The 72,089-nt window shown below is 44.2% G+C and overlaps 1 protein-coding gene across 1 annotated transcript; it reads right to left on the reverse strand.

Annotated features, from left to right (window-relative positions):
* Nucleotides 1-27,350: 27,350 nt before the first annotated feature.
* On the reverse strand, nt 27,351-54,655 carry LOC137320659 (gonadotropin-releasing hormone receptor-like). The gene is made up of 3 exons (XM_067982338.1): nt 54,110-54,655; nt 31,932-32,139; nt 27,351-27,595 (listed from the first exon to the last, which is right to left on the reverse strand). The coding sequence occupies exons 1-3, from the start codon at nt 54,653-54,655 to the stop codon at nt 27,351-27,353; spliced, it is 999 nt and encodes a 332-aa protein (XP_067838439.1).
* Between the last annotated feature and the right edge of the window lie 17,434 nt (nt 54,656-72,089).

Below are 72,089 nucleotides of genomic sequence, written 5' to 3' on the forward strand. Positions count from 1 at the left end.
GCAAAGAGGTTTGGAGAGGGAATTCCAGAGCTGAGGGCCTAGATGGCTGATGGCTTGGTGGGAGTCTAATGAAGACATAATGGGCTGGAAATTGCTTTCAAGATAATGTTGAGCTCAACATTGCTCACCGTTATTAGTGGCAAAATCAAAGGACAAGTTCCAGCGACCGCACATGCGCAGTCAAACGTGGAAATCTGGAACTTGCTCTTCCTGGTTCATTGGCAATCTGACAGCTTCGCCTTAAAGGGACATCGCTGGCTGCAATCGATAGAATCAATGGATCAGCAACAAGTTGTTGGAAACTAATTAATATCACCACAAAACAGGTATGCTCAGTTTTTTAAGTCGAAAGTAACTTTTAACAGCATGGTAAGTCTTAATGACTGCCAAACAACCCCTCTGGCACTAAAAATTAATTTAAAAATGTGGAGTCTCATTAATCCTGATTTTAATAGTTTTTGGACATTTAAAAAATAATTTAAAAACTTAATTTCTTTTTACATTTTCCTTCTGTTTTTTTTATCTGAGTCTTTTAATCTTACCCTCTTTTCATTTTGCTTTCTCTATGTCGTTTTATAATACATTATCGGGCACATCTGGGTTTTTAATCTGCGCTGTTTATGAATGAACTGCACTTCCTGGTTTTCACAGCATGGCTTGCTTCAAGTTGAGGGGCCTTAGAGATCCTTTCACCACTCACACAGCTCGGGAAAGAACGCTGATCTTATTTGAACACGGTGCTCAAGGAAGTTGCCGCCAAAAGGAACGCGGTAACTTAGTGGGTGAATTTAAATCTAATGAGCAGCGACCACTGCTGGTTCGCTGCGTGGAGCAATTTAGAGGCCAATGTATATGTGTAACTCTGTATCACTGTGTGGTTCATGACAACAACAACAACTTACATTTATTTAGCACCTTTAACGTAGTAAAACATCCCAAGGTGCTTCGCAGGAGCGTTATTAAACAAAATTTGACACTGAGCCACATAAGATATTAGGACAGGAGCTTGGTCAAAGAGGTAGGTTATAAGGAGCGACTTAAAGAAGAGAGAGGTAGAGAGGCGGAGAGGTTTAGTGAGAGAATTCCAGAGCGTAGGGCCTAGGCAGCTGAAGGCACGGCCGCCAATGGTGGAGCGATTAAAATCGGGGATGCACAAGAGGCAAGAATTGGAGGAGCGTAGAGATCTCAGAGGGTTGTAGGACTGGAGGAGGTTAAAGAGATAGGGAGGGGCGCGGCTACAGAGGGATTTGAAAACAAGGATGAGAATTTTAAAATCAAAGTGTTCCTGGACCAGGAGCCATTGTAGGTCAGCGAGCACAGGGGTGATTGGAGAACGGGATTTGGTGCGAATTAAGGTACGTGCAGCAAAGTTTTGCTTGAGCTCAACTTTATGGAGGGTGGAAAATGGGAGGCCGGCCAGGAGAGCATTGGAATAGACCAGTCTGGAGGCAACAAAGGCATAGATGAGGGTTTCAACAGCAGATGAGCTGAGGCAGGGGTGGAGATGGGCGATGTTACAGAGGTGGAAGAAGGCAGTCTTGGTGATAGAGCAGATATGCGGCTGGAAGCTCATCTCAGGGTCAAATTCAATCTCAGGATGCCAAGGTTGCGAACAGTCTGGTTCAGCCTCAGACAGCAGCCAATGAGAGGGATGGAGTCGATGGTTAGGGAACAGAGTTGGCAGCTGGGACTGAAGGGGCTTCTGTCTTCCCAATATTTAGTTGGAGGAAATTTTCGCTCATCCAGATGTTGAACAAGCAATGTGACAAATGAGAGACAGTGGAGCGGTTGAGGGAGGTGGTTGTGAGGTAGAGCTGGGTGTCGTCAGCATACATGTGGAATCTGATGTTGTGCAACATATAATTTAACCATCCCATTTGTACACATTTAAGTGTAGCCTCAGATCAGAGTTACTTACATTCTTAAGCCTGCAAACCAGACCACGAGCATGAGAGAGTTGATGGAATGCAAATTTATAGCACTCTTGGTTTCTCCTAGAAGACTTTGCATGAAGACAAGAGATATCATGCCTCTGTCTTGCCTGCAAAAAGAATTGTCAGAGAAGATGTTCCAATAATCTGTATACCTCACTAGCCTTTCAAGAGTTCCATCATTATAGTTTCTATCATATCAGAGCCATTTCTGACAATATAAAAAATACCCTGGTGCCAACAGCAATTAAGATTAATGGAATTCTTCAATTAATCATGGTTGGGTTTAAACCTTTCCTTTGTCACCTGCTAGTTATGGCATTGGGCACAAAAATATTGTATTTATACTCAGTTCTTTTTTCAAGAGATTTGACTCTTAACATATCTGAGTATGTGGAAAGCCTCATCCAATAATACAATCCTTAGGCCTGTCTGAATGTCATTGCCAATTAGTGACAGTTTTGTACTGTAGGCCTACACCCACTAAGGTCTGGATTAAGAACCCAAACTCATTTCACACTGGACCCTTAGTGCCATCTGACTGTGGAGATGTTCATACTATCAGTCTGGTCTAGATTTGAACCCAGGTCCTGTAGGTAGAAAGCCAAAGTCTGACCCAGTGAGCTACCCAGCTCCCCTTCCTTGCATCCTTTTCTGGAATTTCTTCCACTTTTCTCCCCTTTTTAAGTTATTGTTTTCTTCCTTTTCTCCACCCCCCCCCACTTTAGACTTTTTCCTCCTTCTCCCTATAATTTTTATGTTAATGTTCATCTGCAAAAGCTGGGCAAGTATTGTGATTGCCAATGTGTGGAGGTAGAAAAAAACATGGCGATAGCACATGCCCACACCACTGAGGGACAATAACAAAACATCAATGAGGGGCACTGAGCTCACAGGTCATACATGCACGGAGACACGGAAAATATTGTAACATAAGGTCCAGCTCAAGGCTCAAAGTTTGAAGAATGGTGTGTTAGGTAGTCTTGAGACCCCTGAGAGAGGGGAGACATGTGCTGTGGGAAGTTATTGGAGATATTAGATTCATTCCCTATCATGCCTGAAGTTCCAAATGCAACAATGCTCCTTGGATACAATTGGTAATTGAAGTGTGGCTACTATCCATTTCCAAGGGGCATAGCTGAGTCCTGGCTCTCCCTTTCTCCATTATCTTTTATTCCTCTTCTTCCTTCTCCTACAACAGGTCCATTCTTGTCATAAACGGTGCTATGTGCTCCGTTTCTACAAGACTGCCAGGCACAATTTCCTCCAGTAACAAATAAACCCTGTTCCAAACATATTTCATTATACATGTGTTATTAATCTACTTTACAGCTGAAAACATTACATTGCTTAGAGTTATAGAATCATACAGCACATAAGGAGACCATTTAGTCCATCATGCCTATGTTGGCTCTTTGAAAGAGCTATCCAATTGGTCCATCATGCCTATGTTGGCTCTTTGAAAGAGCTATCCAATTGGTCCATCATGCCTGTGTTGGCTCTTTGAAAGAGCTATCCAATTAGTCTCACTCCCCTGTTTTTTCCCCATAGCCCTCCAAATTTTTCCTTTTCAAGTATATATCCAATTCCCTTTTGAACGTATTGAATCTGCTTCCATCACTCTTTCAGGCAGTTCATTCCAGAACATAACAACTCCTTACTAGAATCCACCCTCTGATAATTAATTCAAGACTTTTTCTTGTTCTGCTGAACCAACTAATGCTAGGTTAAACCCAAATCAGAAATGAATTTGTGCTATTAGCAATGTAAAGTTGCATTTCAAGCTGTCTGCTATTTTTTGATTGACAGTAACAGCCAACATCGGAAAACAATCCCCAAAGTCTTAAGAAGGAGGTACACCCAGACCTGCAAATATCACTGTAAACTTAAAGCTCCCACTCTCCCCCCCTCCAATGTTTTCCAAACTATAGAGCCAGCATACATGAATTGTGTTTCAGGGCTACATTTTGGCCCAAAGTTATTTTTTAAATTAATATTGAGCTTTATTGCTGAGTGTTGGTGTAACTTTGGCAAAAAAAAATTGTACAATGTTAAGGGTTGCTCCCAGGCAAATTAAAGACAACATTCAATTGTGAATTTGATGAGAAAACACTGCTTATCAAACCTCATGGGAACCTAATAAAATTACTTTTGTCTAAAACTGTATCTATGTATCTATCCATCTATATATACATATACATATGCATATATTCACACACACAAATAATTATATATATAGGAATATATATTTATATATGCATTACCTGGTATGACATGGAAGAACACAGGTTAGATAACTGTATATTTCACTGCTGCACAGCAGAGAATATATGGAGATTGTCACCATGAAATGTCTGAGGGCACAGGGCTTCCCACTACTCCAACACCTACTGCATGGGCAGAGTGTGTCCCCAGGATCATCATTGCTTCTTCCTTTTGAGGGTTAGAACTCTGATGTCTGAGCATGGTTTACCCTGGTAGACTGCTGTTCACGAACATTATGGGCAGTCTTTTCCTGCATGAATACTGCATGGTGTGAATTGTCTGTAAGATGCTCTGAATCTTTGCTGTCAGCATTCAAACAATGGAGGGGGATTATAGCAGTTGGAAGACAGCAAGAACATTGGAGGTGAGGATTCAGATTGCAAATGTGTATGGCAGAAATCGAGGGAAGAGTTACACGTGGGACAGGACGGTAGAGCTAAATGTAGGCTCTGGAAGGCCACCAGGCAACGGCTGAACATTGTGAGGGCAGGGACTGATCCTGTATTTCGGAGGGTCTCACAAAGCTGTAATATCACTAACTGGCAAGCCCCTTACCTTTGCTGACTTACCTTTGTTGCCCTTGTAAGATCATTGAATTTCTTCTTATTTTGGAGGAGTGCCCTTGGAGTAATTGAACTTCCAGTCACAGCCACTGCCGCCTCCTCCCACAAGGGATGAGCAGCTGAATTTGTGTTTTTTTTACCATCCACCCCAAGAATGGCACTCCACTGTTGGAGAATTTCACTTAGTAGTACCTCCACATCATGCTCTGAGAAATTTGATTGCTTTAGCAGGTGCTATATCTTCTGATTTTCACTTCAACCTATTGCTTAAAATGACTGTTGGCCTTTATGTCCTACAATTGTAGAATTATAGAATCATACAGCAGAGAAGGAGGCCATTCAGCCCATCATGCCTGTGCCGGCTCTTTGAAAGAGCTATCCAATTTGTCCCACTCCCCTGCTGTTTCTCCATAGCCATGCAGATTTTTCCTTTTCAAGTATATATACAATTCTCTTTTGAAAGTTACCATTGAATCTGCTTTCACTATCCTTTCAGGCACTGCACTCAAGATCATAACAACTCGCTGTATAAAAAATTCTCCTCGTCACCCACCTGGTCCTTTTGCTTGTTTATCTTAAATCTGCATCCTCTGGTTACTGACCCTCCTGCCAGTGGAAAGTGACAGATATTTACTGTATCAAAACCCATCATAATTTTGAACACCACTATTGAACTTTTATAAAGCACTGGTTAGGCCTCATCTGAGTATTGTTTTCAATTCTGGGCACCACACTTTAGGAAGGATGTCAAGGCCTTGGAGAGGTTGCAGAAGGGATTTACTAGAATGGTTCCAGGGATGAGGGACTTCAGTTATGTGGAGAGACTGGAGAAGCTGGAGTTGTTCTCTTCAGAGCAGAGAAGGTTAAGGGGAGATTTGATAGAGGTGTTCAAAATCATGAACGGTTTTGATAGAGTAAATAAGGAGAAACTGTTTCCAGTGGCAGAAGGGCTGATAACCAGAGGACACAGATTTAAGGTGATTGGCAAAAGAATCGGAGGCGACATGAGGAAATCTTTTTTTTAAGCAGCGAGTTGTGATCTGGAATGCACTGACTTAAAGGGTGGTGGAAGCAGATTCAATAATAGCTTTCTAAAGGGAATTGGGTAAATACTTGAAGAAAAAAAAATACAGGGCTATAGGTAAAGAGCTGGGGAGTGGGACTAACTGGATAGCTCTTTCAAAGAGCCCGCACAGGCACGGTGGACCAAATGGCCTCCTTCTGTGCTGTATCATTCTATGATTCTATGGTTCTATGATAAATCTCCCCTTAATCTTCTCTGCTCTAGGAAGAACACTCCCAGCTTCTCTAGTCTCTCCACAGAAGAGTCCAACCCCAACAAGCTTTCCAGGCTTCCTCCTACTGCCTCTCCCGGTGCAATTATCTAATTGCTGGGGGATTCAAGACTCATTATGACCAGCAATATGCAAACAAGCTGATCCCATAGTTGCTGATGGGCTCAGCGTTGGGGACAGTTGGAAGACAGAAGTCCTACCCTGCCACACCCCCGGCAGAAAAGCAAGGACACAGAGATTTCAGGGTCTAAATCAGTATGTTTAGGAAGGTGGCAGCATGGAACCCACAATAGCCCATCAGATATGAAATAGTTTGATCCTCGTGAACAACCTATTGTCCAGCTGTCCGAGACAAAGAGCCTTTAAGATATGGGTCTATAGATTTTGGGGGGAGTACACGAAACTTGTGATATGTATCGTACCGTGTCAGCTTTGAAGTTGTCATCAGCTTTTATCAATTTCTTAGGTTGGCGGTTAAACTCTTAAAACGTTCACTTTGTGAGAAAAAAAAGCATGAAATTTCACACTCTTATACTTACCATTGAAGAGTCCACCAGTGTCCAATAAGCGCCCTCTAGTGGCGGCAAATGAAGGGTTGGATTCTCTGGGAAGGAAAATTGTCAAAATGAGAAGTCTCATAGAAAGGAACATAAGAACAGGAGTAGGCCATTCAACCCCTTTGAGCCTGTTCTGCTATTCAATTAGATCATAGCTGATCTGTATCTTAACTCCATCTACCCACCTTGGTTCTGTAAACCCCTTAATACACTTGCCTAACAAAAATCTATCAATCTCAGTTTTGAAATTTTCAATTGACCCCCAGCCTCAACAGCTATTTGTGGGAGAGAGTTCCAGACGTCCACTACCCTTTGTGTGAAGAAGTGTGGGATTAAAATCTCCTTTATAATTGAATAATGTTACATTTGAAGTAAAGGGTTAGCTGTGTGCCTTTTAAACATTACATTTGAAAACTGCAAACACAGTAATGTAAACAGAATTGGTTTAAACTGTGTTCTTGCAAATCCTGTCTTTTTTTCCTCACTGATGTTGATAACATTGGAAGAGCTTTCAAGCCTGAAAATACAAGCTTTTCATCACAGAAGGGGGTAGTATAAGAAAAGGGGATTGCTGAAGTTTACAAGGCAACATGTTGCTATAAGATCATACATCAATGGTTGTTTACAACAGAGTTATGGTTCGGGAAAGCAGCTACAAAAAGTTTGAAACAAGCCTGCAAACACAGAAACATTGAAAAAGCTTTCAGAAGATTCTAATAGGTTTTTGGCTTGTAAAAATAACTGATAAGAAAGGGACAAGTACCACAAGAAACAAGACATTAAGGCCATAAAAAGGATTTGAAGAGGGCCCCACACAGAATTGTAGGTACAATGGTCATAAAAAAAGGCCTCCACACAAGATAAAAGAAGCCGATGCATCCCAGTGGTCACATGGTCTTAGTTAACTACATCAAAGAGACCTAGTAATAAATGAAGCCTAAATAACAAAGAGAGCGATTGGATAAAAAGAATGATACTTTCTCCCAATCCTATTTGTCCAAAACAATAGTAAAAAAACACTTTGCGATGAAATCTCTCTCTCTCACTGCAGTCAAAGAGCTTACAGGAAGGTCCAACAACAGGAAGAAGAAAAGTGCCTCAAGTCACGTGCCTTACGTGCTCATGTTCAGGCCTTGATGAAAAATCCTTGGATTAAGGTTATATATATAGTAATGATTTGCCTGATGTGTGTATGAATTGTTAAGTCATTAAATAATAATGTTGTCAATTTCTAAGTATATAACGGGTAGAGGAAGCTCATATGAATTGTTTGATTTTGCCTCATGAATGCTCATATGAATTATAACATTATTAAATAATTACTTTTGATTAACAAAACTACTGTGAGGGTAACTCTCTTTGCTTGACTATTGCCCAGGTTCAAGAATCACTGGAAAGTCAGTTTTTTCCTACAGAAGTGCTTCCTGACATCACCCCTGAATGGCCTCGCTCTAATTTTTATGGTTATACCCTCTTGTTCTGGATGCCCCCCACCAGAGGAAATAGTTTCTCTCTAGCTACCCTTGCAATTGCTTTTTAAACTTATTGAATTGATATATCCAAAATAAATGTTTTAAATCTATTTAATATTTTATTAAAAGGAAAAGGTATTTTCAGCCCAGTGATTTTTCTTACATATGTAGCAAGCCTATAAACACAATTATTTGTCAAAAGTTCATATTACATCCTCATTTGATACATAATTGAAATGTCCATGTAAACTATGATATCATGCAGGAAAAACTGCTACATATTATTTTAAAAAGACATATATGATACAAATGATGTGATTTCATTCTTATGTACCAACCTATATAATCTGGTAATGTTAATCAGGCCCAGAATGCTCTCCTGGACTAGTTTTGATTGCCTAAGAGGGTCAGAGAGGACTTTTTCAGAATTCTTCCTCCCAGTTGGCCTGGGTTTCTATCTTGTTTTTCACTTCACCCAGGAGATCACATGGCTCCGGATGGGGAGAGATACCATATATTGTGATACATAAGGCATCACAACCGTATGGGACTGGCTGGATGGACCAGTAGGTCCTTTCCTGTCTGTATTTTTTTTGTATGTTCGTATATTAACATCCACTGTTGTAGTTGGTCCCCATTCAGCTCTATACATAGAACTGGCAGATCATTCTTTGATACATTCACCAGAACATAAACCCAAGGCTCTATACTTCAAGGTTACCATCTCATTGAACAACCTGTCTTGAAACAACAATGACTCAACTCGTTACATGTTTTTGTGGCCTCACTTGAATGGTAGATAAGTATGAATCAGGACTACAGTGCCTTGCCTGGGTAAGCAGCTCATTTTGGCATACGCCAAAAGTTCTGGAGGAGCAGCCTCAAGGTGAGCACCTTTTGTGTGAAGAGTTGTTCCTTTGTTTGATTAACCTCGATCAAACCACTGGTCCTGTCTTACATCAGTGACTTGGAATCCTTACCCTTGCTGTGGTCTCAAAGAAAAGTGTAGGAATGTTCTTGTCAAACCTAATGAAGCATTCCAAGCTGACCAAGCTGTTTTCTTGCCCTGCCTCCAAAACATGAGAAAGAAAGAAAAGAAAGACTTGTATTTACATGGTGCCTTTCATGAACTCAGGACCTCCCAAAGTGCTTCACAGCCAATGAAATACTTTTGAACTGTAGTCCCTGTTGTAGTGTAGGCAACACGGCAGTGAATTTGCACACAGCAAGGTCCCACAAACAACAGTAAGATAATGACCAGATAATCTATTTTAATGGTGTTGGTTGAGGGATGAATATTGGCCAGGACACTGGGGAGAATTCCCCTGCTTCCCTTCGAATAGTGCTATAGGATCTTTTACATCCACCTGTAAGGGCAGATGGGGCCTTGGTTTAACGCCTCATCTGAAAGACTCCCACAGCACTATACGGGAGTGTTAGCCTAGATTAAGTGCTCATGAAGGAGAAATATTGGGTAGTTGTAAAGGCAGGAATGGCCAGTGACTTACTTGGGCCACGATTCTGACGATCTGGATTCTTTCCCCTCAGTCTGGTTCAGTAAAAACTGAAGTCGAATACATTTTAAAGTTCAACACAACTTTAATAGCAGGGTTCCTAGTCTGCAGCATTGATTTGGACTCCTGATAGAGTCCCTCTATGCTGGCAGAGCAAGAACAAAAACATACAGAAATCCACACGTTTTTATACAAATCAATAGGGTTGGAACAAACTTAACGAGGGTCAACACCAATCATAAGCCGGGCATAGGTTGCCATGCGAGGTTACATTATTTCCGGCCAATCATAAATCGTCCATGTGCTGATCATGTTGCTGTTAGACATCAAAGGGGATACTTCCTCACCTTCCAACTTGGAATGTTCTTCCCTGTCCCTTCTGTTCCTTATCTCCCAACCTGGAATGTCTTTCAACTTTGGCTAAGCTCGTTACCTATATTGATCTGCCATAAACATGGAGACATTCAGACCAGTCCTTGAATCACATCAAAGACTCTACATTGCTAAGACCATGCAAACCTGCTGACTACGCAAACATATGGCCCAGCAGGAGGCCAGGCCACCTGTACCAATCTCAGTTACTAACTAATTAACCCTTTCTAACCATTTTGCATTCTGCTTCTTTGCCACGTAGGCATCTTAATATTTTACCGAAAACTGACCACGTAGGGATTCTCAATTCCTGAACATTTCATGAAGACTGTGTAAGGAGAGCTCTTGCCAGTTCGAATCCACAGTTCATCAATTCCTAGTTTGTTAACACTGACCACAAAAAGCACAGCACCTGTGTATACGCTGAGATTATTTTTACAATGCCAGTGTGCAGTAAGAGTCGTGCATCTGCCTTCTCATTGGAGCAAGGTGAGAGATCTTTAATAACCTAAACAAGACATTGGAGTAGGTTTTTGCCTTTGCCGCCTGGGTTTAAGAATTGCCATGGTGGGCCGCTGAGAAGTAAATCTGGCTGGAGGATCGCACGCCCCTTAGAGAACCTGCTGGATTCTCCTGCCATTAGTTTCAATGGAAGGAAAGTCAGGTGAGTTCCATTAACAGCAGGTGATTCCTCCTATCAGATTTTCCTTCCTTAGCTCTGCCCATGTATTACTCACAGGCGGTAAAGAAAAGAACCTACCCCATTCTGTCAGACTGTGGCATACACCCCCTTTATAAACTTTTTAGATCCTTTTCATTAACAGGACCAGTTTTTCAGGCACCAGAACTTAATAATACAGTCCCCACCACATACAACGGGTGTGTTCGTGCTACCGCTGAAGTTTCCACTTTCTGACTGCCTCCTGTATTTGTTAACAGTGCGAACAGCAGATTGAAGCTGCCCGAAGTCTCCATCAAATGTTCGCACTGTTAACAACTATGGGAGACAGTCAGATCAATCAGCTGATACGTTTAATGTGAGATCAGGTCAACCTCTGCCTCAATGTCTTGCTTCTATTTATGTCTTTGTGGTTCTAACATAAGCTAGTTTATGTTGCAAAGTGTGATGTTGATTGGATGCAGCCATAAAAAAATCGGTCTTTAAAAGTCGATAAGTACTGAACTGAACAAAATAGTCAGCGTGCTTAATGGGCCGGAAATTGTTTTAAAAGAACGGTGAGCTCAACAGCGGTCACTGTTGTTAGTGGCCAAATGAAAGAGCACAAACACAGAAATCCGGAACTTAGAAACATAGACCCGTAGAATAGTTACAGCACGGAAGGAGGCCATTTGGCCCATCGTGTCTGTGCCGGCTCTCTGCAGGAGCAATCCAGCCAGTCCCACTCCCCTGCCCTATCTCTGTAGCCCTGCAAATTTTTGCCCTTCAAATACTTATCCAATTCCCCTTTGAAAGCCATGATTGAATCTGCCTCCACCACTCTCTCTGGCAGTGCATTCCAGATCATAACCATTCGCTGTATAAAAAAGTTTTTCCTCATGTCACCTTTGATTCTTTTGCCAATCATCTTAAATCTATGTCCTCTGGTTCTTGACCCTTCCGCCAATGGGAACAGTTTCACTCTATCTACTCTGTCTAGACCCTTCATGATTTTGAATACCTCTATCAAATCTCCTCTCAATCTTCTCTGCTCTAAGAAGAACAACCCCAGCATCTCCAGTCCATCCACATAACTGAAGTCCCTCATCCCTGGAATCATTCTAGTAAATCTCTTCTGCACCCTCTCTAAGGCCTTCACATCCTTCATAAAGTGTGGTGCCCAGAACAGGACACAATACTCCAGTTGTGGCTGAACCAGTGTTTTATAAAGGTTCATCACAACCACTTTGCTTTTGTACTCTATACCTCTATTTATAAATCCCAGGATCCCATAAGCTTTCTTAACCGCTTTCTCAACCTGCCCTGCCACCTTCAACAACTTGTGCACATATATCCCCGCGATCTCTCTGTTCCTACACCCCTTTTAGAATTGTGTCCTTTAGTTTATATTGCCTCTCCTCGTTCTTCCTACCGAAAAGTAACACTTCACACTCTTCTGCGCTAAATGTCATCTGCTATGTGCCTGCCCATTCCACCAGCCTGTCTATGTCCTCTTGAAGTCTATTACTATGCTCCTCACTGTTCACTACACTTCCAAGTTTTGTGTCATCTGAAAATTTTGAAATTGTGCCCTATACACCCAAGTCCAAGTCATTAATATATATCAAGAAAAGCAGTGGTCCTAATACCGACCCCTGTGGAACACCACTGTACTCTTCCATCCAGTCCGAAAAACAACCATTCACCACTACTCTCTGTTTCCTGTTAGTTAGCCAATTTTGTTTCCATGCTGCCACTGACCCTTTTATTCCATGGGCTTCAACATTGATGACAAGCCTATTATGCGGCACTTTATCAAACGCCTTTTGGAAGTCCATATACACCACATCAACTGTTTTGCTCTCATCTAACCTCTCTGTTACTTCATCAAAAAATTAAATCAAGTTGGTTAAACACGATTTGCCTTTAAAAAATGCATGCTGGCTTTCCTTAATTAATTGCTCTTCCTGGTTCACTGGCAATCTGAGAGCTTCGCCTTAAAGGTATATCACCAGCTGCACGCAACAGAATCGAAGGACCAGCGCCAACTTGCTCTTCTGCCCAGCTGGAAACTAACTAATATCCCCACAAAACAGGTATGCTTAAATATACAAACATACAAACATACGAATTAAGAGCTGGAGTAGGCCATTTGGCCCCTCGAGCCTGCTCTGCCATTTGATAAGATCATGGCTGATCTGATTGTGACCTCAACTCTACTTTCCTGTCTGCCTACTGTAACCTTTGACTCGCTTGTTAATCAGGAATCTATCTAACTCAGCCTTAAAAATATTCAATAACCCTGCCTCCACTGCTCTCTGGGGAAGGGAGTTCCACAGACTCACGACCGTCTGAGAGAAAAAAATTCTCCTCATCTCCATCTTAAATGGGAGACCATTTATTTTTAAACTGTGGCCCCTAGTTCTAGTCTCTCCCACAAGGGGAAACATCCTCTCAGCATCCACCCCTTCAAGTCCCCTCAGGATCTTATATGTTTCAATAAGATCACCTCTCATTCTTCTAAACTCCAGTGAATTCAGGTCCAACTTGTCCAACCTTTCCTCATTAGATAACCCCCTCATCCCAGGAATCTGCCGAGTGAATCTTCTGTGAACCACCTCCAATGCAATTATGTCCTTTCTTAAATAAGGAGACCAAAACGGCACACAGTATTCTAGATGTAGTCTCACCAATGCCCTGTACAACTGTAGCAAAACATCTCGACTTTTATATTCCATTCCCCTTGCAATAAATGACAACATTCCATTTGCCTTCCTAATCACTTGCTGTACCTGCATACTAACTTTTTGTGATTCATGTACTAGGACACCCAGATCCCTCTGAACCTTAGAGTTCTGCAATCTCTCTCCATTTAAATAATATACTGCTTTTCTATTCCTCCTGCCAAAGTGGACAGGTTCACATTTTCCCACATTATACTCCATTTGCCAAATCTTTGCCCACTCACTTAACCTATCTATATCCCTTTGCAGACTCCTTATGTCCTCTTCACAACTTACTTTCCTACCTACCTTTGTGTCATCAGCAAATTTAGCAACCATACATTCGGTCCCTTCATCCAAGTCACTGATATAGATTGTAAATAGTTGAGGCCCAATCACTGATCCCTGTGGCACTCCACTCGTTACAACTTGCCAACCTCAAAATGACCCATTTATTCCTGCTCTCTGTTTCCTGTTAGCTAACCAATCCTTTATCCATGCTAATATGTTTCCCCCTACACCATGAGCTTTTATTTTGTGTAGTAGCCTTTGATGTGGCACCTTGTCAAAAGCCTTCTGGAAATCCAAGTACACCACATCCACAGGATCCCCTTTATCCATGTTGCTTGTTACTTCCTCAAAGAACTCTAATAAATTAGTCAAACACGATTTCCCTTTCACAAAGCCGTGTTGACTCTGCCTGATTGCATTGAGATTTTCTAAGTGCCCTGCTCTAACCTCTTTAATAATAGATTCTAGCATTTTCCCTATGACAGATGTTAAGCTAACTGGACTGTAGTTTCCTGCTTTCTGTCTCCCTCCTTTCTTGAATAGAAGAGTTACATTCACTATTTTCCAATCTGATAGGACGCCTCCAGAATCTTGGGAATTTTGGAAATATTTGGAATATACTCAGGCTAAGTTAATTTTTAACAGTCTTAATGACTGCCAAACAACTAAAAATTCACTTTTAAAAATGTGGAATCTCATTCCCCCTTATTTTAATAATTTTTGGTCATTAAAAAATTGTTTTTTAAAAATTAAAAAATTAAAACATTTTTAAAACTTTTTCCTTCTGTTTCTTTTATTTAAATCGATTATTACTTATCCACTCTTATCTCGTTGTCTATAACTGTTTTCATAAATGATTTTATTGTTGTATCTGTCACTTCCTGGTGTTTACATTCAAGCTTTTGACTCTTCGCAGCTTTTCAAGGATGCTGCAATCTGATTGGTTGAGGAGAGAGATCCATTCTCTCGCTTCTCCCATTGGTCCTAGCTTCGCTGGAGTTAACACTGGGCTTTTCTCAGCCTCCTGTTAGAGGAAGTGCCCGCAGTAAAGGTGGCGGTAAGTTAGTGGGTGAGTATAAATCTATGGAGCGGTGAGCGCCGTTTGAAAAATTTACAGGCCAATATGTTTTAAGCAGCACCTTTATAATTTTGCTTCTGGTGATGACAAATGGTTAGCACCATTTTCCCGATATAGATGGCTGTGTGTCATAAGCATGGACAGTGTGAGTGGTGATGATTGTATTTGTACAAAACGATACTTTTCAAACTGTCCACCCAAGTACCATGCCAAGTTTCTCTCCAAGATATCTTCACTGCTTTCCTCCCTCAGCCTCTGCACCGAGTGACTTCTCATCCTCGGTGATTTCAACCTCCATCACAACTCATCATACTCTCTCTCCTCTGAGTTCACTGCCCTCCTATCCTCCCTTAATCTCTCCCTCAGCATAAAACCCCCTACCCATATTCACGACCACTCCCTCGACCTTGCCATCTCACGAGGCCTCTCTACTCCCATCGTGTCAATCATGGATAAGGCAATCTCTGATCACTTCAGTGTATCCCTATCTACTCACACCCCCCCCCCCCTCCCAATCTCACTTCCTTCTGTTTTCCCCCCCTGGAAAAAACTCTCCCCAAAGTCACTTATAACGGCACTTTCAGATTCCCAACTGTCTAGTCTTTGGCTCTCCATTCACCACGACATTTCTGCAGCTATCGATCGCTCAATCACACCCTCTCCACCTTTGATGCACTTGTCCCCATTAAAATGATTACTCTGTCTTACCCTGGCCATTCCCCCTGGTATGGCCCTCATCTCCGCTCCCTTAAGTCCAAGGGACACAGACTTGAACGTTTATGGCAGACAATTGGTTTAGCCATTTATCGCCAGATCTGGCTGGACCACATAAAGCACTATCGGGCCCTGCTCTCTTCCACTAAAACTGGATCATCCCGGAATGCAAAGATAAATCCCAGCTTCACTTCTCCACTACAAAATGTCTTCTTAAACCTCTCTCCCCTGCCTCCTCCGCCCTCACCTCCAACAAGTGTAGGAGCTCATGGACTACTTTGTCACTAAGATTGAGACCATCCGTTCAGCTGCCTCTGCTGCTTCCCTCCCTTCCCCTACCCCACCAAACTTCCCCAAAGGCTCCCCCCTGCCCTAGCCCTGAACTCGCATCTTTCTCTAGTTTCTCTCCTATCTCACCTCATACCCTCTCCGAGCTCATCTTGACCACAAGACCCTTGACCCTATTCCCACCAAACTGCTGACCACCCAACTTCCTTTCCTGGCCCCCATTATAGTTGATATTGTTAATGGTTCTGTCTCCTCAGGTACTGTCCCCCTCCCCTTCAAATCTGCCAACATCACCCCCCTTTTCAAAAAATCTACTCTTGACCCCTATGTCCTTGCAAACTACCGCCCCATCTCCAACCTCCCTTTCCTCTCCAAAGTCTTTGAATGTGTTGTCGCCTCCCAAATCCATGCCCATTCTCCCCGCAACTCCATGTTTGAATCCCTCCGATCAGGTTTCCACCCCGCCACAGTACTGAAACGGCCCTTATCAAAGTCACAAACGACATCCTATGTGACTGTGATTGTGGTAAAATATCCCTCCTCATCCTTCTCGACTTGTCTGCAGCCTTTACCACGATTGACCACACCATCCTCCTCCAACTCCTCTTCTCCATTGTCCATCTGGGTGGAACAGCGTCGCCCGGTTCCATTCTTATCTATCCAGTTGTAGCCAGAGAATCACCTCCAATGTCCTCACTTCCCGCTCCCGCACTGTTACCTCTGGAGTCCTCCAAGGATCTATCCTTTGCCCTCTTCTATTTCTCATCTACATGCTGCCCCTCGGTGAAAACATTAACGTCAGGTTCAACATGTATGCTGACGACAACCAGCTCTACCTCACCACCACCTCTCACGACCTCTCCACTGTCTCTTATTTGTCACACTGCTTGTCTGATATCCAGCAAAAATTTCCTCCAACTAAATATTGGGAAGAATGACGCCATTGTCTTTGGTCCCTGCCACAAACTCCGTTCCCTAGCCACCGATTGCATCCCTCTCCCTGGCCGCTGTCTGAGGCTGAACCAGACCGTTCGCAACCTTGGCGTCCTATTTGACCCTGAGATGAGCTTCCAACCACTTATCCGCTCCATCACCAGGACCGCCTACTTCCACGTCCGTAACATCGCCTGTCTCTGCCCCTGCCTCAGCTCATCTGCTGCTGAAACCCTCATCCATGTCTTTGTTACTCTAGACTCGACTATTCCAAAGCTCTCCTGGCTGGCCTCCCATCAAGTTGAGCTCATCTAAAACCCATATCCGAACTCGCATCAAGTCCCATTCTCCCATCGCCCTTGTGCTTGCTGACCAACATTGGCTCCCAGTCCGGGAACACCTTAATTTTAAAATTCTAATAGTTGTTATCAAATCACTCCAGGGCCTCACATCTCCCTATCTCTGTAACCTCCCGCAGCCCTATAACCCTCTGAGATCTCTGCGCTTCCCTCTAATTCTTGCCTTTTGCACATCCCCAATTTTAATCGCTCCACCATTGGCGGCTGTACCTTTAGCTGCCTAGGCCCTAAGCTCTGGAATTTCCTCCCTAAACCTCTCTACCTCTCTACCTCTTTCTCCTTCTTTAATACACTCCTTAAAACCTACTTCTTTGACCAAGCTTTTGGTCACCTGTCCTAGTAGCTCTTCATGTGGCTCCGTGTCAAACTTTATTTGAAAATCGCTCCTGTGAAGCACCGTGGGACGTTTTGCTACATTAAAGGCGCTATATAAATGCAAGTTGTTGTTGTTGTTTATCATTTGCTCCAGGATTCTAACAATGGGGATGATTTGAACTGTTGTCACCGGGTGAAAAATGGGTGATAGTGAATCAGCCACCTGTTTTGCATCTTGCCAGATTCTCTTTTACATTGTTCAGGTAAAAGACGGGCTGCTGATTTGCTATCGCCTGTGTTTTCGCCCGGCAACCACAGTTAAAATTACCCCCAATGTCTTCGCCACATGCAATTTTCTGGCACTAGGTGGTGATCTTCAGCCATTGAAACAGCTACAATGATGATACTTCTACAATTGTAAACAATTTTACAACACCAAGTTATAGTCCAACGATTTTTATTTGAAATCTACAAGCTTTCGGAGGCTTCCTCCTTCCTCAGGTACACATTTACCTGAGGAAGGAGGAAGTCTCCGAAAGCTTGTAGATTTCAAATAAAAATCGTTGGACTATAACTTGGTGTTGTAAAATTGTTTACAATTGTCAACCCCAGTCCATCACCGGCATCTCCACATCATGGATACTTCTACGACTAAATATAATCTTTTTTAACAAAGGTACAAATTGAGTTAGTTTTAATAAAATCGTATTCAGTTTTGTATGAATTAATGGGTGGTAATTTTAACTTTTATTGTTGGGCAAAAAAATGTGTGATTGAGTAGAATGGGCCTTTACTCTTTGGAATTTAAAAGAATGAGAGGTGATCTCATTGAAACATATAAGATTCTGAGGGGGCTTGACAGGGTGGATGCTGACAGGTTGTTTCCCCTGCCTGGAGAGTCTAGAACTAGGGGACATGGTCTCAGGATAAGGGGTCGGACATTTAGGATTGAGATGAGGAGAAATTTCTTCACTCAGAGGATCGTGAATATTTGTAATTCTCTAATCCCTGGAGGGCTGTGAATGTTCAGTCGTTGAGTATGTTCAAGACTGAGATCGATAGATTTTTGGACTCTAGGGGAATCAAGGGATATGGGGATCGGGCAGGAAAGTGGAGTTGAGGTCGAAGATCAGCCATGATCTGATTGAATGGCGGAGCAGGCTCGAGGGGCCGTATGGCCTACTCCTGCTCCAATTTCTTATGTTCTTATAGTGAATCGGCAGCCCGTTTTACACCTCGCCCGATTTTCTTTTCCATTGACTTTGCTATCACCTGTTAATCGCCCAGCAATAAATGTTTAAAATTACCCCCACTGGATCTAATCGATCCTTGCCAACCACCCTAGGCTGCTTTTATGGTGGTCCCTTATCGGAGGTGTCCAACACCTCCCAAAATATTATCTCAAATTTTTTTTCCCACGAAGTGCACAATTCAGGCATACCACGATCCTTAGGTGTTGGATTAAAGATGGTTCTGAAGGTCAAACTCCAAGTCAAAGTCATGGCCAGCTTTAACTCACTTGGAGAATGATTCCAAGCAAACATGAGGGAGAGATTCCAAGACTTCATTAGCTACAGTTCAATCAGATCAGCAGGTCCCTTGAGAAGATGGCCTCTATCAATAGCATGCATCTAGATTCCGACCCCTTGTGCACATCCACTCCCTTCACCCCACCATTGGTGACTGTGCCTTCAGCCGCCTACACCCCATGATCTGTAATTGCCTTCCTGAACCCATCTGCCTATCAACCTCTCCCTCCTCCTCCTCCTATAAGATCAAAGGTGCTAGCCATGGTGCAGGGGTAGCGCTCTCGCCTGAGTCAGAATTGTGGGTTCAAGTCCCACTACAGAGACTTGAGCACAAAATCTAGGCTGACACAGTACTGAGGAAGTACTGCACTGTCGGAGATGCCATCTTTCAGATGAGATGTTAAATCAAGGCCCAATCTGCCCTCTCAGGTGGATGTAAAAGATCTCGTGACACTATTTCATGAAGAGCAGGGAAGCTTTCCCTGGTGTCCTGGCCAATATTTATCCCTCAACCAACATCACTAAAATAAATAATCTGGTCATTATAACATTTCTGTTTGTGGGACCTTGCTGTGCGCAAATTGGCTGCTGTGTTTCCTGCATTACAACAGTGACTACACTTCAAAAGTGGCTGTAAAGCGCTTTGGGAGGTCCTAAGGTCATGAAAGGCGCTATATAAATGCAAGTCTTTTTTTCTAACTTTTTAATTTTAAACGGCTTAATATCACTGTTAAAAAAGCAGAGCAAGGTCATTTGATATTGTGTTCATATGTTAACATCGCAAAGAAATCGCTGACTCACCAGAGGTGTGTCTACGGCAACACTGTTTTAACCACATACACTAATTTTAGTAGAAAACTCACACAGAATACAGGTAAATGTACTTCACGTGTACATTTACTTAAACATCTACCACCTTCCAGTGTGAAACTTGACAGTCTTTCTCTTTCTTGGAATTCTGGCATGAATTTATCAGTCACAGCACATCTTACTGCAGCTTCAAGGTTTTTGTCCAGCAGTTGCGAGAAATGCTATAACTTCATCAGAGAGATTGCTGAGAATGTTGACTCGTACAACGAGACATGCCAGACCCACCCCCGCTCTCCAGAATGCAGTTGGATGCTGCTTACCCTTCGTCATGACATGCTCTGTTGGAGCTGCTCATTATTGGTTGGGTTTGCTTCCTTCTGCTGGCCTGGAGCTGACCATGATGACAGCTCCTCTCTCCACACAAGGTTGCTGGTGTTTCCATGGTGCTGAAGTCTGGTGTTTTCACCCATGTTACACACTATTTTAGCAGATAACCAATAAGCAGTAACCAAGGAAGTAAAGCATTCACAACATTCACATCCTTTGCTTTCCGTCTTACAGTTTTACCAAAAAACGCACAAAAAGGTTAAAGTCCACCTGCATACATTGTATGAATATGAGTATTGAGATAACATGACCAACAATGGTCTCCAGTACTCATTTTTTATTTATTAATCAAAAATTAGCCACATCTGTATTCCCAATTAGCCACATGTGGCCAATGGCTAACGTATTGGACAACACTATTCTTGTCTATATTGCATTATTTCGCAGATATTTGAATACTTCAGTCACCAAGTGAATATGCTCAATGTGCACAATCCTACCATGAACTAGAGAGATTCTAGTTCATGTGTGAAAGCCCATTTTAAAATGACACAAAAACAAAATGAACAGTTTTAAATAAAAGACAATTATAACCATTTGATTTGGGATTTAAAACAAATAGCTGCAAGACGTTGAAGGTGAGAACAAAGTGAAAAGGCAATACTTTTGAAAAGCAGCACTGAGATTTTGGGTTTGAGCCTTCTTGCTGTTAATACTGTGTATATATTATAGAGTTGTCACAGTCTGATGGGGTATATTTGATAGGCGTGCACTCTTTGATGTTTTGATGGCGTGTACAGAGAATACGAGTATCACTTTAGTGGAGCAGAAACACACTTCTAATAGTGGGGGTGATTAATTGGGAGATGCAATATAAGGCTTCAGTATCAGAATAAAAGATTCAACTCAGGTTAGATTGGACCTAGCCCTGCACAACCCTACCACTTGGTTACCTTAACAAGGGGGAAGTGATGTCGTATTTTTGGTTCACAACTGGTACTGTAGATTTTTAATATCATGCGGGGCAGGGGGAGGTGGAGGTGGGGGGCATGGGTCATTTCCATCTTGTGCGGTGAACCAGCCCATTATGGAAACTGCCTTATTTTTATTTCCATGGATCCAACCTGCCGGTTCAGGTGAAGCAAACAATTAACCTCCCACCCCGTGAAACTTTTAAGAAAAAGCTATTGCATAGGGCTGATTTTAACTCAGATGGAGAGCGGGCGGGCAGTGTGTGGACTTACCATCATTACCCGCCCATTCTTGCCACCGTGAGGTCTGAGCCAATTTGAGGCCCAGGCCCCATTCACAGGCTCCATGGGGAGACAGTGGAAGCAGTTAGTATTGATTCATTCAAATGCAAACTAGATAGATTTCTTTCAGAAAATAACATTCTGGGATATAGTATATGAGTAATTTGAGGCATGACATGTGGTAAGTGTAACATGCTTGGGAGGAACAGGTGACTTTGGACCTATGGTTCCGAAAGATCTCCACCACTGGGGGTTTTCCTCACCTCATGTCTGGGTCTTTTGTGGACTAATTGATAGAGATTGATTGCTATGATTAGTCAACAACTCCATTATCATTGTATCACGAGACTACCTGGATGGTAGAAGGTGAACTAGGTGGACCTTGGTCTTTTTTTGTCTAGCAATTCCTATTTTCCTATGAAGGTTAGGGTTAACATCAGATGAGATTAGGATTGGTTTGAATCATTGGCTTTATTCCACAGTAAGGTGAATGTACAGAGCAACAGATATGATCAGACACACTTAGGCCAACTGGTAAAATATATCTTTACGCAATTATGTAAAAATAATGAACATGCAACACTACTCCAGTGAGATGCAGGCACCCCGTTACGGCTCTCTGGGTTGTGAGAGGACGGGAAATTGGCTTGTTCCAGCGCTGAGCCAGCTGACAATTGGAGGCTGGTGAGGGGATATGGGGGCTGGGCGGTGGGGGGGAGTTGTGTTCACCCTGCAGGGACCTCGGATGGGCTGGTAAGAGGCTGGAGTTTTTTTTGTGGGCCCAGCACTCCTGCTCCTCCTAGTCCCCATCATAAACAAAACTTAAACATTGCTGGGATGGTTTACTGAGAGTCCTCCAGCTCAACGCCTGGTACGAATGGGTGGAGCTCGCACCGCACACTCACCTTGCAATGGCGATCAGAGTCGTATGTATATCATAGGCGTGCGTACCACATGTTGTCTCCGTCCTGAAACAGGCAGGCGCTTCTAACCAAGATGGTGGCGGCCAGAGCGCCAGGGCAAAAAGGGGCGGTAAGTGGCTCGACGCCATTTTGGAGGTGCTACCAGATGGATGGTGTTAAAATGGGCCCTCACATTTTACAAATGCTAAATTGCAATATTATATTTTGATGCTCACGTGCACACACCTTCCTGTATTTTCCACCCGTCACGCTGCTTTGCACACCTTGTAATATGGCAGTTTTTTTTCACTACTGGGAAGGCATTGGCCTGAAAACGGGGGGTGGGGCGCGCATTGCACATGCCTGTTCATGTGGTCACAGTGATCACGTTAAATCGGTGCTGCCAGCTTACTATAATGCAGCCAGTGCTACCCACACTATTCATTTGCTACACACCTCTTTGGGGAGTGGGAAATCAGGATGCAAACCACTTATAGGCAGCCAGCACCTCTTAAAGGGGAAGTGCACTCTGGCTGCAGACAGCAGGGAACACTTCTGAAGAAAGAACTGACTGCAAGAGCTGCAGATCAGGCCCTCATGTTCTCCAATGTCACATGGAGGCCCTGATTCAGGCAGTGGATAGGAGGAGGGAGAACCTGTTCCCCCAGGGGCAGAAAACCCTCCAGACAATACGTCCATCACCAGTGGGAAGAGGTTGTTGAGAAGGTTAATGCCAGGAGCTTAGCTCCCATGATATGTCTGCAATGCAGCAAAAAGTTCAGTAAGCCACCAGAGTTGTCATGGTAAGAATCCTAACTCTCAGGTCTCTTACCCTCTGTTTACACTTCCACCACCTGCAGCCTCACTGCTCACAATACTCCCCTCCCCCCTTCCCTTCACTCTCCTACAATCACTGCACCACACTTCACTCCACCTCCTTCTCCTCCTGCTCACACACTCTGGATCTCCTACTCTCACCACTATTGCAACCCTTACACCACACCTCACATCTTACACATGACATACAAACTATTCCACTATGACAGGCATTTCTCCAAACACCTCACAAGACTCTCATTAACACACTCCCTTCATTCTTGCAGGAGAAGGTTGCAAACAACCTGTGCCAGGAGGTCGTGACTAGAGGGAGCTGCAAATCCTTACCCCTCTGGATAAAAACCTACTGGTCATCACGAGCAGGGGGAGAGTCATGGCCATGGCGTCTGGCAACTCTGGAGGAGATATTGCACAGGGGTTCTTCATACCTTATCCTCTTTTCCCTTTCTCACTTTTGTCTCATCCTACACACTCTGCATAACAAGCTACAGATGCTTTCAGCAGCCACTCATCTGTCTCTGACCTTGCTTCGCATTCAAAGCTAACCCTTGTCACGATCTTTCATTTCAGGTGCTGAAAATGTGGACACCCCTCTGTCACTTCAGGAAGAAGAGGCCAGCCTTCCTGAAGATGCAGCATTCTAGCAAGCACCAGCTCAGATACTGGCACCACGCATACTTTAGGACATAGGCAAGAGGAGGGGTCTTCATGTGGTGAATCAGCAAGCACAAGTGTGCAGGAGTTACAGCAGAGGGATAGGATGCCACAGGTGCCAGGTTGCTGGAGGGCAAGATCTCATACTAGCTCTGCTGCAAAGGATGCAGATGCTACCACCCGGGACCCAGCTTACCAAAGAAGTCTGATGGGCATGCATCAGGAAATGCTAGCTGTACTGGCTAGCCTGCCAGCAAGCTTGAGCACAATGACTCAGAGCATGGAGTAGTCCAGTTCCAACTTGTGTCAGGACTTCGCACAGAGCATGGAGACCATTCAATCCAACATGGAGCGAGTGGTCAGCTCCGTGAACAAGATAGTCCAATTTCATAAAAGGGTCCTACAACAAGCTCAGGACCCTAATCTAAATATCCTAATGAGCATTTTAATATTTCTGGCGGGCTCTTTGGACACCTACGGGGGAGCCCATTCTAATATGGCGGGCGGTGCACTTTCGGCACTGAATGAGCGCATGCACGCTGACCACCATATTGGGCCTTTAGGCGCCCAATTTACTCCTGTAAAACTGGTCCAGAACTATCAAATTTCAAGACATGCAACCTCAGAGGTGTCCCAGTGAAACAGCTCACACAAGAAGTTACTTAAAAAAATTGTAACCTGAATAATTTGTTGCCCAGATGGTTACAGCATGGACTGTATGAGTGCCAGGGACTGTCTCAACATGGACTGTATGAGTGCCAGGGACTGTCTCAACATGGACTGTAAGAGTGCCGGGACTGTCTCAACATGGACTGTATGAGTGCCAGGGACTGTCACAGCATGGACTGTATGGGTGAGATCCTAAATTAATATTTCACATCGGTATTTACGGTTGAGAAAGGCATGGATGTTAGGCAACTTGGGGAAATAAATAGTGATGTCTTGAGGAGTTTACATATTACAGAGAGGGAGGTGCTGGAAGTCTTAACGCGCATCAAGGTAGATAAATCTCCGGGACCTGATGAAATGTATCCCAGGACGTTATGGGAGGTTAGGGAGGAAATTGCGGGTCCCCTAGCAGAGATATTTGAATCATCGACAGCTACAGGTGAGGTGCCTGAAGATTGGAGGGTAGCAAATGTTGTGCCTTTGTTTAAGAAGGGCGGCAGGGAAAAGCCTGGGAACTACAGACCGGTGAGCCTGACATCTGTAGTGGGTAAGTTGTTAGAGGGTATTCTGAGAGACAGGATCTACAGGCATTTGGAGAGGCAGGGACTGATTAGGAACAGTCAGCATGGTTTTGTGAGAGGAAAATCATGTCTCACGAATTTGATTGAGTTTTTTGAAGGGGTAACCAAGAAGATAGATGAGGGCTGTGCAGTAGACGTGGTCTACATGGACTTTAGCAAAGCCTTTGGCAAGGTACCGCATGGTAGGTTGTTACATAAGGTTAAATCTCACGGGATCCAAGGTGAGGTAGCCAATTGGATACAAAATTGGATTGACGACAGAAGACAGAGGGTGGTTGTAGAGGGTTGTTTTTCAAACTGGAGGCCTGTGACCAGCGGTGTGCCTCAGGGATCAGTGCTGGGTCCGCTGTTATTTGTTATTTATATTAATGATTTGGATGAGAATTTAGGAGGCATGGTTAGTAAGTTTGCAGATGACACCAAGATTGGTGGCATTGTGGACAGTGAAGAAGGTTATCTAGGTTTGCAACGGGATCTTGATAAATTGGGCCAGTGGGCCGATGAATGGCAGATGGAGTTTAATTTAGATAAATGTGAGGTGATGCATTTTGGTCGATCGAATCTGGCCAGGACCTACTCCGTTAATGGTAGGGCGTTGGGGAGAGTTATAGAACAAAGAGATCTAGGAGTACAGGTTCATAGCTCCTTGAAAGTGGAGTCACAGGTGGATAGGGTGGTGAAGAAGGCATTCAGCATGCTTGGTTTCATTGGTCAGAACATTGAATACAGGAGTTGGGATGTCTTGTTGAAGTTGTACAAGACATTAGTAAGGCCACACTTGGAATACTGTGTACAGTTCTGGTCACCCTATTATAGAAAGGATATTATTAAACTAGAAAGAGTGCAGAAAAGATTTACTAGGATGCTACCGGGACTTGATGGTTTGACTTATAGGGAGAGGTTGGATAGACTGGGACTTTTTTCCCTGGGGAGTAGGAGGTTTAGGGGTGATCTTATAGAAGTCTATAAAATAATGAGGGGCATAGATAAGGTAGATAGTCAAAATCTTTTCCCAAAGGTAGGGGAGTCTATAACGAGGGGACATAGATTTAAGGTGAGAGGGGAGAGATACAAAAGGGTCCAGAGGGGCAATTTTTTCACTCAAAGGGTGGTGAGTGTCTGGAACGAGCTGCCAGAGGCAGTATTAGAGGCGGGTACATTTTTGTCTTTTAAAAAGCATTTGGACAGTTACATGGGTAAGATGGGTATAGTGGGATATGGGCCAAGTGCAGGCAATTGGGACTAGCTTAGTGGTATAAACTGGGCGACATGGACATGTTGGGCCGAAGGGCCTGTTTCCATGTTGTAAACTTCTATGATTCTATTCTATGATTCTATGAGTGCCAGGGCTGTCTCAACATGGACTGTATGAGTGCCGGGGACTGTCACAACATGGACTGTATGAGTGCCGGGGACTGTCACAGCATGGACTGTATGAGTGCCGGGACTGTCACAACATGGACTGTATGAGTGCCGGGGACTGTCACAGCATGGACTGTATGAGTGCCGGGGACTGTCACAGCATGGACTGTATGAGTGCCGGGGACTGTCACAACATGGACTGTGTGAGTGCCGGGACTGTCACAACATGGACTGTGTGAGTGCCAGGGACTGTCACAACATGGACTGTGTGAGTGCCGGGACTGTCACAACATGGACTGTGTGAGTGCCGGGGACTGTCACAACATGGACTGCATGAGTGCCGGGGACTGTCACAACATGGACTGTATGAGTGCCGGGGACTGTCACAACATGGACTGTATGAGTGCCGGGGACTGTCACAACATGGACTGTATGAGTGCCGGGGACTGTCACAGCATGGACTGTATGAGTGCCGGGGACTGTCACAGCATGGACTGTATGAGTGCCGGGGACTGTCACAACATGGACTGTGTGAGTGCCGGGACTGTCACAACATGGACTGTGTGAGTGCCAGGGACTGTCACAACATGGACTGCATGAGTGCCGGGGACTGTCACAATATGGACTGTATGAGTGCCGGGGACTGTCACAACATGGACTGTATGAGTGCCGGGGACTGTCACAACATGGATTGTATGAGTGCCAGGGACTGTCACAACATGGATTGTGTGAGTGCCAGGGACTGTCTCAACATGGATTGTATGAGTGCCGGGACTGTCACAACATGGACTGCATGAGTGCCGGGGACTGTCACAACATGGATTGTATGAGTGCCAGGGACTGTCACAACATGGACTGTATGAGTGCCAGGGACTGTCTCAACATGGATTGTATGAGTGCCGGGACTGTCTCAACATGGATTGTATGAGTGCCGGGACTGTCACAACATGGACTGTATGAGTGCCAGGGATGTCATAGCATTTCTCGGGTTCTGTGTCTGAGCTGAGAAATGGAACTGTGCACAGACTGAGAGCAGCAAAATAGCTGGAGCAGTGGACAATGCATCATAAAAAGACAAGTGTCACATTTAATAATGAACTAAAGAGAAAAATACCCATAAATAAGTGGATCAAAGCAAGGATTTAGTAACCCAAAGACAAAGAGGAAGTGATTGACAGGTTCGGGCAATTTATTGTGCAGATCTGGATCAAACCAGTACCAAATTCCCATGAGATAGTATGGAGTCCAGCAGATCATGAAAGAAGTGACAAATGCAATGGTCATTTTCATCGTCTTCATGCGAACTTGTGGTAAGACATTCCTTGATCGGTTCAGGTCCATCTCTGTAAAATAAATATTTTGAGAAATTCAGGATTTCCTAAAGTAATGTGGAGGTCAGCAGTGAATACCAAAATGCACAATATGGTAAATAAGGCATAGACTGTTTGTATGGTTCTACGGTAGCCTTGCGGAAGAACATTGATTGGCCCAGTTACGAATGCAAGCACTTATCACAAGCCATCTAGAAAACCAATTGATCGCAATCGCACCAGGCAGTAGTGTCTTCTGACATGTACACTCATCGTCCCAGATTGCTCCGTTCCTCCCCAACATTGCAGTGACACCATCCAACTCCACCCCTACTCCTGCACACAAAATGTGACACTGTACATGCTAAAAAAAAATAGGATTGCTTGATTTCAAAAGGGAAGGTCATGCTTGATCAACCTTCTTGAATTCTTGAAAAAGTAACAGAAAGAGTAGACAAGTGTAATACAGTAGATGTAATATATTTGGATTTTCAAAAGACGTTTGATAAGGTACCGCATAGTAGACTCATGGTTAAGGTCAGAGCATGTGGAGTCAGGGAACAAGTAGCAGAATGGATAGCAAGCTGGTTACAAAACAGAAAACAGAGAGTAGGGGTTAAGGGTAGCTACTCAGACTAGCAAAAGGTGGGAAGTGATGTTCCACAGGGATCGGTGCTGGGATCACTGCTGTTCACAATTTACATAAACAATTTGGAATTGGGAATTGGAAATACAATTTCAAAATTTGTGGACACCACCAAATTGGGGGGTATTGTTAATACTGAGGAGGACTGCAACAAAATACAAGGGGACATTAATAAACTTGTAGAATGGGTGTGTAATTGGCAAATGAATTTCACTATAGATAATTGTGTGGCGGTGCATTTTGGTAGGAAGAATAAGGTGGCCACATATTGCTTGGAGAATAAGAGTCTACATGGGGTAAACTAGCAAAGGGATCTGGGATACAGATACACAAATCACTAAAAGTAGCGATGCAGATTAATAAGGCCATAAAAGAATCAAACAATGCATTGGGATTCATATCTAGAGGGATAGAATTGAAGAGCAGAGAGGTTATGTTAAACTTGTATTGAACCTTGGTTAGACCACACCTAGAGTATTCTGCACAGTTCTGGTCTCCATATTATGAAAAGGATATAGAGGCATTAGAGAAGGTGCAAGAAAGATTTACAAGGGTGATACCAGAACTGAGCGGTTATATTTATCAAGGAAGGCTGAACAGGCTAGGGCTCTTTTCTCTAAAAAGGAGAAGGCTTTAGGTCCTATTACAGGTCTTTAAAATTATGAAGGGGTTTGATAGGGTAGACGTACAGAAGATGTTCTCACTTGTGGGGAGACCAAAATTAGGGGCCATAAATATAAGATAGTTACCAATAAATCCAATAGGGAATTCAGGAGAAACTTCTTTACCCAAAGAGTGATTAGAACGTGGAACTCACTACCACGTTGCGAGTTCCACGGCGAATAGCATAGATGCATTTAAGGGGAAGCTGATAAGCACATGAGGGAGAAAGGAATAGAAGGATATAATGATAGGGTTAGATGAAGAGGGGTGGGGGGATACTCCTGTGAAGCATTAACGCTGGCATAGACCAGTTGGGCCAAATGACCTGTTTCTGTGCTGTAAATTCTATGTAATTTCCGATAGAATTCACCTTGAGGAACGCCTTATAAATGCAAGCTGTTGTTGTTATGAAGATGGGGAGGGAATGGACCACCGAAGCAACCCAGAGAGTGCCCTCCAGAGAAAGACCGATGGTGGAGATTTAAAATGGAGAAAAAGTCTGTCCTTAGAAGGCCTCAGACCAACTCATACCAGCTGAGACCCAAGGAAAAGCCCCAAGACAAAGCCAATCAATCCTGGAGAGGGTCAATTACCTTTAAAATGCCCACCATTTGCTCCCCTAAGAGCAAAGAATAAACGTACTCCCTGCTATTCTTCAGCCTAGGAAGGGGCTCAGGCTGCTGATCCAACATCAGCTGGCAGATTGGGGCAGGTGCCTTTAATGTGCCCTTGTGGGTGCCATGCACCTGCCCCATTCATTTAAATAACCCTGTCCTGCGATTTGGGATGGGGTTTGCGTCCTCAGCTAAGGGCACAGTGGGGGGTGCATTTGCGCTGGTGGAGCTGGCCGCCATGAATTTCGGGTTAGTTTCTTTACTCAACCGTGCAATACAAAGAACAGCAAATAAGCGATGCCACCTAAGTGTGCGGTATGCGTGATTTGAGAAAGAAAATTCACTTCGTTTTACTGATGGGGTGAGCTTGGAGTGATTGACATTAGGACCAAAAGCCTACGGCTCTTCCGGTGCACTTCCACCATAACTCTACCCATAGTGGACCGGGAGGAATGGAAATTAGGCCTGGATCCAGATGGGATTCTGCGGGCTTTGTAAGGGTCGGAGCCTCTACCAGCACCTGATAGGGCCAGCTGCGTAGGAGATGGCGGGACTGGTGGGTAACTTTCAAGGTGAGACCAACTGCGCTGGGCCACAGATTGATAGTGTGGACCAGGCTGAGGATTGTAGCCATGGACCTCTGACGCTTTAAGATCAAGTAATTTTCTAAGTATTTTTGAAGTGGCTTCCTTAGGGGGCAGTTCGATGACCTTTTCGGGAGGAGGGGGAAACACCCTCCCTGACCCAGCAAACTTTGGCTCGGTCAGCAGTAGATGTGCTACCAGCGTCCCTCACCCACATGGAACTGTGGCCTCCATTGTGTCCAGCCATTCAAGAGGAACCACTTAAATGACTTCTGTGGTTTAAAAAAACATTCAAATAAAAGGCTTTGCAATTCCCGCAACTAAGATAACCCTTTGGAATGATCGATGTACCGTGCACTGATATTATCTAGTTAACGGATGAAGAATGAAATTCTGTAGAACTGCAGCAGATATGACTAGTGCTTATTTCACTGCTTAAATTTTTCTTTTTTTTTACGTTCTGCGGAAAGTTTTATCCTACAGCTATATCACACAAGCCAGGCACAGTTAAGGCATTTTTAAGATTGCCATGCATGAAGATGGACCAATGATAGCTCCACCTGGGGAGGGACTGCAATTTTACAAGCTGCATTCCCCACGAGACTGCAGCACATACTTATAGAATCATAGAGCACAGGGGGAGGCGATTCGGCCCATCATGCCTGTGCCGTCTCTTTTAAAAGAGCTATCCAATTAGTCCCACTCCCCCATTCCGTCCACCCTAGCCCTGCCAATGTTTCCTTTTCAAGTATTTATCCAATTCCTTTTTGAAAGTTACTATTGAATTTGCTTCCACTACCCTTTCAGGCAGTGCATTCCAGGTCTTAAGAACATAAGAATATAAGGATTAGGAGCAGGAGTAGGCCATACAGCCCCTTGAGCCTGCTCCGCCATTCAATAAGATCATGACTGATCTTCTACCTCAACTTCACTTTCCTGCCCATTCCCCAGATCATAACAATTTGCTGTATAAAAACATTTCTCCTCATTTCCCCTCTGGTTCTGTTGCCAATTATCATAAATCTGTGTCCTCTGGTTATCGGCCCTCCAGCCAGTGGAAACAGTTTCTCTTTATTTACTCTATTAAAACCCCGTATAATATCGAACACTCCTATTAAATCTCCCCTTAATCTTTTCTGCTCTAAGGAGAACAATCTCAGCTTCTCTAGTCTCACTACATAACTGAAGTCCCTCATCCCTGGTATTATTCTAGTAAATCTCCTCTGCACCCTCTCCAAGATCTTGACATATTCCTAAAGTGTGGTGCCCTTATTTGGACACAATACATCAGCTGGGGCCTAACCAGTGATTTATAAAGATTTAGCATAACATATTTGCGAGGACATTACCAAAATTTATGAACTCTTTAATACAGCCAAGTTACACCCTTTTTACCTGTCTGGCAATCAGGATCAGAGTGATCTCCTGGATTAGTTTTGATCGCCTAAGATGATCGGAGAGGAATTTTCCAGATCCCCCCTAATTAGCCTGGGTTTTTATCTGGTTTTTCGCCAGGGAGATTTTATGTCTTCTGGGTGGAGTGGGAATGTCTGTATTGTGATGCACAAGACATCACAATTATATTAGATGGACCAGTAGGCCTTTTCCTGCCCGTCAAATTTCGTATGTTTGTATGAAATCTAGGTGATGGATTTCAATGGTTATATACATTTTTTTTGTTTTTATTTTTCAAACTGCTACTTTAAGATATCTAATTAATTTATCTTAATCTGGTAGGTAATATATTTTAACCTAAGAAGTGTGTTTGGCAGTAAATGCATTCCAGTTTTTTTTGACCACTGAACACAGAGGCACATGCCTACAGCTGTATAAGTAGATGACTGGAAAGTTTGCGAACATACGATTAAATTTTGGGCGCAGAACTTTTGTCATCTTGATGATTATTTTGAAATTGCAGATCAGCATGATGAACAGAGGGATGACAAATAGGAATCCAAAGGTGAAGAAGTTGTAGAATGCCTGGTCCCACTGACTCTGAAAGCTTTCAAGAGTCGCACACTGTGAGAAGGGGAACGGCTCTGAGTAGTGGATCATTTTGAAGAGCCATAACTACAAAGAAAGATGAAAAAAGAAACAAAATCAAAGTCAGTTTTAAGAGGCAGAATAATTATTTAAAATTATTTGTTCATTCTCAGGATGTGGGCATCGCTAGCAAGGCATTTATCGCCCATCTCTAGTTGCCCTGAAGAGGTGGTGGTGGACGATCTTCTTTGAACTGCTGCAGTCCATGTGGTGAAGGTGCTCTGTGGTTTGATACAACTGAGTGGCTTGCCACGCCACTTCAGAGGGCAGTTAAGAATCAATCATGTTGGTGTGGGACTGGAGTCACATATAGGCCAGACTGGCAGGTTTCCTTCCCTCAAGGTCATTGGTGAACCAGTTGGGTTTTTACAACACTCTGATAACTTCATGGCCACTTTTACTCATACCAGCTTTTTATATCCAGATTTTTTAAATGACCTGTCTCACAGGACTGTCATACCTTGTAATACCTTGACCTGAAAGGACGTGTGTCAAAATCTGGGCATATGTGGATGTGATTGATTGTCCACTATTGGGGACTAGCTGCCTCAGCTACTCAATGGATCAGTTGCATTTATCCACCTGTTACAAATTTTGGGCCTGCATCACTGGTCTCTCCGATAAGCGGCCCTTACGTCCCTTATGATCAGGAGTTCACCTGTACCGCTCAACATTTAGTTACCATGACCTGGGGAACGAGTGTGACAATGGAAGCCCCTTGTTATGTGAATTGGTTACTATAATGTTGCATGTGCCCTCACTTGCACTTCTCCAATTTTCCGAGAGTTGGACTGGTTAAAATTAGGCTTCTTTATTTCACAGTCAGTAAATGAACGTACAGCATAACAGTTATAGCAAATCTCACCTTACACCAATGCAATTTAATCCCTCCTCATAATAAAGAAAATAATAAGCTGCCTCACACTGTATTTATTAGTGGGATAAGAAACACCTTCTTTTGGTCAGAGTAGTGGGATAAGAAACATCCTCTTTTGGTCAATCGGAGCAAGACATGGTCTGGGCCTGGTCAGCTTTTTTCTGAAGGTAGTCAGGCCAAGACCCTCTCTCAACACATCTTAACAAACAGACCCATAATATGTGTTTCCCTATTCTTTAGTTCTCTCTCTGGTCAGGGAGTTGAGGACCTCTGACCAATTCCCTAACCAGGGGTTGGCCAGCAGAGTTGCCCATTGAACTGACAGCTAACCCCTGCTACTTTCTAAATGAATAGGGTCATTCCAACAGCTCTGGATGGATTCCCATAGTCTGATATGAAGACAGCCACCATTCCACAGATTAGTCTACTGGCTTAAATATACATTTCCCCCCTTGCCCTCAGCTTCATGTTGCTCATTTTAACATAAAAATAATACTTCAGTATAATTCAGCAGAAAAATGATTGAGCAAACATGGCACTACTCTTTTCCCCACATTAAGGTATTTTGTCTCCAACTGGTAGATATTGATATTCCTTTCCTGAGCAAAGATCAGGTGGTCTTACATATTGTTCTTTGAACTGATTGTGTGCGAAAAAGTTGAACCTAGAAATTCCTACTAATAGATGAATTCTTGACACATTTACCATCTATTGTAGTGAAAGAAAGAACTTGCATTCAAATAGTGTCTTTCATAACCTCAGGACGTCCCAAAGCATTTTACAGCCAATCAAGTACTTTTCAAGTGTGGTCGCTGTTGTCAAGTAGGAAATGCAGCAGCCAATTTGCACATAACAAGTTCCCACAAACAGCAATGAGATAATGACCAGATAATCTGTTTGAGTGATGTTAGTTGAAGGATAAATGTTGGCCAGGGCACCACTGAGAATCCCTCAGCTCTTCTTCAAATAGTGCCATGGGATCTTTTACATCCACCTGAGAGGGCAGACGGGGCCTCAATTTAACATCCCATTAAAAAGACGGCACTCCGGCAGTGCAGCACTGGAGTGTCAGCCTAGATCTTGTGCTCAAGTGGGACTTGAGCCCACAACCTTCTGATACAAAGGCAAGAGTGCTACCACTGACACTAAATAGTATATGCACTAACTCATTTATAACATACAGAAGCGTTACTGCCCACTTACCACTTAACGGTAATGGTGATTTCAGTGATAGAGGCAATTTTGGCAGTATTACTTGTTATTTGTCCTGGCCACTATTTATCCCTCAACCAACATCACTAAAACAGATTATCTGGTTATTTATCTCATTGCTGTTTGTTGGAGCTTATTGAGCACAAATTGGCTGCCGCATTTCCCACATTACAACAGTGACTAAACTTCAAAAGTACTTAATTGGCTGTAAAGCACTTTGGGATGTCCTGAGGTTGTGAAAGGTGATATATAAATGCAAGTCTTTCTTCTTTCTTTACTGTCACACCACATGTTTTGACGAGCATTTAACTCAGTGATAATGGATTACCACTCATCAGCCAAAAACACCAATCCAAATAAGAGAATAATTAGAGAATCTTCAGAATCTGAAGAGGAATGGTCATTCTTCATCAGAACATTATCAGCCACATGAGTTTAATTTCCTGCTATTTCCTTGGTGGCACTTTTTATTTACCTCACAGGACTTTTGAAGACATTTATTTTTATTTTTGCAGCTGTCCTCACTGTGTTAGTAGATTTATTTTGCTAATTTACTTTGTGGGCAATCATTTTCTAAACCTTCCCATATACTTACCAATCTAGAAAATGAGCATAAGCTGATCAACAGCTTCAAAAGAGCTGAATCAGCTCCTTAAAAACTGACAACACAAAGATGGCGCTGACACCCTATGACAGGCAGTTGCATTGAAAGGGCAGCAGGACATGGACTTGTTGTAACTCAAGGTATACCGAATATTCCATCACTTGTATAGAGAAAAAAATGAAGGTTGAATGGGGATACATGTGCACAGGATTTATTTTATAGTGAGTTCTAGGGACATTTTCCAAGGAATGCTGGTGCATTTTCAGATATTTTCCTATTGTATGTTTGCCTTTATTTTGCCTTTATTGCATTTAATTTTGCATTTAACTCAGAAGGATACAGATATGTTAAATATGAAACATAGCAGTTGCCTAGACTTTAATGCAACTTTACAGACTCCACTTTCTTCCACCGCAAATGAAATCCAAATATGCAATGTTGGTGTTTATCAATCCTTAATTTGTTCCTAATTTAATCAAGACTTTTGTAATTTTCAAGGTTGGTTCTAAGCTCCCATTATATTGATCTATCATCCAGGGTTTCCTCTCCAGATTGTACCCAGTAGCCTCTGCTGGAAGCATGCATGTCAGGCTGTTGGGTGAATCAGGCTCGGGTGTGATCCCCTCATGGTAGAATAGTCGGCCAGCATTCATTGACAGGACCCACTCATGAATAATGGGCACTCAGGTGAAGTACCAGACTGCTGCTCATGGAACTTTACCCAGGAAAAGCAGTCAATGCTTTCAGAAGAGTAGGGAGTTCAGAAAATTAGGGGGAAATTCAGAAAAAAAATATTTGCGCCTTCATTTGAAAAAGTGAAAACAAAACATTTAAAGTATTGGGTTTGATCCAGCCACCAGCAGCTAATCAGTCCTTCAACCGATTCAGGCACACCACCATTACACCCAGCAGCTACATCCTAGCATCCTGTGCTTATTAGGGAAAGAAGAGCAGGTTTAGCACAGTGCAGTCCAGTTGTGTTTACTGCACTGGATCATAGTGATAGTAAATACCATCTCCTTTACTTTGGTTCCCAACTGCAGTTTCCACCCAACTGATTACTTGTTGTCTAGTAGCTGCAGTTTGTAATTCACATTGTAATGAACACCTGCTGTAAGGTTCCTGCAACATTCTTCCCTCTGCAGCTGATGTTTTTCCTTCTGACTCCTCTCTGAATCCAATTGTAATCACCTTCCATTGATGCTGTGTTAATTGAACATGAGTAGGCCATACAGATCTGCACCATGGAACAAGTTGAGTCTCCAGCTTCGCTTCAGTTTTTCCGGCAGATTGAAGAAGTCATGTGACACAGATATACGTGCCTATTACAACTGAGTTGTAATGATTCATGGGGTGATCTTTGTGGAGTACATAGGTTTGAATCTGCACTGACTTTCATCTGCAAATACGGAGAAGCCAACACTGGCTTGAGGACATGAAAGGTGCTATATAAATGCAAGTTCCTTCTTTCTTCTTTCCTTCCCATGTAAAATGTAGACTGTTGGCATGTATGGTATCAATATGCATGTCTATAGCCCTTAGACCATTGGTAGAGCAAGGAAAATTTCAGTTTCCTTAAGACAACCATTTCTATTCAAATTTTCAGCTCACGCATTCAAACAAGCAATAATATTACAGTAATAAAGGTACTCTAGTGATAGCTTTATTATTGTAATTTTGACCTTAAACAAACAAACACTAAAAATATCAGCTTGCCTTTGTTAATAGTGCTCAAACAGCTGGCAGATCTGCTCTGATGAATTTCATTACTCTGAAAGAGCCTGTTTTATTAGAATCATTGAATCATAGAAAGGTTACAGCACGGAAGGAGGCCATTAGGCCCATTGAGTCCATGCCGGCTCTATGCACGAGCAATCCAGATAGACCCACACCCCCGCCCTATCCCCGTAGCCCTGCACATTGTTTCATTTCATGTACTTATCCAGTTCCCTTTTGAAGGACATGATTGAATCTGCCTCCACCACTCCCTCAGGCAGTGCATTCCAGATCCTAACCACTCGCTGTGCAAAAAAGTTTTTCCTCACGTCACCTTAAATCTATGCCCTCTGATCCTTGACCCTTCCGCCAATGAGAACAGTTTCTCTCTATCTACTCTTTCTAGACCCTTCATGATTTTGAATACCTCTATCAAATCTCCTCTCAACCTTCTCTGTTCCAAGGAGAACAATCCCAGCTTCTCCAGTCTATCCATGTAATTTAAGTCCCTCATCCCTGAAATCATTCTAGTAAATCTCCTCTGCACCCTCTCTAACGCCTTCACATCCTTCCTACAGTGCGGTGCCCAGAACTGGACACAATGCTCCAGTTGTGGCCGAATCAGTGTTTTATAAAAGTTCATCATGACTTCCTTCCTTTTGTACTCTATGGGCTTGATTTTACCGTCGGGTTTCCTGTGGGTTTCCAGCGGGGGGGCCCCGAAAATCCCGATATCCAGTCACGTGACCGGATTGCGCCACGATCCCGCCCACTTCCGGGTTCCCCGATGACGTGCGGGGGTGCGTGCGTGGCCCCCGCTGGTGGGAATCCCGCAGGCAATTAAAGCCAGCGGGATGCCACTTGAGGTTATTTATTTCGCTTGTTCAGGTCATTAACTGACCTGATTAAGGGACTGTGTGTGATTTTGGGGAAACATGGGACTGTTTCACACACTGGGGGAAACAGTCCTAGTTGAACTGGACGTGTTGCAGCCGTCAGCCTGTGGCAGCTGCAAAGGTCCATTTGACAGGTGGGGGGGGGGAGACCTTCACCCATTGCAGGAGGCCGCTCTGTCACTTGGGACAAAGTGTGGCCTCCACCACCCCCCTCCGGACGGTCAAAGTCACCAACCTGCACACTCACCCCGGGGTTCGGAGACATGTGCCTACCTTGCGGACCCCCTCAGATGTACATCTAGCGGATGGGGGCCGCCGTAGCTGCAGTCATGACCTCCTCGGAGGGCGAACAGCATCACCAGCCTCGCCATCCACGCCGTCCACCTCTGACACGTGGAGCTCCACAACAGAGTGCTGTGACACATCCACCTGTACAGCAGGAGGGAGGGCTACCGCAGAGAGAGACGCGTCGCAGAGGGCACTACCCTCGCCACAGGGTCCACAGACCGAGGCGCAGCTCCCCGGACCTCTCCGAGCAGCAGTGCACACGGAGGCGCAGATTCACTCGACATGTAGTCGTGGAGATCTGCAGGCTCTTTCATGCCGAGCTGCTCCTGGCTGGCCCCAGCACCATCTGCTTACCTGTCGCTGCCAAAGTCACCACTGCCCTCCACAACTTCTCCTCCGCATCCTTCCAGGGTGCAGCCGGGTACACCGCCGATGTCTCTCAGTCGTCTGCACGGAAGAGCCCTGCAAATACACCTGCACCTACTCTGCAGTAACACAATGGGTGGCATCAGTGGTGGGTCCTCATAGTGATACCCAAGAGCGGGCATTATTGGACACAACAGACAGGATTCGCGGAGACATGGCAGTGGTGGTGTCAATATAATGTGTGATGTTTGTTGCTCCGAAATTCAATATAGGTAACACCCATGACAAACCCTCAGACACCCTTGTGCACCCACTTCATGCTCACGACACGTTTGCCGTACGCTGCCTACTGCACATATGTGATGCATGCCCTGTGGCTGCAGCACAGGTAGTGGCAGGTTGAGTGAGGCTGGCCGTGAGAGAGATGCATGAGAGGGTGAGTATGGGATAGAGCCATGAGATTGTATGAGGATTGGGTTGCGTGTTAGTGGCAGGATGAGTACTGGCGAGGTGAGTAGGTGCAGGTAAGATGAGGATGGGGTTTGAGTGGGTATGAGGGGTGATGTGACAGAGTAGTGTTGGCGGTGCCGAAGGAGATGTGGGGTGGGGGCAATGTTGTGGCAGACGGAGTGTAGGGGAAAGACTACGTGTTCTCACTGTGGCTGACCTACTGCGGTCATTGGAGCGCCTCCTGCACTGTATGCAGGTGGGCGATATGTTAGTGGTGCAGGTGACCCCCTTTGCCACCTCGAGCCAGGCCTTCTTGGTGGCAGAGGCAGGCCGCTTCCTCCCGCCCGCCGGGTGGAAGATCTCTGTCCTCCCCCTCCTCCTCACCCCATCTGATGATACCTGGGGTGAGGCATCATTAAACTGGGAGCAGCCTTCCCCCTGGGCTGCTCCATGCTGTAATTTGTTCCATTGGTTGCAGTATCTGTCAGTGGAGGACTGCCCCTTTAACTAGAGAGCCTCCAGCTGACAGATCGTACTGCGCATGCGCAGCCCGCCCGACGCGCAGACCAGCAGCGCGGACCCCGGAGGAGCAGGTAAGTGATTCCAATTAGTGGATTGCCTGCTACGATCGCGCGGGCAACCCACTAATTTCACCGGGCGCGGAGGCCACGCACCCGAAACCCAACCCGCCGGAAACCCGCAGGCCTGCTAAAATCAGGCCCCATGCCTCTATTTATAAAGCCCAGGACCCCGTATGCTTTTTTAACCGCTTTCTCAACCTGCCCTGCCACCTTCAGCGATTTGTGCACATATACCCCCATATCCCTCTGTTCATCTGCTCCTTTTAGAATTGTGCCCTCGAATTTATATTGCCTTGCCTCAGTTTTCCTACTGAAATGTCTCACCTCGCAATTTTCCACGTTAAACTTCATCTGCCATGTGTCTGCCCATGCCACCAGAGTGTCTATACCTCTTGAAGTCTATCATTATCCTCCTCACTGTTCACTGCCGTTCCAAGTTTTGTGTCATCCGCAAATTTTGCAATTGTGCCCTGTACACCCAAGACCAAGTCATTAATATATATCAAGAAAAGCAGTGGTCCCAGCACTGACCCTTGGAACACCACCTCCCTCCAGTCTGGAAAACAGCTGTTCACCACTACTCTCTGTTTCCTGTCATTTAGCCAATTCTGTATCCATGTTGCTATTGCCCCCTTTATCCCATGGGCTGCAATGTTAATAGCAAGCCTACCATGTGGCACTTTATCAAACACTTCTTGAAAAACAATATACACCACATCAACTGCATTGCCCTCATCTACCCTTTCTGTTACCTCATCAAAAAACTCTATCAAGCTGGTTAAACACAATTTGCCTTTAACAAATCCGTGCTGGCTTTCCCTAATCAATCCATACTCGTCCAAGTGACTGTTAATTCTGTCCCGGATTATTGTTTCCAAAAGTTTCTCCACCACTGAGGTTAAACTGACTGGCCTGTAGTTGCTGGGTTTATCTTTACACCCTTTTTTGAACAAGGGTATAACATTTGCAATTCTCCAAACCTCTGGCAGCACTCGTATCTAAGGATGTCTGGAAGATTACGGCCAGTATCTCCGCAATTTCCCCCCTTACTTCCCTCAGCCTCCTAGGATACATCCCATCCGGACAAGGTGACCTATCTATTTTAAGTACAGCTAGCCTTTCTAGTACCTCTTCTTTCTCAATTTTTAGCCCATCCAGTATCTTAATTATATTTTCCTTTACTGAGACTCTGGCAGCATCTTCTTCCTTGGTAAAGACTGATGCAAAGTATTCATTTAGTACCTCAGCTGTGCCCACTGCCTCCATGGGTAGATTTCCTTTATGGTCCCTAATCGGCCCCAGCCCTCCTCTTATTACCCATTTACTGTTAACATGTCTGTAGAAGCCTTTTGGATTCCCTTTTATGTTGTCCACTAGTCTATTCTCATACTCTCTCTTTGCCCCTCTTATTTCCTTTTTCACTTCCCCTCTGAGCTTTCTATATTCTGCCTGGTTTTCACTTGTGTTATCAACCTGACATCTGTCATACACCCCTTTTTTCTGCTTCACCTTACTCTCTGTCTCTTTCGTCATCCAGGGAGCTCTGGCTTTAGTTGCCCTGCCTTTCTCCTTCAAGGAATATATCTAGACTGCACCCGAACCATCTCCTCCTTAAAGACCGCCCACTGTTCAATTGTAGTTTTGCCTGCCAATCTATAATTCCAATTTACCTGGGCCAGATCTGTTCTCATCCCACTGAAATTGGCCCTCCTCCAATTCAGTATTTTTACTTTAGAGTAGTCAGTGTAATTTTCCATAGCTATTCTAAACCTTATGATACTATGATCGCTGTTCCCTAAACGCTCTCCCACTGACACTTGCTCCACTTGGTCCGTCTCATTCCCTAGAAACAAGTCCAGCAATGCCTCCTTCCTCATTGGGCCGGAAACATACTGGTCGAGAAAGTTATCCTGAATACATTTCAAAAATTCCTCCCCTCTGTGCCCTTGTATTATTATTGATATCCCAGTCTATATTAGGATAGTTGAAACCCCCATTATCATTACTCTATGGCTTTTGCACCTCTCTGTAACTTCCCTGCAAATTTGCTCCTCTATATCCTTCCCACTAGCTGGTGGTCTATAGAATACACCCAGTAGTGTAATGGCACCTCTATTGTTTCTTAACTCTAACCAAATAGATTCTGTCCTTGACCCCTCCAGGACATCCTCTCTCTCCAGTACTGCAATATTCTTTTCAATCAATACTGTCACCAGCCCTCCTTTCTTTCCTTCCCTATCTTTCCTGAATACTTTGTATCCAGGAATATTTAGTATCCAATCCTGCCCTTTGTGCCCTTTTCTTCCCCTTTCCAATGCTGCATCCGGGTGCCCATCCCCTGCCAAATTAGTTTAAACCCCCCCCCCCCCCTCCACAGTACTAGTGAAACTCTCTGCGAGGACATTGGTCCCAGCTCCGTTGAGGTGCAACCCATCCGGCCTGTACAGGTTTCACCTCCCCAGAACTGGTTCCAATGCCCCAGCAATCTAAAGCCTTCCCTCCTGCACCATCTCTCCAGCCACGCATTCATCTGCTCTAGCCTCCTATTTCTATACTCGCTAGCGCGTGGCACTGGGAGTAATCTGGAGATTACTACCTTTGAGATCCTGCTTGTTAACCCCCTGCCTTCAATTTGTCTCAAAGTATTCGAAGAGTTTACAGGAATCAGAAAAACTATGTGCAGGATGGAGGGCTTCAGATTCTTGGGGCATTGGGATCAGTTCTGGGGCAGGAGGGACGTGTTCAAAATGGATGAGGGTTGTACCGCAACAGAACTGGGGTCAATGTACTTGCGGGACGGTTCACTAGTGCTGTGTGTGGCGGGGGGCGGAGGGGTGGTTTAAACTAGATGGGCACCAGGAGGTAGCATTAGAAAGGAGAAACAAGGAGCACAAAGGATTGGGAGAGATGGATGGCACTAGTGTAAGAAATAGTACAGTATTAGGTGGGATCAGACTAAGACAGAATACGAGAAGGTCTAAGGTAGGTTTACAGTGCATGTGTGCAAACGCACAAAGCATGGTAAATAAGCTTGGTGAGCTGCAGGTGAAAATAGCCACATGGGAATATGATGTAGTGGCGATAACGGAGACCTGGCTCAAAAAAGGGCAGGATTGGGTAATAAATATTCCTGGATACAAGGTGTTCAGGAAAGATAGGGAAGGAAAGAAAGGAGGGGTGGGGGTGCGGTGGTGGTGGTGGCAGTATTGATTGAGAGGAATATTGCAGTGGTGGAGCGAGAGGATGTCCTTGAGGGGTCAAGGACAAAATCTATTTGGTGAGAGTGAAGAAACAATAGAGGCACCATTACACCACTGGGTGTATTCTATAGGCCACCAACTAGTGGGAAGGATATAGAGGAGCAAACTTGCAGGGAAATTACAGAGAGGTGCAAGAACTATAGAGTAGTTATAATGGGGGACTTCAACTATCCTAATATAGACTGGGATAATAATAGTGTAAAGGGCAAAGAGGGGGAGGAATTTCTGAAGTGTGTTCAGGAGAACTTTCTTGATCAGTATCTTTCCGGCCCAACGAGGAAGGAGGCATTGCTGGATCTGGTTCTGGGGAATGAAGTGGGTTAAGTGGAGCAAGTGTCAGTGGGGGAACATTTAGGGAACAGTAATCATAGTATCATAAGGTTTAGATTAGTTATGGAAAAGGATGAGGAGCAATCTAGAGTAAAAATACTTAATCGAAGCAGGGCCAATTTCAGTGGGTGGAGAATGAATCTGGCCTGGGATCATAGAAACATGGAAAATAGGAGCAGGAGTAGGCCATTCAGCCCTTCGAGCCTGCTCTGCCCTTCAATATGATCATGGCTGATCCACTATCTCACTACCATATTCCTGCTCTCTACCCATACCCCTTGATGCCTTTTGTGTCTAGAAATCTATCTAGCTCCTTCTTAAATATATTCAGTGACTTGGCCTCCACAGCCTTCTGTGCTAGAGAATTCCAAAGGTTCACCACCCTCTGAGTGAAGAAATTTCTTCTCATCTCAGTCCTATATGTCCTACCCCATATCCTGAGACTGTGACCCCTCCTTCTGGACCCCCCAGCCAGGGGAAACATCTTTCCTGCATCTAGTCTGTCTAGCCCTGTCAGAATTTTATATGTTTCAATGAGATCCCCTCTCATTCTTCTAAACTCTAGTGAATACAGGCCGAGTCGACCCAATCTCTCCTCATACGACAGTCCTGCCATCCCAGGAATCAGTCTGGTGAACCTTCGCTGCACTGCCTCTATGGCAAGTATATCCTTTCTTAAGTAAGGAGACCAAAACTGCACACAATACTCCAGGTGTGGTCTCACCAAGGCCCTATATAACTGCAGTAAGACATCCTTGCTCCTGTACTCAAATCCTCTTGCAATGAAGACCAACATACCATTTGCCTTCCTCACTGCTTGCTGCACCTGCATGTTTGCTTTCAGTGACTGGTGTACAAGGACACCCAGGTCCCTTTGTACATCAACATTTCCCAACCTATCACCATTTAAATAATACTCTGCCTTTCTGTTTTTCCTTCCGAAGTGGATAACTTCACATTTATCCACATTATACTGCATCTGCCATGTATTTGCCCACTCACACAACTTGTCTAAATCGCCTTGAAGCCTCTTTGCATCCTCCTCACAACTCACAATCCCGCCTAGTTTTGTGTCGTCAGCAAACTTGGAAATATTACATTTGGTTCCCTCATCCAAATCATTGATATATATTGTGAATAGCTGGGGCCCAAGCACTGATCCCTGCGGTACCCCACTAGTAACTGCCTGGCACCCCGAAAAAGACCCATTTATTCCTACTCTCTGTTTTCTGTCTGTTAACCAATTTTTAATCCATGCCAGTATATTACTACCAATCCCATGTGCTTTAATTTTGCACACTAACCTCTTATGTGGGACGTTATCAAAGGCCTTATGAAATTCCAAATACATCACATCCACTGGTTCCCCCTTATCTATTCTACCAGTTACATCCTCAAAAAACTCCAGTAGGTTTGTCAAACATGATTTCCCTTTCATAAATCCATGTTGACTTTGTCTAGTCCCATTGATATTTTCTAAGAGTCCTGTTATCACATCCTTTATAATAGACTAAATTGGAAACAAAGATTGGCAGCCAAAACTGTACTGGAACAATGGGCGGACTTTAAAGAGGAGATGGTTCTGGTACAGTCTAGGTACATTCCCATGAGGAGGAAAGGTAAGGCAACCAAACCTCGAGCACCCTGGATGACGAAAGAGATAGAGAGTAAGATGAAGCAGAGAAAGGGGACGTGTGACAGATGTCAGGTTGATAATACAAGTGAGAACCAGGCTGAATATAGAAAGTACAGAGGGGAAGTGAAAAAGGAAATAAGAGGGGCAAAGAGGGAGTATGAGAATAGACTGGCGGCTAACATAAAAGGGAATCCAAAAGTCTTTTATAGGCATATAAATAGTAAACAGGTAGTAAGAGGAGGGGTAGGACTGATTAGGGACCTACGAAATTCCTAGGAGATCTACGCATGGAGGCAGAGGGCACGGTTGAGGTACTAAATGAATGCTTTGCATCTGTCTTTGACAAGGAAGAAGACGCTGCCAAAGTCACAGTAAAAGGGGAGGTAGTTGAGATACTGGATGGGGTGAAAATTGATAAAGAGGAGTTACGAGAAAGGTTGGCTATGCTTAAAATAGATAAGTCACCAGGTCCGGATGGGATGCACCTTAGGTTGCTGAGGGAAGTAATGGTGGAAATTGCAGAGGTGCTGGGCATAATCTTCCAATCCTCCTTAGATTCGGGGGTGGTGCCAGAGGACTGGAGAATTGCAAATGTTGCACCCTTGTTCAAAAAAGGGTGTAAAGATAAACCCGACAACTACAGGCCAGTCAGTTTAACCTTAGTGGGGGGGGGGGGGAAGCTTTTAGAAATGATAATCTGGGACAAAATTAACATTCACTTGGACAAGTGTGGATTAATAAAGGAAACCGAGCACGGATTTGTTCAAGGCAAATCGTGTTTAACTAACTCGATTGAGTTTTTTGTTGAGGTAACAGAGAGGGTTGATGAGGACAATACGGTTGATGTGATGTATATGGACTTTCAAAAGGCGTTTGATAAAGTGCCACATAATAGGCATCTCATCAAAGTTGAAGCCCAGGGAATAAAAGGGGCCTTGGCAGCATGGATATGAAATTGGCTAAGTAACAGGAAACAGAGAGTAGTGGTGAACGGTTGTTTTTCTAACTGGAGGAAGGTATACAGTGGTGTTCCCCAGGGGTCGATACTAGGCCCACTGCTTTTTTTGATATATATTAATGACTTGGGCTTGCATGTACAGGGCACAATTTCCAAATTTGCAGATGACACAAAACTTGGAAGTGTAGTAAACAGTGAGGAGGATAATGATAGACTTCAAGAGGACATCGACAGACTGGTGGAATAGGCGGACACATGGCAGATGAAATTTAGTGCAGAGAAGTGCGAAGTGGTACATTTTGGCAGGAAGAACGAAGAGAGGTAATATAAACTAAATGGTACAACTCTAAAAGGGGTACAGGAACAGAGAGATCTGGGGGTATATGTGCACAAATCTTTGAAGGTGGCATGGCAGGTTGAGAAAGCAGTTAAAAAAGCACATAGGATCCTGAGCTTTATAAATAGAGGCACAGAGTACAAAAGCAAGGAAGTTATGTTGAACCTATATACAACATTGGTTCGGCCACAACTGGAGTGTTGGGTGTCCAATTATGGAAGGATGTCAAGGCCTTAGAGAGAGTGCAGAAAAAATTTACAAGAATGGTTCCAGGGATAGTTACATGAATAGACTGGAGACGCGGGGGTTGTTCTCCTTAGAGCAGAGAAGGTTGAGAGGAGAATTAATAGAAGTGTTTAAAATCATGGTGGGTTTAGATAAAGTAAATAAAGAGAAACTGTTCCCTTTGGCGGAAGGGTTGGGGACACAGATTTAAGGTGATTGGCAAAAGAACCAAAGGCGACTTGAGGAAAAGCTCTTTTACGCAGCGAGTAGTTAGGATCTGGACTGCGCTGCCTGAAAGGGTGGTGGAAGTAAATTCAAACATGGCTTTCAAAAAGGAATTGGATAAATATTTAAAGAGAAAAAATTTGCAGGGCTACGGGGAAAGAGCGGGGGAATGGGATTAACTGGATTGCTTTTACAAAGAACCAGCACAGGCTTGATGGCCTGTATTGCCTCCTTCTGTGCTGTAACGATTCTATGATTCTATGATTGTGTTCCATCTGGCAGCCTCTCCCTCAAGTTACATCAATGACAGCCTCTCCATCAACATTACGAAGATTTTGTAAGTACAGCCTAAAGGTTTTAAAACTTACTATATCATCTGAAACACTCAAAACTCTACCCACCACATCTGCTGCTTCCTCTCACTTTATCCTGTACTTCTGCAAAAAAAGTGTTAGCTGTGGCTCTGTGGTAGCACTCCTGCCTCTGAGTCAGTAGGTTATGAGTTCAAGCCCCACTCCAGAGAACTCAGCACAACATCTAGGCTGACACTCTAGTGCAGTATTGAGGGAGTGTTGCACTGTCAGAGGTGCCATCTTTCGGATGTGATGTTAAACTGAGGCTCTGTCTGCCTTTTCAGGTGGACGTAAACATTTAATGCAGTTTTCACAACCTTAGGACGTCCCAAAGCGCTTTACAGCCAATGAAGTATATTGAAGTGTTGTCGCTGTTTTATTGTAAGAAACGTGGCAGTCAATTTGCGCATAGCAAGGATCCACAACAGCAATGTTACAATGAACAGATAATCTGTTTCTTCTCGTGATGTTGGGTGAGGGAGAAATATTGGCCAGAACAACAGGAAGAACTCCCCTGCTCTTCTTCGAATAGTACCTGGATCTTTTATGAATCGAATTGTCTACTTGAGTGGGCAGGCAAAGCTCGGTTTAAATTCTCATCCGAAAGAGAGCACCTCTGATAGTGCAGTACTTACTTCACATTACTGCACTGAAGTGCCAACTTGGATTATGTGCTCAAGTTTCTGGAGTGGGGCTTGAACCCACAACCTTCTGACTCGAGCGTGAGTGCTACCACTGAGCCAAGGCTGACACCTGCCACTTTATTAAAATCAAAGTTAAACATCTGTAGATCTATATTTTAAATGTTTCTTCCAACAGAATATAACATCATTCACTTCTAATAAACTGTAAGGTCACATCCTGGTCATTCACTGTGACTGAAAAATGTCTTCACTCTCCAGACTCACAAGGTCTGATTCTCAACAGCCAACTCTTTCTAGTTCAGATAATTAACTTGTGTTGTCATGGTTAGTAGAAGCTAAGAGTGAATTAAATGCCTCCATTGACTGGGTGAGGCTTTGAGGGGAAGGGGCAATGAGCAGCGGTGGAACTCTACCCCTGCAGAAAACAGTGCTTTCATAAAACAAGGGTGGGAACAAGAGAGAGGAAAATTTTGGGGGAAAAATATATTCAGGTGTGGAGTACAGAAACAAACTTTCATCATGACAACTGCAAACTTATACTGTGCATCTGGAGAAATTCTTAGATTTCTATAGAGCTTGAGGAAGCTTTGGGAATCCATAGTTAACTGTGGCTTTGGGACTGATATCAGGAAGTTCTTCTTCATGAAGAAAGTAGCCAACACCTGGAATGGACTTCCCAGCAGACTAGTGGAGGCACAATATCAGGATGCAATTAATAAAACAACTAGATTCTGCAATGGGAGGCGTGTAGGTTGCTTCAGGATTTATGAAGTAATATGGGTCAAGTGTTCCTCCTCACCTGTAGTTATTTTGTTCACTAATGTCCTTTAGGGAAGGAAACCTGCCATCCTTACCTGGTCTGGCCTATATGTGACTCCAGACCCACAGCAATGTGGTTGATTCTTAATTGCCCTCTGAAATGGCCGAGCAAGCCACTCAGTTGTAAAACCTCACTAAAAAAAGTCACAATAAGAATAAAACCGGACGGACCACCCGGCATCGGACCACTAGGCACTGGACACGACAAAGGCAAATAAAGCCCAGTCGACCCTGCAAAGTCCTCCTCACTAACATCTGGGGACTTGTGCCAAAATTGGGAGAGCTGTCCCACAGACGAGTCAAGCAACAGCCTGACATAGCCATACTCACAGAATCATACCTTTCAGCTAACGTCCCAGACTCTTCCATCACCATCCCTGGGTATGTCCTGTCCCACCGGCAGAACAGACCTACCAGAGGTGGCAGTACAGTGATATACAGTCAGGAGGTAGTAGCCCTGGGAGTCCTCAACATTGACTCTAGACCCCATGAAATCTCATGGCAAAAGGTCAAACATGGGCAAGAAAACCTCCTGCTGATTACCACCTACCGCCCTCCCTCAGCTGATGAATCGGTCCTCCTCCATGTTGAGCACCACTTGGAGGAAGCACTGAGGGCAGCAAGGAATCAGAATGTACTCTGGGTGGGGGATTTCAATGTCCATCACCAAGAGTGGCTCGGTAGCACAACTACTGACCGAGCTGGCCGAGTCCTAAAGGACATAGCTGCCAGACTGGGTCTGCGGCAGGTGGTGAACGAACCAACACGAGGGAAAAACTTACTTGACCTCGTCCTCACCAATCTACCTGTCGCAAATGCATCTGTCCATGACAGTATTGGTAGCAGTGACCACAGCACAGTCCTCGTGGAGATGAAGTCCCGTCTTCGCACTCAGAACACCATCCAACGTATTGTGTGGCACTACCACCGTGCTAAATGGGATAGATTCAGAACAGATCTAGCAGCTCAAAACTGGGCATCCATGAGGCACTGTGAGCCATCAGCAGCAGCAGAATTGTATTCCAGCACAATCTGTAACCTCATGGCCCGGCATATTCCTCACTCCACCATTACCAACAAGCCAGGGGATCAACCCTGGTTCAATGAGGAGTGTGGAAGAGCATGCCAGGAGCAGCACCAGGCGTACCTAAAAATGAGGTGCCAACCTGGTGAAGCTACAACTCAGGACTACATGCATGCTAAACAGCGGAAGCAACATGCTATAGGCAGGGCTAAGCGATTCCACAACCAACGGTTCAGATAAAAGCTCTGCAGTCCTGCCACATCCAATCGTGAATGGTGGTGGACAATTAAACAACTAACGGGAGGAGGAGGCTCTGTAAACATCCCCATCCTCAATGATGGCGGAGTCCAGCATATGTGTGCAAAAGACAAGGCTGAAGTGTTTACAACCATCTTCAGCCAGAAGTGCCGAGTGGATGATCCATCTCGGCCTCCTCCCGATATCCCTACCATCACAGAAGCCAGTCTTCAGCCAATTCGATTCACTCCACGTGATATCAAGAAATGGCTGAGTGCACTGGATACAGCAAAGGCTATGGGCCCCGACAACATCCCGGCTGTAGTACTGAAGACTTGTGCTCCAGAACTAGGTGCACCTCAAGGGCAATTAGGGATGGACAATAAATGCAGGCCTCGCCAGCGACGCCCACATCCCACGAACGAATAAAAAAAAAGCCAAGCTGTTCCAGTACAGCTACAACACTGGCATCTACCCGACAATGTGGAAAATTGCCCAGATATGTCCTGTCCACAAAAAGCAGGACAAATTCAATCTGGCCAATTACCTCCCCATCAGTCTACTCTCAATCATCAGCAAAGTGATGGAAGGTGTTGTCGACAGTGCTATCAAGCGGCACTTACTCACCAATAACCTGCTCACCGATGCTCAGTTTGGGTTCCGCCAGGACCACTCGGCTCCAGACCTCATTACAGCCTTGGTCCAAACATGGACAAAAGAGCTGAATTCCAGAGGTGAGGTGAGAGTGACTGCCCTTGACATCAAGGCAGCATTTGACCGAGTGTGGCACCAAGGAGCCCAAGTAAAATTGAAGTCAATGGGAATCAGGGGAAAACTCTCCAGTGGCTGGAGTCATACCTAGCACAAAGGAAGATGGTAGTGGTTGTTGGAGACCAATCATCTCAGCCCCAGGACATTGCTGCAGGAGTTCCTCAGGGCAGTGTCCTGGGCCCAACCATCTTCAGCTGCTTCATCAATGACCTTCCCTCCATCATAAGGTCAGAAATGGGGCTGTTCGCTGATGATTGCACAGTGTTCAGTTCCATTCGCAACCCCTCAGATAATGAAGCAGTCGGTGCCCTCATGCAGCAAGACCTGGACAACATCCAGGCTTGGGCTGATAAGTGGCAAGCAACATTCGCGCCAGACAAGCGCCAGGCAATTACCATCTCCAACAAGAGAGAGTCTAACCACCTCCCCATGACATTCAACGGCATTACCATCGCCGAATCCCCCACCATCAACATCCTGGGGGTCACCATTGACCAGAAATTTAACTGGAGCAGCCATATAAATACTGTGGCTACAAGAGCAGGTCAAAGGCTGGGTTTTCTGTGGCGAGTGACTCATCTCCTGACTCCCCAAAGCCTTTCCACCATCTACAAGGCACAAGTCAGGAGTGTGATGGAATACTCTCCACTTGCCTGGATGAGTGCAGCTCCACGAACACTCAAGAAGCTCGACACCATCCAGGACAAAGCAGCCCGCTTGATTTGTACCCCATCCACCACCCTAAACATTCACTCCCTTCACCACCGGCGTACAGTGGCTGCAGTGTGTACCATCCACAGGATGCACTGCAGCAACTCGCCAAGGCTTCTTCGACAGCACCTCCCACACCCGCGACCTCTACCATCTAGAAGGACAAGGGCAGCAGGCACATGGGAAAAACACCACCTGCCCGTTCCCCTCCAAGTCACACACCATCCCGACTTGGAAATATATCGCCGTTCCTTCATCGTCGCTGGGTCAAAATCCTGGAATTCCCTTCCTAACAGCACTGTGGAAGAACCTTCACCATACAGACTGCAGAGGTTCAAGAAGGCGGCTCACCACCACCTTCTCAAGAGCAATTAGGGATGGGCAATAAATGCTGGCCTTGCCAGCGATGCCCACATCCCATGAACGAATAAAAAAATTCCCGCTCCAGATTGTATTTATGCTGGAAGCAGATCATGGTCATTACAGATAAAGCGGGTGGGGGGGGGGGGGCACTGTAATTGGGAATGTGCGAGGTAATGAAAGAGTTTTCTTTTGTTGTCTCAGGCAGAGGGCAAGTAATTTATACTTATCTACCCACTGGCAGTAGCTTGTGATTCCTTTTTTCTTTGAAACAGAATTATTTCCTTGTTCTAATTTTCTTGCTTAACTATATGCTAAGTGGGTCCATTGATGAATTTGGAAATATATCGCCATTCCTTCACCGTCGCTGGGTCAAAAACCTGGAACTCCCTACCTAACAGCACTGTGGGAGCAATGTCACCACATCGACTGCAGTGATTCAAGAAGAAGGCTCACTATCACCTTCTCAAGGACAGCCAGGGATGGGCAATAGATGCCGGCATTGCTAGCGATGCCCACATCTTAAGAATTAATTTTTTATAAGTAACAGATTTGAGAGTGCTTAATATGAGATGATGCTCATCGTGGTATATTTGAGTAGTCTCTCGCATTGCAAGTGACTGAATTGCTTTTAATTACCCATGTTTCATTGTTTTTTGTAAATAATGTGGGGGGAGAGCGGGGAATTGTATTTGGCCCTCGTAATGAAAGCCCAACCTCTCGTGAGTTTAGCTAGGAATTTGCTGACATACAGACCGAGAAGGTCCAGGTTAAACTCGTAGTCTGTGTTGTGTTAGCTGATCTGAGATTGGCTGGGCTTGGGGTATTCCAATTGGCGTCAGTGACCTGGGTTAAACAGGGTAAATCATCCAGGGATTCCACTCCAAATTGTAAGCAGCAGCCTCTGCTGGAAGCGTCCATGTGTGGATGTGGAGTGAATTAGGCTTGGGTCTGATCCCCTCACGATGGAATAGTCGGCCAGCATTCATCGGCAGGACGTGCAAATGAATAATGGTCACTTGAGTGAAGTACCAGACTGCTGCTCGTGGAACTTTACCCAGGAAAAGCAATCAACGCTTTCAGAAGAGTAGGGAGTTGGGAAAATTAGGGTGGAAAAAATAAACAAACAAGAAAGTAGGATTATGATTAGCATGTAGGGGAGTCATATGGATGAAACAGGAACCTAAACCAGATACACTGTGCAGGTTGTCACGACAGTTGTTACACTATGTCTGACTGTGTACAAGTTTGGTTCAGTTTGATGACAATTGCCACCCATAGAAAGTAAGACTTGCATTTATTGAGCACCTTTCACAACCTCATGACGTCCCAAAGCGCTTTACAGCCAATTAAGTACTTTTGAAGTGTAGTTACTGTTGTAATGTCTGAAATGCAGCAGCCAATTTGCACCCAACAGTGAGACAATGACCAGATAATCTGTTTTAGTGATATTAGTTGAGGGATAAATATTGGTCAGGACACAGGGGAGAACTCCACTGGTCTTCTTCAAATAGTGGCGTGGGATCTTTTATGTCCACCCGAGAAGGTAGATGAGACCTTGGTTTATCGTCTCATCAGAAAGACGGCACCTCCAACAGTGTAGCATTCTTTCAGTAGTGTGGTGAAGTGTCAGCTTGGATTTTGTGCTCAGGTCTCTGGAATGGGACTTGAACCCACAACTTTCTGACTCAGAGGCGAGAATGCTGCCACTCAGCCACAGGTAATACTTAATAGTGCACAACAACAGACCGTCGGCCCCGAGGAGGTTGGGTGTGGGGGAGGTTGTAGCGGACGGGAAACCAGGAAATGTGGGTAACCCGGAGGTCCTGCCGAATTTATCGGCAGGGCCTCATTTAAATGTTTTGTCTCTATTTCCCGGCCAGTAGCGGCCACGTTGAAAGGCTGGCTGTCTGTCTTGTAGGAAAGCCAGAGCTGAGGGAGGTCGAAAAGGCCGGGGCGGGGGTCGGGGGGAAGATTGGAATCATCGGTGGGGGATCAGAAAGGCTGGTGGGGAGGGTGGGGAGATTGGAAAGGTCGATGGGGGAGATTGGAAAGGCTGGGGGGGAGATTGGAAAGGCTGGGGGGGGGAAATCGGAAAGGCCGGGGGGTTGGGGGGGGAATTGGGGGCCTTGGGGAGATCAGAGGTCGGGGGGATCGAAGATCAGTGGTCGGGGGGGGTAGATCGGAAAGGCCGGGGAGGGGGGTTGGGGGAGCAATCAGAGGCCTTGGGGAGATCAGAGGTCAGGGGGAGATCAGAGATCGGGGTGGAGATTGAAATCGTGGGTTGGGGGGAGGGGTTGTCTGATCCTGGGGGACGGGGGGAGGGGGTCGGCCGATCACGGGGAGGGGATCAGGTTTGTTTGGGGGGCCAGAGGAAAGCACTCCTGTTCCTCCTGCCCCACAGGCAATGCAGGAAAGGCACTTACCTGCCATTCTTGCCTCCCTTCAGCTGTCGGGTTTCCTGAGCCCCTGGAAACCCGGCCCGCAGGCATTAAATCTGAAAGCCAGCTAAAATTTGAAGCACGCATCCTTATTAGAATATTTAAATTACGGTCCCGGCTCTGGAGAGCAGGTTAGGAGACCGCCCCCACCTCGCCTCCGCTAAAACCGGAAATGGACGCGTTGGAGGCGGGTTGGGATCGGGTTTCCAATTTAAACATTTTTTTTACCACCACTCCGCTTCTCCCACCAATCCTGGGGGGTTAAAACTCCCCCCATCATCTCGCAATATGCTCACCTAGTTTCATGGGTGAGCTCCAGAATATTTTATTTTGCAACACTGTGGTTCCTCACATTGAACACAGGTTTCATAATACAAAACGTACATACACAGAACACTATGGAATGGCAGTCTCCAGTGGAAATAAGAACATATTATCGCTAATGACCAGGATTTAGTAAATCAAGACAACGTTGGTGGTTGTTAACTTTAAAATTACAGCCAGGGTCTACATGGGCTGGAGTTTAAATCTTAGGGATTAGGGTAAGTTTATATTCAGAAACAGCAGTTAGTTATCGTGCAGCTATAACAGCAAAGTTTCAAACCTCTATAATATTTCAAAACATTCCACATAATAACGATTATGAAAGACATGCACATCAACGCAGAGTTCACACCTGTGGTAAAGCCAAGACCAGACTGAAGAACCAAGCCACGCCAATCATGTACTTCCCAGTGTGGACACCTTTCGTCACGCTTTTCAAGGGTTTCGTAATCGCCAGCCAGCGATCCACGCTGATCATCACCACCATGAAGGCAGGGCAGTACATGGAGAAGAGTTTGAGAAAGTTGAGGACTTTACAAAGGAACTCGCCGCCATACCACTGCACCGTGATGTTCCAGACCCCATCCATCGGCATGACAATCATGGTCTCCACCAGGTTGGCCGCTATGAGGTTGTCGAGCAGAACCTTGAGCCGCGGGGCCTTCTTCTTATGCTGCTTGGACAGCTTCACCAGGAAAATCGTGTTCACGGTAATGGAGAGGATGAAGAGGACGAAGGTGATGACCACTCTGATCACTCCCGAGATGGTGAGAGTTGGCAGATGCAAGGAGCAGTTCAACCTGGAAGCTGCCAGGCTCTCGTTGAGGGGAAGGAAGCAATTCTTCCTGGATTCCGTGTAGCGCACCAAGGTGTCGTTCTGCTGGGAGTTTAAAGACATGGTGTTGGGCACAAGAAAGTGAACCTGACTGTGTCTGCATGGGTATAGCCAACTGTTGGTTAGCTGTTACTCTCTCTGTGTGCCTGCAACAATCCTGCAAGGTCAAATTCAAACACAGGTAAATATGATCCGCCACCAAGGTTTATGAAGCCCTGATAATGAAGAGTGCCTGTAATCCCTCTACAAGGCTGTGACACACTCAATTTTATTTGCTAGCAGTGTTAGTTTGGTCCTTGGAACTTTTGTCTTAGCTTCATCTCATTATCTCAAATTTTGTCCAATTTAAATGATAGCCTCCCTGGGAAATTTAATTCTGCCTTTAATCTTGTTGCTAATAATTTAAGTCAACATTCTCCTCATTTCAATTGATAAAAACAAGACTATTGGTGAGCAGAAGATGCTGTCACGGAAAAGGATGAGAAAGCATATTTTATTTTTAATTCATAAAAATGTGTTTGTAGTAAAGCATAAAATTGCACTAAATTAAAGGCAGGTGAAGTTCAGTCCTTCACACATTCATTTAAGTACTGCTAGTGTCAGAATATGACTCATCACTTCAAACCAAGCAAGCACTAAAACTCCTAGAAACAATTTTAACTTTCTCATGAACCTGTAAGCTCACGTTGAGATGTTCTAATGTGTCTCCACCCCAACTAAAAAGACTCCGTGGTGACAAAGATAACACAAGCAATGAACTTTTAAGTGGCTTTATACACACTGCAAATCTATTAGATTTGTTCTTGTTTTGGAAATGAATATCATTAATTATTCAGTGGGTTATTGCATAAGGTTTAAATACCCACTCTTCAGGCTGACTATATTTCAGTAATCCCCCTATAAAGCATTAATCTTACGGAGGGGGAGGGGGGAATTGTCCTCCATGCTCCTGCCTGAAATGGTGCAGGATCACAGCAGGGAATGAAGGAAAATGTTGTCTCATCAATCGTCAACCGGGACTTCCCTCCTGCCTAGTGAGGACTGCCATTCACCACTCCTTCCCTACCCCCCACAAGGAAATGGCAGTTGCGGGGGGGGGGGGGGCGGAGGGCAAGGATTGGGTGCGCGGAGGATTTTCCTCCTGTCCCATTTACCGTTGCTTCCTGGGTCACCATGTGAAAGGTAGTGGTGGAAGCCTGGAGGTTCCCTGTGGAGTGAAAGGGCCTTGCACCAGCCTCCTCTCCCCTAGTCGGTCCCAAGCACTTACCTGCTGAAGGCCTCTGTCTCAGTTGAGGCCTTCTGTGGGTGTCTTGATTCGATCTTCAGGCTGCTTCTGCCTCTTTGAGGTCCTTTGCCACCTTTTTTGGTGCTGCAGCGGCATTCCATGCTGTTAACTTAACTCATATGATCTGTCCTGTGGGATAAGTTAACAGCATCAATTATATTAGGGCATTTCTTTCTGAAATTTTTTCATACAATTGCTAAAAGTGTAGATTCTTGTGTTTGTGGTACTTTTCAGTTATTGTAAAGAAAGAACTTGCATTTATATATTGTCTTTTGTTCCCTCAGAATGTCCCACAGCCAATGAATCACTTTTGAAGTATTGTCACTGTTGTTATGCAGGCAAACGCAGCAGTCAATTTGTGTACAGCAAGATCCCACATGAAAGCACATGAGGTAAACAACCAGTTAATCTGTCTTGGTGGTGTTGGTTGAGGTATGAATATTGGCTAAGGACACCAGGACAACTCTGCGCTCTGCTTCAAATAGTGACATGGAATCTTTTAGATCTACTTGAGAGGGCAGATGTGGTTTAATGTCTCATCCGAAAGATGGCACCTTCGACAGTGCAGCACTCCCTCAGTACTGCACTGAAGTGCCAGCTTAGATCATGTGCTCAAATCCAAGGAGTGGGGCTTGAATCCATGACCTACTGATTCAGAATACTGCACGTGATGAAAAGCAAGAATGCTGTCTGCTCTGTCAGTGAGCTCTCACTCATTCTTTGATGCTGCTAGCTTAATTGCAATGCTCTTGACATTTCGGTCTGCCCAGTGAATCATTGTCAGGAAAAATTTTTGATTCTTTTCCACGTTGATGTTGTAACTAAGGCAACACATGACCTTTCTCTTGACCGAAACTCACTTGAACAGATTTGGAGGAAGCATTGGCTTTGCAAATACCAAACGCTAAAACTAAAGTCAGAACTTTTGCTGCCAAAATTGGATACCCTTCTGCATCAGCCATGGCTCAGTGGCAGCACTCTCACCTCTGAGTCAGAAGGTTACAGGTTGAAGTCCCACTCCAGAGTCCGCCCTTTCAGATGGATGTAAAAGATCCCATGGCACTATTTTGAAGAAGAGCAGGAGAGTTCTCCCTGGTTTCCTGGCCATTGTTTATCCCTCAACCAACATCACTAAAAAACAGATTACCTGGTCATTATCACATTGTTGTTGTGGGACCTTGCTGTGTGCAAATTGGCCACCGTGTTTCCGACATTACAACAATGACCACTCTTCAAAAGTATTTAATTGGCTGTAAAGCACTTTGGGACGTCCTGAGGGCATGAAAGGTCCTCTATATATGCATATCCTTTTTAAAAAATTCTATTAATTATGGATTCTTTCTAGATATTAGTCAATCTCTTGTGTTAATGCTTACAGTACGGCAGTGTATATTGCTGGATTAGTGAGTTATAATCCCACCATAGCAGTTTGAGAATTATGAATTCAGTTTAAAAAAAAGTCTGGGAAATAGAAAGCTGGTGTCAGTAAAAGTGACCATGATGCTGCTGGATTGTCGCAAAAGCTCAACTGGTTCACTAATGTCCTTTTAAGAAGGAAACCTGCTATCCTTACCCAGTCTGGCCGATACCTGACTCCAGTGCCACACCGTGGTTGACTTTTAACTGCCCGCTGAAGTGGCCCAGCAAGCCACTCGGTTGTATCAAACTGCTTTCATTGGATCAAGAAAAAGGCCCATAACCACCTTTTCAGGGGAGCAAGTGATGGGCAATAAATGCCGGCCTTGCTAGCGACACCCACAACTCAAGAATGAATAATAAAAAAAGGTTAGAGGATGCATTGTTTTATTAGGAGAGGTACATCACCCAAATAAAGGAGAATATTTTATTGTGTGCTCCTTTAAGGTGTTATTACAGGTCAGGTTGCAGATCAGATCCCTGCCTCTGTTTTACTCTTTGCATCCTCCACACATTCCTGTCCCAGAATGGAGCCAGCTTAACCCCAATGGAGAAACTAGGCTCAAATCTCCAAGGATTATGCTGGGGCATTACAATGCAACGATTAGACAACATATTTCTTTAACTTTGTTCTCAGGGGTTGTAGGTGACATTGGCAAGCCAGAACTTATTGTTCATCCCTGAGTGAAGAGATAAGGATAGCAGGGTACAAGCAAGTCTGTTTATTGACTTGGCACAGCCGTGTGAGAACATCAAGGTGAAGCGAGCAAGAGTAGGTGGAGAGAGCCAGGATCAGACACACTGGTGCCAAAAGAGATACATGATTAAGAAAGAGACTTTGGAGCTGCCAGGTTCCCAGTGATAGATGATGAACAAGCTGGACAGAAGTATGTGCTGTGCGATAAGGTTTTAGGTTCAGAGGTACAAGGCCTGAAGTGTTAGGCTGCAGGAAGAGAAACATCTGATTTGACACTTTCTATGAATCAAAGAGTGTGGGAACAGGAAGGGATACAACTGACAAGAAATGCTGACAGTCGCATACCCATGAGAGCAATGATGTGGAAAGGTATAAAACAGTGAGTCTCCACCTAGAAGGAATCCTCCATGGAAAGACCTCAAGCTGGTGCAATTCTCTGGACAGAGAATGTATCGTTACGATTGCTATGAACTGTGCTAGGTAAGATTGCCTCATAGTGGAAAATAGCAAGATATCCTCTTACTGTTATGAAATATTGCTACTTTGTTGATTTTTGAAGTCTGTCACAAATAAAGCTTATATTGATTTTAATATTCATTTATATATCTGTGGTTGTTTCAGACTTGACAGGCCTGAACCCAAATTATTTCTAGAGACACGATAAGTACTATTTGTCTAATATCTCTGACCCCCCTTAACACCATTGTGGCAGCACCATCACCACAAGAACAGCATCAGTTCAAGAAGACGGCCCAATGGACAGTAAATGCAGCCTTTCCAGTGTCGTCCACACCCCAAAAACAAATAATAAAAACTTCTATCTAGTGTAGCTTCGTGCTGAAAGCAAAGCTTTGCAAAATTACCATTACTGTCGAAAGAGAGCTCTGATTGGAGAGTGGTGGATGTCTTTTGAGAAGCAGATCATTTGTGTTGTGTTAATTTAAGAACAAAAGTTGTTCCAGGGCTTTTCACGGTCATTTGTCATTGTAATGTCCATGCCATGAAGTTTTAGAAGCAGGCCAGCTTCCTATTCTCCACTCTCCATAAACTTCAGCTCATCAAACTCTGCTGCCTATATCCTATCCTGCACAAAGTCCCGCTCATTGGCTCCCCGTCCCCCAGCATTCCAAATTGAAAATTCTCATCCTCTTGATTCAATCTGTTCATGGCCTCATCCCTCTCTATCACTGTAACCTACTCAAGTCCTACAAACCCCTCCCCCGAACTCTCCTTTCCTCTGATTCTGGCCTCTTGTGCATCCTCCATCCTCTGCATCCCACCATTGGAGGCAGCCTATGCCTCATGTTCTACAATTCCCTCCTTAAACCCCTCCACCTCCCTCTCCTCCTTTAAGACGCTCCTTAAAGCCTACCTCACCCTTTCATAATATCTCCTTCTTTGGCTTGGTATCTATTCAGTTTTTCTTTTGCCTCTGTGAAGTACCTTGGAGACATTTTTCCATATTAACGGCTCGATATTCATGCAAACTGTTGTTTTGTTTCATATTATTCAGGCTGTACTGGAAAAACAGTAATTGTTGAAGTGAGTAGAAAGCTACTTTACTTTAATTTTAATCTCAGAGTTAAGGTGGCACCCATTGTGGTTTGCTGTTGTGGCTCAAGGTGTCAACTGAACTCTCCTTTCACACTAAAAGCATAAATATTAACAATAATATCCTGCAAGGCAAACAAGCAGCTCAATAGGTGATCAGCTGTGGCTCAGTGGTAGCTCTTTCACCTCTGGGTCAGAAGGTCGTGGGTTCAAGTTCCACTCCACGAGACTTGAGCATAAAATCTAGGTTTACACTTCAGTGCAGTAATGTGGGAGTGCTGCACTGCCGGAGGTGCTGTCTTTTGGAGGAGGCATTAAACCGAGACCCTGTCTGCTTTCTCAGGTGGATGTAAAAGGTCCCTTGGCACTATGTTAATGAAGAGCAGGGGAGTTCTCCCCGGTGTCCTGGCCAATATTTATCCCTCAACCAACATCACTAAAAAAAAACAGATTGTCTGGTCATTATCTCATTCCTATTTGTGGGACCTTGCTGTGTGCAAATTGGCTGCCGCATTTCCCTACATTACAACAGTGACTACACTTTAAAACTACTTAATTGGCTGTAAAGCGTTTAGGGACATCCTGAGGTCGTGAAAGGCACTATAAGTTCTTTTCTTTCTTTTCAATCAGGAAAATGCCAGTAATTCACAAACAACACTTTTAAAATATTCACTGTTATTAGCCAGGCAATTAAATGTCTAAGAATGGCATAGAATGTATTTTAATAACTTGGTGGTGATTTTAACTAATCCTACCGGGCACAAAATGGGTGCCCGTGGGTTGCTCATCCATTTTACTCCCCGCCCGGTGTATAAACGGGCACCCAGCCCATTGCCACCCAAATATCAACTCCTTTGTTCCTGCATTGATTAAAACGGAATTGGTCACAATCGTTTGATAAAAGGAATCAAGGCAATCATAGAATCATGGAACCATAGAAAGTCACAGCAAAGAAGGAGGCTGTTCGGCCCATCGTGTTCCTACTGGCAGAAAAAGAGCTATCCAGCTTAATCCCACTTTCCAGCACTTGGTCTGTAGCCGTGTACTTCAAGTGCACATCCAAATACTTTTTAATTGAGTTGAGGGTTTCTGCCTCTACCACCCTTTCAGGCAGTGAGTTCGAGACACCCACCACCCTCTGGGTGAAAAAACATTCTCCTCAGCTCCCATCTAATCCCTCTATCAGTTACTTTAAATCTGTGCCCCCTGGTCACTGACCCCTCTGCTAAGGAAAATAAATCCTCCCTATCCACTTTATCCAGTCCCGTCATAATTTTATATACCTCAATTAAATCTCCCCTCAGCCTCCTTTGTTCCAAAGAAAACAACCCCTGCCTATCCAATCCAATCTCATAGCTAAAATTCTCCAGTCCTGGCAACATCCTTGTAAATCACCTCTGTACCCTTTCTAGTGCAATCACATCTTTCCTGTAATGTGGTGACCAGAACCGTACACAGTATTCAAGCTGTGGCCTAACCAATGTTTTATTCAGTTCTAGCATAACCTCCCTGCTCTTATATTCTATGCCTCGGCTAATAAAGGAAAGTATCCCATATGCCTTCTTAACCACCTTATCTACCTGTCCTGCTACCTTCAGGGATCTGTGGACATGCACTCCAAGGTCCCTTTTTTCCTCTACGCCTCTCAATATCCTTCCATTTATGATGTATTCCCTTGCCTTGTTTGCCCTCCCCAAATGCATTACCTCACACTTCTCCGGATTGAATTCCATTTGCCACTTTTCTGCCCAATTGATATCTTTCTGCAGTCTACAGCTTTCCTCCTCATTATTTATCACATGGCCAATTTTTGTATCATCTGCAAACTTCTTGATCAAGCCCCCCACATTCAAGCCCAAATCATTAATATATACCACAAAAAGCAAGGGAACTAGCACTGAGCCTTGCGGGACCCCACTGGAAACAGCCTTCCAGTCGCAAAAACACCCATCAACCATCACCCTTTGCTTCCTGCCACTGAGCCAATTTTGGATCCAACTTGCCATTTTCCCTTGGATACGGTGGGCTTTTACATTTTTCACCAGTCTGCCAAGTGGGACCTTGTCAAAAGCCTTGCTAAAATCCATGTTCACTACATCAAATGTGTTACTCTCATCGACCCTCCATGTTACCTGCTCAAAAATTTCAATCAATTTAGTCAGACACGACCTTCCCTTAACAAATCCATGCTGACTGTCCTTGATTAACTAGTGCCTTTCTAAATGACGATTTATGCTGTCCCTCAGAATCGATCCCAATAATTTGCCCACCACCGAGTTAGACTGACTGGCCTATAATTACTCGGTCTATCTCTTTCTTCCTTTTTAAACAACGGAACAACGTTAGCAGTCCTCCAATCCTCCAGCACCACGCCTGTAGCAAGGGAGGATTGGAAAATGATGGTCAGGATGTCCATTATTTCCTCCCTTGCTTCTCTTAGCAGCCTGGGGTACATTTCATCCGGGCCTGGCAATTTATCTACTTTCAAAGATACTAAACCCCTTAATACTTCCTCTCTCACTATGTTTATCTCATCCAATATTTCACACTCCTCCTTAACTACAATGTCTGCATTGTTCCTCTATTTTGTGAAGATAGAAGCAAAGTATTCATTAAGAACCATACCAACATCTCCTGCCTCCACACATAGGTTACCTTTTTGGTCTCTAATAGGCCCTACTCTTTCCTTAGTTATCCTCTTGCTCTTTATGTTTTTATAAGACATTTTTGGGTTTTCCTTAATTTACTTGCCAGTATTTTTTTCATGCCCTCTCTTTGCTTTCCTAATTTCCTTTTTAACTTCACCCCTGCATTTTTCTATACTCCTCTAGACTTTCTGCAGTATTGAGCTCTTGGTGTCTGACATAAGCTTCCCTTTTTTGCCTTATCTTACCCTGTATGCTCCTTGTCATCCAGGGGGCTCTAGATTCAGCAGTTATTCAGACAATTAATTATAACTAAGAGCAGAAAGACCATCTGTTTGAAACACAACACTGTTGCTTGTGCTTATCAGGCCTTGATATAATACTTCATGAGGGGAGGATTTGCTCTGATTGCTGTGTTTTAGTGACATCAAAATCATAATAGGAAAAAGAATGGGGGAAAACTGGGTGATGTGGAAGAGCAGAGGGATTTGGGGAATCAGTTCACAAGACATTAAAAGCAGCACTTCAAATGGATAAGGCCATAAAAAAGCTAATGCAATACTGGGATTTATGGACTGCTTCATTATCTGGGGGGTAGCGAATGGAACGGAACATTAGATTGTACATATTGTATAATATATTTTGTAAAATATTCATTATATTTTCCCTCTCTTCCATCAGTGTGTTATCAAATATATCTAGTATGATACTGGATAGGACAAGATACCTTGAGTTCAGAAATCAAAGACTTTGTGGATGGTGATTTTATTTCCCACTTACAATAAGTTAGAATTACATAAAATAATAAGGTTTAAAATAATGATTGAGAAAGACATGAGTAAAACAAAGATCAAAGTAATAAATTGGAAAAAAGCTAATTTTGAGGGGATGAGAATGGAACTAGGCAAGGTAAACTGGAAAAAAAATTGATGAAGAGATAGAACAGGAGTGGGAAATATTTAAAACGGTGATCAATAGAGTTCAAGAGAAATATATTCCTTAAAAAACAAGAACAATCTAACCAATAATGAAACGTCATGTATGAATAAAGAGGTAAGGGTAAAATTGAAACTAAAAAAAAGGCATATTACAGGATAAACTCACAGGTAATGATAGCAAAATGACAGAAATATTGAGCAGTTACTTTGCCTCACTATTTACCAGGGAGACTAACAAGATGGGCATGACATTAGAAGAGCAGATCAAAAAAGGTATAACGACATTTAAGATAGAAATGGAGGAGATAATTGATAAACTAATCAAACTTAGAGAGGATAAAATCCGTGGTCCGGATGGATTGCATCAGTGCATATTAAAAGAAGTTAGGGAAGAGATAGCAGAGGCGCTACTACATATATATAAACATTCATTAGAAAAAGGAATAGCGCCAGAGGACTGGTGAACAGCTAATGTTATTCCCATGCTTAAAAAGAGAGATAGAACAAGTCCAGGGAATTATAGACCAGTTAGCGTAACGTCGGTGATAGGAAAGATAATGGAATCTTTACACAAAGGTGTAATAGAAAAATATCTAGGAAGTGAAAATATAAGAACATAAGAATACAAGAAATAGGAGCAAGAGTACGCCGTCCGGCCCCTCGAGCCTGCTCCGCCATTCAACAAGATCATGATGTGGAGATGCCGGTGATGGACTGGGGTGGACAAATGTAAGGAATCTTACAACACCAGGTTATAGTCCAACAAATTTATTTTAAAATCACAAGCTTTCGGAGATTATCTCCTTCGTCAGATGATTGAATGAAAAGGTTCTCAAATCGCATATCTTATACGATGTTGGGACAGCATCACACCAATCAAAAGGTGTCGTTGTTATTCAAACAGGCCAGTCACGGAGAACAGCACGTCCCAGTACACTCGATATACATTGTGTCTTTTACACAGGCAGGCAGAAAGAAACTTAAAATGGCAGAGAGAGAGAGAGAGAGAATTTTAAAAATCGTCGAGCAGAAGTTGATAGCCAAGTTCCGCACCCATGAGGACGGCCTCAACCGGGATCTTGGGTTCATGTCACGCTACACGTAACCCCACCAGCAAAAAGGGGAAAAAAAAATTTATATGTTTTTTAAAATTCTCTCTCTCTCTCTCTCTGCCATTTTAAGTTTCTTTCTGCCTGCCTGTGTAAAAGACACAATGTATATCGAGTGTACTGGGACGTGCTGTTCTCCGTGACTGGCCTGTTTGAATAACAACGACACCTTTTGATTGGTGTGATGCTGTCCCAACATCGTATAAGATATGCGATTTGAGAACCTTTTCATTCAATCATCTGACGAAGGAGATAATCTCCGAAAGCTTGTGATTTTAAAATAAATTTGTTGGACTATAACCTGGTGTTGTAAGATTCCTAACAAGATCATGGCTGATCTTCTATCTGCATGCCATTTTCCTGCACTATCCCCATATCCCTGGCTGCCTTTAATATCTAGAAATCTATCGATCTCTGTTTTGAATGTACTCAATGACTGAGCCTCCACAGCCCTCTAGGGTAGAGAATTCCAAAGATTCACCATCCTCTGAGTGAAAAAATTTCATCTCTGTCCTAAATGGCTACCCCTTATTCTGAGACTGTGACCTCTGGTTCTAGACTCCCCAGCCAGGGGAAACATCTTCCCTGCATCTATCCTGTCGAGCCCTGTCGAATAAAGAGTAGTCAGCACGGATTTCAGAAGGGAGAGTCATGCTTGACCAACCTTATCATAGGAAGATAGGAACAGGAGTAGGCCATTCAGCCCCTCGTGCCTGCTCCGCCATTTGATAAGATCATGGCTGATCTGTGATCTAACTCCATATACCTGCCTTTGGCCCATAGCCCTTAATACCCTTGGTTGCCAAAAAGCTATCTATCTCAGATTTAAATTTAGCAATTGAGCTGGTATCAATTGCGGTTTGCGGAGGAGAGTTCCAAACTTCTACCACCCTTTGTGTGTAGAAATGTTTTCTAATCTCACTCCTGAAAGGTTTGGCTCTAATTTTTAGACTGTGCCCCCTACTCCTAGAATCCCCAACCAGCGGAAATAGTTTCTCTCTATTCACCCTATCTGTTCCCCTTAATATTTTATAAACTTCGATCAGATCACCCCTTAACATTCGAAACTCCAGAGAATACAACCCCAATTTGTGTAATCTCTCCTCATAACTTAACCCTTGAAGTACGGGTATCATTTTAGTAAACCTACGCTGCATTCCCTCCAAGGCCAATATGTCCTTCCGAAGGTCCGGTGCCCAGAACTGCTCACAGTACTCCAGTGCGGTCTAACTAGGGTTTTGTATAGCTGCAGCATAACTTCTGCCCCCTTGTACTCCAGTCCTCTAGATATAAAGGCCAGCATTCCATTAGCCTTCTTGATTATTTTCTGCACCTGTTCATGACACTTCAATGATCTATGTACCTGTACCCCTAGGTCCCTTTGGACATCCACTGTTTTTAACTTTTTACCATTTAGAAAGTACCCTGTTCTATCCTTTTTTGATCCAAAGTGGATGACCTCACATTTGTCTACATTGAATTCCATTTGCCACAGTTTTGCCCATTCACCCAATCTATCAATATCGCTTTGTAATTTTATGTTTTCATCTACACTGCTTACAATGCCACCAATCTTTGTGTCATCGGCAAACTTAGATATGAGATTTCTATGCCTTCATCTAAGTCGTTAATAAATATCGTGAATAATTGAAGCCCCAAGATGGATCCCTGCAGGACTCCACGAGTCACATCCTGCCAATGTGAGTACCTTCCCATTATCCCTACTCTCTGTCGCCTTTCGCTCAGCCAACTTTCTAACCAAGTCCGTACTTTTCCCTTGATTCCATGGGCTTCTATCTTAGCTAACAGTCTCTTATGTGGGAACCTTATCAAATGCCTTCTGGAAGTCCATATAAATAACATCCATTGACATTCCCCTGTCCACTACTTTAGTCACCTCTCGAAAAAATTCAATCAGGTTTGTCAGGTACGACCTACCTTTCACAAGTCCACGCTGGCTCTCTCTGATTAACTGAAAATTCTTGAGGTGTTCAGTCACCCTATCCTTAATTATAGACTCCAGCATTTTCCCCACAACAGATGTTAGGCTAACTGGTCTATAATTCCCTGGTTTCCCTCTCTCTCCTTTCTTAAAAGGTGGAGTGACATGTGCAATTTTCCAATCCAGAGGGACAGTTCCTGAATCTAGAGAACTATGAAAGATTATAGTTAGGGCATCCGCAATGTGCTCACCTACTTCCTTTAAAACCCTGGGACGGAAACCATCTGGTCTTGGGGATTTGTCACTCTTTAGTGCTATTATTTTCTTCATTACTGTTGCTTTATTTATGTTAATTTTATTGAGTCCCTGTCCCCAATTCAATATTAGTTTTCTTGGGATTTCCGGCATGCTATCCTCTTTTTCTACTGTAAACACTGATGCAAAGTAATTGTTCAACATGTCCACCATTTCCCCATTGTCAATGACAATATCCCCACTTCAGTTTTTAAGGGGCCAACACTGCTCCTGATCACCCTTCTTTTCCTAATGTAACTATAAAAGTTCTTCGTATTGGTTTTGATATCCCTTGCAAGTTTCTTTTCATACTCTCTTTTTGTAGCTCTTACTTTGTTTTGTGACCCTTTGTTGATCTTTGTATCTTTCCCATTCGCCAGGATCTGTGCCATTTTTTGCCTTTTTGTATGCCCTTTCCTTATGTTTTATACTGTCCCTTACCTCTTTAGTTGTCCATGGCTGTTTTTTTTGGCAAGTAGAGTTCTTGCCCCTCAGGGGTATAAACCGATTCTGTATCACATTAAGTGTTTCTTCAAACATTTCCCACTGATCATCAGTCGTTTAACCCATTAACAGATTTGCCCCGTTTACTGTGGACAGTCTCTGTCTCATCCCATTGAAGTCGGCCTTACCCAAGTCTAGAATCTTAGCAGCTAATTCACTTTTTTCCCTTTCAAACACTGCATTGAACTCGATCATGTTATGATCGCTATTGGATAGATGTTCACGCACAGTTAAGCAGTTAACTAAATCTGGTTCATTACTCATTACTAAATCTAGTATGGCTTGCCCCCTTGTTGCCTCTAGGACATTTTTCTGTGGAAAACTATCCCGGACACACTCAAGAAATTCACTACCTTTCTGACAGTTGCTAGTCTGCTTTTCCCAACCTACGTGAAGGTTAAAGTCCCCCATTAAGACCACTATGCCTTTGTTACACGCTTGTCTAATCTTTGCATTTATACAATCTAGCACTTCAGAGCTGCTGCCAGGGGTCCTATACACAACTCCCACTATAGTCTTAGATCCTTTCCTATTTCTCAATTCAATCCATAAGGTCTCTGTTGGCTGCTTACCTCTCGTTATATCCTCCTTTATCATTGAAGTGATTTCATCTCTAATCACTAAGGCTACTCCTCCCCCTCTTCCATTTTCCCTATCTCTCCTGTAGATCTTATAACCTGGTATATTTAGTTCCCAATCCTGACCATCCTGCAGCCATGTCATAGAGTCATAGAGTCATCGAGTCATCGAGTTATACAGCACGGATAGAGGCCCTTCGGCCCATCGTGTCCGCGCCGGCCATCAGCCCTGTCTACTCTAATCCCATATTCCAGCATTTGGTCCGTAGCCTTGTATGCTATGGCATTTCAAGTGCTCATCCAAATGCTTCTTGAATGTTGTGAGGGTTCCTGCCTCCACAACCCTTTCAGGCAGTGAGTTCCAGACTCCAACCACCCTCTGGGTGAAAAAGTTCTTTCTCAAATCCCCTCTAAACCTCCCACCTTTTACCTTGAATCTATGTCCCCTTGTTATAGAACCCTCAACGAAGGGAAAAAGCTCCTTAGTATCCATCCTATCTGTGCCCCTCATAATTTTGTACACCTCAATCATGTCCCCCCTCAGCCTCCTCTGCTCCAAGGAAAACAAACCCAATCTTCCCAGTCTCTCTTCATAGCTGAAGCGCTCCAGCCCTGGTAACATCCTGGTGAATCTCCTCTGCACCCTTTCCAAAGCGATCACATCCTTCCTGTAGTGTGGCGACCAGAACTGCACACAGTACTCCAGCTGTGGCCTAACCAGTGTTTTATACAGCTCCATCATAACCTCCTTGCTCTTATATTCTATGCCTCGGCTAATAAAGGCAAGTATCCCATATGCCTTCTTTACCACCTTATCTACCTGTTCCGCCGCCTTCAGGGATCTGTGAACTTGCACACCAAGATCCCTCTGACCCTCCGTCTTGCCTAGGGTCCTCCCATTCATTGTGTATTCCCTTGCCTTGTTAGTCCCTCCAAAGTGCATCACGTTGCACTTTTCCGGGTTAAATTCCATTTGCCACTGTTCCGCCCATCTGACCAACCCATCTATATCGTCCTGCAGACTGAGGCTATCCTCCTCGCTATTTACCACCCTACCAATCTTTGTATCATCAGCGAACTTACTGATCATACCTTTTACATTCATATCCGTCATTAATGTAGACCACAAACAGCAAGGGACCCAGCACCGATCCCTGTGGTACCCCACTGGCCACAGGCTTCCAGTCACAAAAACAACCTTCGACCATCACCCTCTGCCTTCTGCCACTAAGCCAGTTTTGTATCCAAAGTGCCAAGGCACCCTGGATTCCATGGGCTCGTACCTTCTTGACCAGTCTCCTGTGGGGGACTTTATCGAAGGCCTTACTGAAATCCATGTATACCACATCCACTGCGTTACCCTCATCCACACGCCTAGTCACCCCCTCAAAAAATTCAATCAAATTAGTCAGACATGATCTTCCCTTGACAAAGCCATGTTGACTATCCCTGATTAATCCTTGCTTCTCCAAGTGGAGACTAATTTTGTCCTTCAGAATTTTTTCCAATAATTTTCCTACCACTGATGTTAGGCTCACTGGCCTGTAGTTCCCCGGTTTTTCCCTACTCCCCTTCTTGAATAATGGTATTACATTAGCGGTTCTACAGTCCTCTGGCACATCCCCTGTGGCCAGAGAGGTTCTGAATATATGTGTCAGAGCCCCCGCAATCTCCTCCTTTGCCTCACACAGTAGCCTGGGATACATTTCGTCCGGGCCTGGGGATTTATCCATTTTTAGGCCTGCTAAAACCGCCAATACCTCCTCCCGCTCGATGTTAATATGTTCGAGTATATCACAGTCCCCCTGCCGTATTTCTATGTCTACATCGTCCTTCTCCATAGTGAAAACAGATGCAAAAAATTCATTTAGAACCCCTCCTACATCTGCCGGCTCCACACACAGATTGCCATTTTTGTCCCTAATGGGCCCTATTTTTTCCCTAGTCATCCTCTTACCCTTAATATACTTATAAAACATCTTAGGATTTTCCTTTATTTTGCTCGCCAGTGTTATTTCATGGCCCCTCCTTGATCTCCTAATTTCTTTTTTAAGTATCTCCCTGCACTTTTTGTACTCCTCTAGGGCTTCCTCTGTCTTTAGCCTTTTGTATCTGCCAAAAGCCCTCCTTTTTTTCCTAATCTATTCTTGTATATCCCCTGACATCCAAGGTTCCCTGGAGTTCTTGGAACCACCCTTGACCTTTACGGGAACATGTTGCCATTGTATGGTCTCAATCTCCCTTCTGAAAGACTCCCATTGCTCCGATGCGGATTTTCCTACAAGCAGCTGATCCCAGTCCATTTTGGCCAGATCCTGCCTTATCCTATTAAAATCGGCCTTCCCCCAATTTAGAACCTTTATTTCCGGCCCCTCCCTGTCCTTTTCCATGACCACCTTAAATCTCACCGAATTATGGTCACTCTCACCAAAGTGCTCACCTACTAGCACTTCTTCCACTTGGCCGGCCACATTCCGTAGAATTAGGTCCAGTACCGCCCCCTCTCTTGTAGGACTTTCTACATGCTGGCTCAAAAAGCTCTCCTGGATGCACGTTAAGAATTTTGTACCCTCTAAGCCTTTTACACTCTGAGTATCCCAGTTAATATTGGGGAAGTTGAAATCCCCCACTATTATTACCCTATTATTTGCACAATTTTCTGAGATTTGCCTACATATCTGTTCCTCTATCTCCCCCTGACTGTTTGGGGGCCTATAGTACACTCCCATCAAAGTGCTTGCCCCTTTTTTGTTTTTAAGCTCCACCCATATGGCCTCATTAGAGGAACCTGCTAATATATCATCCCTCCTTATGGCATTGATTCTTTAATTAATATTGCGACCCCCCCTCCTCTTATACCTCCCCCTCTGTCTCGCCTGAAGATTCTGTACCCCGGAATATTGAGCTGCCAGTCTTGCCCCTCCCTCAACCATGTCTCTGTGACAGCAACAATATCATACTCCCATGTGTTTATCAACACCTTCAGTTCATCCACCTTATTCGCAAGACTCCTTGCATTAAAATAGATGCCATCCAGCCTTGCCCTCACATATTTGCCCTGTCTTCCAAGCTGACTTGTTTTTTTCTCTATATTTGGCTGCACATCACCCCCTATTGTAGCTGCACTCTGTATCCCATCCCCCTGCCAAGTTAGTTTAAACCCCCCCCCAACAGTGCTAGCAAACCTCCCCGCAAGGATATTTGTCCCGCTCTGGTTCAGGTGCAACCCGTCCGACTTGTACAAGTCCCACCTTCCCCAGAAGCAGGCCCAGTGATCCAGAAAACTGAAACCCTCCCTCCTGCACCAACTCTTTAGCCACGCATTCATCTGTTCTATCCTCCTATTTCTATACTCACTCGCCCGTGGCACTGGGAGTAATCCAGAGATTACAACCTTTGAGGTCCTGCTCTTTAATCTGCTACCTAGCTCCCTAAATTCTTGATGCAGGACCTCATCTCCCTTCCTACCTATGTCGTTGGTCCCAATGTGGACCACGACCTCTGCCTGCTCACCCTCCCCCTTGAGAATGCCCTGTCTTGAGAATGTCTCAGTAATAGCTATCATGTCATACCCTCCAATTTGAATTTGAACCTGTAGTTCATTTAATTTATTCCTTATACTCCGTGCATTTGTATATAGAACTCTTAGTTGGGCCACACACCCTAGCCTGACCTTCAGCTTTGATGCTGGGTTAATCGCCTTACGCCTTCTAGTTTTCACTTTATAGTCTTTAAAGTACACTTTCTTTCTGCTGCTATACGCTTTTCCCTTTCACTTATTCTTGAACAACTGTTTGTACTATTTGTATTGTAAATTTCCCCTGGGTCTTCCCCTCTCTTGCTGCTCTCAACTTTACTCCCTTCTGACTCCCCGCTCAGGTTCCCATCCCCCTGCCACTCTAGTTTAAACCTTCCCCAACAGCACTAGCAATCACCTATCGAATTCTTTGACGAAGTAACAGAAAGAGTAGACAAAGTTAATGCAGTAGATATATATTTGGGTTTTCAAAAGACCTTCGATAAGGTGCCGTATTGTAGGCTCGTGACTAAGGTTAGTACATGTGGAGTCAGGGGACAAGTAGCAGAATGTATAACAAGCTGGTTACAAAACAGAAAACAGAGAGTCGGGGTTAAAGGTAGCTACTCAGAATGGCAAAAGGTGGGAAGTGGTGTTCCACAGAGATCGGTGCTGGGACCACAGTTATTCACAATTCCCATCATTAATTTGGACTCGGGAATCGGAAGTACAATTTCAAAATTTGCGGACGACCCGAAATTGGGGGTGTAGTTAATACAAAGGTAGAATGCGTTAAAATGAAAGAAGACATTATTAAACTTACAGAATGGGTGTGTAATTGACAAATGAATTTCAATATAGATAAGTGTGAGGTGGTGCATTTTGGTAAGCAGAATAAGGTGGCCACATACTGCTTGGATAATAAGAGCCTAAATGGGACAGAGAAACAAAGGGATCTCAGGGTAGAGATACACAAATCACTAAAAGTAGCTACGATAAGGCCATAAAAAAGCAAACCAAG

This window comes from Heptranchias perlo, chromosome 4, assembly GCF_035084215.1.
Source record: "Heptranchias perlo isolate sHepPer1 chromosome 4, sHepPer1.hap1, whole genome shotgun sequence".
Taxonomy (NCBI): Eukaryota; Metazoa; Chordata; class Chondrichthyes; order Hexanchiformes; family Hexanchidae; genus Heptranchias; species Heptranchias perlo.

Coding starts and splice junctions, on each gene's coding strand:
- LOC137320659 (XM_067982338.1), bottom strand. CDS start 54,655: ATGTCTTTAAACTCCCAGCAGAACGACACCTTGGTGCGCTACACGGAA. Junction 32,140..54,109: donor TGGTCTTGGCTTTACCACAG/GTGTGAACTCTG, acceptor CTTTCTTTGTAG/TTATGGCTCTTCAAAATGAT. Junction 27,596..31,931: donor TCTGCGCCCAAAATTTAATC/GTATGTTCGCAA, acceptor TTTATTTTACAG/AGATGGACCTGAACCGATCA.